The 72,089-nt window shown below is 46.8% G+C and overlaps 1 long non-coding RNA gene across 1 annotated transcript; it reads left to right on the top strand.

The window, feature by feature from the left end:
• Positions 1-20,891: 20,891 nt before the first annotated feature.
• On the top strand, positions 20,892-43,818 carry LOC115619111. Its single transcript, XR_003994919.1, has 3 exons — positions 20,892-20,904; positions 40,529-40,534; positions 43,386-43,818. It is a non-coding gene; the product is annotated as an uncharacterized LOC115619111 (long non-coding RNA).
• The last annotated feature ends 28,271 nt before the right edge of the window (positions 43,819-72,089 follow it).

The raw sequence follows: 72,089 nt of genomic DNA, 5'->3' as shown, positions 1-72,089 counted from the left end.
CGGTCGGCGGGTGGTGAGCAATTGTATCCTCTCCCCTTGTTATTTCCATTCTCATTATTATTATTGGTGGTAGCAGCAGTAGTTTTGTATGGTACTTTAGTTACTGGGCTGCTCTTATCTCAACCCGTGGGAGTTACATTCTTCTGATTCTCCTCCCCATCCCTCCAGGAGCGGGGGGAGGAAGAAGGGGGGGAGTGAGCGAGTGGCTGCGTGGTTCCGAGTTACTGGCTGGGCTCAAACCATGGCAGTTCTTTGTGGTGCCCAACGTGGGGCACGAAGGGTTAAGATAACAAAAGATCTGACCAGAGTGTGTCTAATCATATTTGTGATAAGCATTCATTGTTACTACTCGTCACAATGTTGATTTATTGGCTCTCAGAGTTGTTGCGCTTGATCTCAGAGTTTCAGCATGTTGTACCTTACTTACAGCCAGTATTTGCTGTTTTAGTGTTTATCGGCTGGGGGGCCTGGGCTAAGGTTCTTGTTTCACTGTACTTCATGGTAATGACTTGTAATACAATAGACTCATTGATCATGAAACTGGTCTGGATTGTGCTTCCGGTGTGGCCATCACCTCTATATACATCAACCCCAGTGACAAGCACAGCAGCTACTCAAACCCCGACAGCAACAGACAACGCAGCTGTTCGTGTTACTCAACCCCCAAGCACAATAGCTGCACCAACCCCGGCAACAGACACTGTAGCGACTCCAACCCTAGTGGCAGACACTGCAGCCACTCCAATCCTAGTGGCAGACACTGCAGCCACTCCAACCACAGTGATAGACACTGCAGCTAAAACAAATGGCCAGTTTGTGACAATATCTGTTGCCCCTGTAAACAAAAGCAAACGAGAGGCACAAAGAGCAACCGGAGAAGCGAAGAAAGATGAAGACCCAATGCCATTACTACATGGAACAGCATCTGAACAAGAGTTACTACTACGTGGATCAGAGGAAGAGGAAGAAGAAGAAGAGGTGACTTCTTGACTCCGGACCTCAACTGAGCTGCGGAATATGCGAAAAGATTTCACCCATCTTCCAGGGGAGCACACTGTCACCTGGTTGCTCCAATGCTGGGACAATGGGGCCGACGGTAACGATCTAGAAGGTAGGGAAGCCAAGCAGCTGGGATCACTTGCTAGGGAAGGAGGACTTGACAAAGCAATTGCAAGAGAGAAGTGAGCACTCAGCCTTTGGAGGCAGCTCTTGGCACCTGTGAAGGAAAGGTTTCCCTACAAAGACGATATTATGAGTCGCTCAGCCAACTGGACCATGATAAATGCATCCAGTCCCTGAGGGAATCAGCCATTCTAGAGATGATCTATCGTAGGCCGGATGCCAGGAACACATCCGTAGATCCAGATGAAGTCGAATGTACACGACCCATGTGGCGGAAAATTACACGGAGTGCGCCATCATCATATGCCCACTCATTGGCATCAATGACCTGGAATGACGGAGCATCACCAACAGTGGATTACCTGATTCGTCAGCTCCGAGAGTTTGAAGACAATCTCACCCCTTCCATCATTTCAGCTGTGGAAAAACTGTCCCAGGAGTTCAAACAATTGAGAGACGATTTATCCGATCTATCCAGCTCCCCACGCGTACCAACCCATGTCTCAACTATTAACAGAAGGCGCCCTACTGCTCGAGAAAGAAAATATAGGAGGTACACGCCACGGGCCACCCTATGGTTTTACCTGCGGGATCACGGAGAAGACATGAGAAAGTGGGATGGAAAACCTACTTCAGCTCTGGAGCAACGGGTGCGTGAACTGAAGAGGAGAACAATGGTCAAGGATGATCCTCCCAGGAAAGCTGCTGCTCCATTCTCTGGTGAGCAGTTTCCCAGATGGAGTGGAAGAGCTGATTTTACTCCAGCTACTGTGATAAGGAATACTAATCCCTTTCTACAAGACTTAAGTGGAGAATTTTGTGATCACTATTAGAGGGGCCCTGCCTCCAGCCAGGTGGAGGAGAGGGATAATCGGGTTTACTGGACTGTGTGGATCAGATGGCCTGGCACATCAGTCCCACAGAAGTATAAGGCTCTAGTAGATACTAGTGCACAGTGTATCCTGATGCCATCAAGGTATCAAGGGGTGAAACCCATTTATATTTCTGGAGTGACAGGAGGATCCCAAGAGTTGACTGTACTGGAGGCTGAAATCAGCCTGACTGGGAGGAAGTGGCAAAAGCACCCCATTGTGACTGGTCCAGGGGCTCCATGCATCCTTGGTATAGACTATCTCAGGAGAGGGTACTTCAAAGACCCAAAGGGATTCCGATGAGCTTTTCGTATCGCTGCCTTGGAGACAGAGGAAATTAAGCAGCTGTCCACCTTGCCTGGTGTCTCAGAGGATCCTTCTGTTGTGGGGTTGCTGAAGGTCGAAGAACAACAAGTGCCAATTGCGACCACAACAGTGCACCGGCGGCAATATCGCCCCAACCGAGACTCCTTGGTTCCCATCCATAAGCTGGTTCGTAGACTGGAGAGCCAAGGAGTGATCCGCAGGACCCACTCGCCCTTCAATAGCCCCATATGGCCAGTGCAAAAGTCTAATGGAGAGTGGAGATTAACAGTAGACTATCGTGGCCTGAACGAAGTCACACCACCATTGAGTGCTGCTGTACCGGACATGCTAGAACTTCAATATGAACTGGAGTCAAAGGTAGCCAAGTGGTTTGCCACAAATGATATTGCCAATGCATTTTTCTCAATCCCTTTGGCAGCAGAATGCAGGCCACAGTTTGCTTCATTTTGGAGGGGCGTACAGTACACTTGGAACCGACTGCCCCAGGGGTGGAAACACAGCCCTACCATCTGCCATGGATTGATCCAGACTGCACTGGAACAGGGGCAAGCTCCAGAACACCTGAAATACATTGATGACATCATCGTGTGGGGTGATACAGTGTAAGAAGTTTTTAAGAAAGGGAGGAAGATAATCCAAATCCTCCTGAAGGCCGATTTTGCCATAAAATGGAGTAAGGTCAAGGGACCTGCACAGGAGATTCAATTTTTGGGAATAAAATGGCAAGATGGACATTGCCAGATCCCCACAGATGTGATCAACAAGATAACAGCAATGTCTCCACCAACTAACAAGAAAGAAACACAAGCTTTCTTAGGTGTTGTGGGGTTCTGGAGAATGCACATCCCAAATTACAGTTCGATTGTAAGCCCTCTATATCACGTGACCCGGAAGAAGAATGATTTCAAATGGGGCCCTGAGCAACAACAAGCCTTTAAACAAATTAAACGAGAAATAGTTCATGCAGTAGCCCTTGGACCAGTCCGGGACGGGAGGATGTGAAAAATGTGCTCTATACCGCAGCTGGGGAGAATGGTCCTACCTGGAGCCTCTGGCAGAAAGCTCCAGGGGAGACTCGAGGTGGACCCCTCGGCTTTTGGAGTCAGGGATATAAGGGATCCGAGGCCAGTTACGCTCACACTGAAAAAGAGATACTGGCAGCCTATGAAGGGGTTCGAGCTGCTTCAGAAGTGATTGGAACTGAAGCGCAGCTCCTCCTGGCACCCCGGTTGCCTGTGCTGGGCTAGATGTTCAAAGGCAGGGTCTCCTCTACACATCATGCATCCGATGCTACATGGAGTAAGTGGGCCGCACTAATTACACAACAAGCTCGAATAGGAAATCCCAGTCATCCAGGAATTCTAGAAGTCATCATGGACTGGCCAGAGGGCAAAGATTTTGGGATGTCACCAGAAGAGGAGGTGACGCGTGCTGAAGAGGCCCCACCATATAATGAACTGTCAGAGAGTGAAAAGCAATATGCCTTGTTTACTGATGGGTCCTGCTGTATTGTGGGAAAGCATTGGAGATGGAAGGCAGCTGTGTGGAGTCCCCTGTGACAAGTTGCAGAAACTGCTGAAGGAGAGGGTGAATTGAGTCAGTTTGCAGAGGTGAAAGCCATCCAGCTGGCCTTGGACATGGCTGAATGAGAAAAATGGCCAGTACTTTATCTCTCTACTGACTCATGGATGGTGGCAAATGCCCTGTGGGGGTGGTTGCAGCAATGGAAGCAGAGCAACTGGCAATGCAGAAGTAAACCCATCTGGGCTGCTGCATTGTGGCAAGATATCGTTGCTCGGGTGCAGAACCTGGTGGTGAAGGTACTCCACGTAGATGCTCATGTACCCAAGAGTTGGGCCACTGAGGAACACCAGAACAACCATCAAGTGGATAAAGCTGATAAGACTGAAGTGGCCCAGATGGACTTAGATTGGTAACATAAGGGTGAATTATTTTTAGCCCTGTGGGCCTGTGACACCTCAGGCCATCAAGGCAGAGATGCAACATATAGATGGGCTTGTGATGGAGGGGTGGACTTAACAATGGATGCTATTGCCCAGGTTATTCATGAATATGAAACATGTGCTGCAATTAAGCAAGCCAAGCTGTTAAAGCCTCTCTGGTGTGGAGGACGATGGCTGAAGTACAAGTATGGGGAGGCCTGGCAGATTGACTATATCACACTCCCACCGACCTGCCAAGGTAAGCGCTATGTGCTTACCATGGTGGAAGCAACCACTGGATGGCTGGAAACCCACGCTGTGCCCCACGCCACTGCCCGGAACACTATCCTGGGCCTTGAGTAGCAAGTCTTGTGGCGACACGGCACCCCAGAGAGAATTGAGTCAGACAATGGGACTCATTTCTGGAACAACCTTATAGACACTTGGGCCAAAGAGCATGGCATTGAGTGGGTATATCACATCCCCTACCATGCACCATCCTCTGGGAAAATCGAACGGTACAATGGGCTGTTAAAAAGTACCCTGAGAGCAACGGGTGGTGGGAGTTTCAAACACTGGGATACACATTTACCAAAAGCCACCTGGTTGGTCAACACTAGGGGATCTGCCAACAGGGCTGGCCCAGCCCAATCAGAACTATTATGTACTGTAGAGGGGGATAAAGTTCCTGTGGTGCACATAAAGAATTTGCTGGGGAAGACAGTCTGGGTTATTCCTGCTTCAGGTAAAGGCAAACCCACTCTTGGGGTTGCTTTTGCTCAGGGACCTGGATATACTTGATGGGTAATGCGGGAAGATGGGGAAGTCCAATGTGTCCCTCAAGGGGATTTAATTTTGGGGGAAAATAGCCAATGAACTCAACTGTATGCTGTTGCCTGTTCTATAACACTTTTATAGCCCACCAGCTAGATATCTTCAGGTCACCAGCAACTGACCCTGACTTCCCTCCGATCATCACCTCAACAAAGAATGAATTTTGAGGAAACCAGACGAACTCAGCAGTGACCAGACGAGTTTGGCGGTACCATCAGCAGGCAACAACCCAACACTACATACCGTCCCTCCTGCCCTGAATGACTATTACAAGAGATGGAGCCTGACATCATGGACTGGATGAATTCAGCAATTTTATAGGGATTAGTCCATGGACTAGGGAATGATATCTTTCTCTCTGTGTGTGTGGGTGTGGATGTATATATATGTGTATATCTGGGACAGGGTCGATGGTGTGTTGAGAGATGTGGGATCTGAGCATGACGTGAATGGTATGGAATAAGGGGTGGATACTGTCCTGGGTTCAGCTATAGCAGTCATTTTTCTCCTTCTTAGTAGCTGGTGCAGTGCTGTGTTTTTCACTTTCAGCCTGGGAACAACACTGATAACACCAATGTTTTTAGTTGTTGCTAAGTAATGTTTACTCTGACCAAGGACTTTCTCAGTCTCATGCTTTGCCAGGGAGGAGGGGAAGCCGGGAGGAAGCAGAGACAGGACACCTGACCCAAAGTGGCCAAAGGGGTATTCCATGCCATGGTACATCATGCCCAGTATATAAACTGGGGGGAGTTACCCAGAAGGCCAGATCACTGCTCGGGTCGGGCTGGGTATCGGTCGGCGGGTGGTGAGCGATTGTATCCTCTCCCCTTGTTATTTCCCTTATCATTGTTATCATTGGTGGTAGCAGTAGTGGTTTTGTATTATGCCTTAGTTACTGGACTGCTCTTAACCCGTGGGAGTTACATTCTTCCGATTCTCCTCCCCATCCCTCCAGGAGCGGGGGGAGGAAGAAGCAGGGGAGTGAGCGAGCGGCTGCGTGCTCCTTTTTGGTCATTTGAGCTATTATAGTATTTACTTACAAGAAAAGAGCTCTATTCCTAAATGATTTTCATATGAGTGCTCCTTGCTGCACTGTTAGGTAAAGGCAAGGCTTGGGAAACCTTGGGATGTTCATTCTCTCTTATCAGACCCACAGTCCCTCCCGAAATGTGTGTTGAGAGCCAGGGTGAAGGGGGATTCTGACAAGGAAGCAATAGCTAAGGGGTCCACAGAAAACTCAAGACTGGCTCAGGGATGGGGCATGTCAAAAAATGAGTGGTTAAGGGTTGCTCAAAGAATCACAGAATCATAGAATCATAAAATAGTTAGGGTTGGAAAGGACCTTAAGATCATCTAGTTTCAAACGTCCTGCCATGGGCAGGGACACATCGCACTAGACCATGTCACCCAAGGCTCTGTCCAGCGTGGCCTTGAACACTGCCAGGGATGGAGCATTTATCACTTCTCTGGGCAACCTGTTCCAGTGCCTCACCACCCTCACAGTAAAGATCTTCTTCCTTATATCTATCCTTAACTTCCCCTGTTTAAGTTTAAACCCATTACCCCTTGTCCTAACACTACAGTCCCTAAGGAAGAGTCCTTCTCCAGCATCCTTATAGGCCCCCTTCAGATACTGGAAGGCTGCTATGAGGTCTCCACGCAGCGTTCTCTTCTCCAGGCCGAACAGTCACAATTTTCTCAGCCTGTATTTGTAGGGGACGTACTCCAGCCCCCTTATCATCCTCGTGGCCTCCTCTGGACTCGCTCCAACAGCTCCATGTCCTTCTTATGTCGGGGACACCAGAACTGCACACAGTACTCCAAGTGGGGTCTCACAAGAACAGAGTAGAGGGGAAGGATCACCTCTTTCAACCTGCTGGTCACGCTCCTTTTGATGCAGCCCATTACATGGTTGGCTTTCTGGTCTGCAAGCACACACTACTGGATCATGTTCAGTTTCCCATCGACCAACACCCCCAAGTCCTTCTCTGCAGGGCTGCTTCGAATCACTTCTCTGCCCATCCTGTAGCTCTGCCTGGGATTGCCCCATCCCAAGTGTAGGACCTTGCACTTGGCTTGGTTGAACTTCATGAGGTTGGCATTGGCCCACCTCTCAAGGGTGTCAAGGCCCTTCTGGTTGTCATCCCTTCCCTCCAGCATATTGACCACACCACATAGATTGGTGTCATGGGCAAACTTGCTGAGGGTGCACTCAATCCCACTGTCCATGTTGCCGACAAAGATGTTGAACAGGATCGGTCCCAACACCAACCCCTGAGGGACAACGCTTATCACTGGTCTCCATGTGGACATTGAGCCATTGACTGCAACTCTCTGCATGCGGCCATCCAGCCAATTCTTTATCCACCAGGTGGTCCATCCATCAAATCCATGTTTCTCCAATTTAGAGACAAGGATGTCATGCGGGACAGTGTCAAACGCTTTGCACAAGCCCAGATAGATGACGTCAGCTGCTCTGCCCCTATCCATCAGTTCTGTAGCCCCATCATAGAAGGCCACCAAATTGGTCAGGCATGATTTGCCCTTAGTGAAGCTATGTTGGCTGTCACCAATCACCTCATTGTTTTTCATGTGCCCTAGCATGGTTTCCAGGAGAATCTGCTCCATGCTCTTGCCAGCCACAGAGGTGAGACTGTTTACTTATTACATGGATGAAGCATAAAAATGAAAATCTAAGTAAAATCGAGCTAATAATTATTGATACAGAGATCGAAGGCACAAAGGGTAGGGGAGACCCTCCCATTGAGTCATGAGGTTCAGAGTGGACCCCCTTGCTTTCTAGACTCTTGACAGAGCCTTGGTACAGCTGGATCTAGGTTGTCAGGGGATGACTGATTATCTCTGGCTGTGCTTCTCACCTTAGCCAGGTGTCAGGAGTTCCTGGTATGATCAGTGCCTCCCTCCTTAGCCATGTAGCAGTTCCTGGTACAGTCAAGGGCTGCTTCACCACCTAACTCATTACATAAGGGCCACAGCCTGATGGGTATTCCTTAGATTGTAGAGTAACTCAGAGGACTGGGGGGGATGCACCACCACAGGGCATCAGGAACACAGCAGAGCCGAGCTTATACCTTTTGTGTAACACACATCACAGTGTTTCCCAGGCACTTTAAACACCTGGTATTTCACTGAGGAAACATGGTCCCTTAGAACCGCTAATCCTAGCATCCCTGAGCAGATCCCTGCCGGAGAGATGGCAGGGGGGTTGGAACTAGATGATCTTTAAGGTCCCTAACCATTCTATGATTCTATGATCCAGGGGGATATGGTCCCTTTGCTGGAACCTAAGGTTCCCATGATCACAGCCCACAGAAGCAGCTGCACCAAGCAGGGAAAGAGAAGAGCCCTTAAGTGCACCTAGTCATCCTGTTTGCACCCTCTGGTTCTTGGTGCCTCTACTTGATGCTGGACATGCCCCACTACATGGGGTCAATTCTTCCCTGGTTAATGCACTAAGCAGTGGAGTGGGGCTATCCTGGCATTGGGGCTGATATTGCAGGCACAGCAGTCCCTGCTGCAGTGGGGAAAGAGGAAGCTGTAGCTTGCACAGCCTAGAAGTGGAAGCACTATCTAGAAGGACCATTTTCTCCTCCTGACTTGAGCTACTTAATTCTCCCTTCTCCTCACACAAACACACCTGAAAAATAGGTCTTACCAGCCCTTGCACTTTCCCCACTGTCTTTCCTTTCATCTGCTTTTTTATTACTCTTGCTTTATTTTCATTTCTGAAACCAAAGGAAAATAAATACTGCTGCTTATAAAATCACTTAATTATAAATACACTCAGTGAAGGGCAGTATAGCTACCATAGCAAAACAAAGCACAGACACGCAGCAGCAGCTTAACCATTCACATGGGTGGCTCTTCCCACTTATTTCAGTGGTAGGAGGGACAGTAATAAAAAAAGAGTAAAAGAGCAGAAAGCAAGAAATGGAGTGAGAGGCAGAATGAAAGGAGGACTATTTTAGCAGTACCAGGCACAGAGAGGTGTAAACATCAAATGATCATAAATCAATAGTATGTTTCAAAAGGACCTGAGATTTCTCTCCACAAAGCAGGATATTCTCTAAGAAGTGGGTAGGAAATGAGACATCAACCATATTTCACCTACGGTGAAACATTTTAAGACAATTTTCATGTTGAAGGCCTTTGTGCAAGGAAATCTCAGTAACAGATTTTTTGACAAATTGGCTTCGATCAAAGGAAAAAAATGAAAGCTTTTACAGTAAGTAAAATGAAGGAAAATACTAATCAGCACAGAAATCTAAGTATTAAAGCAAATCACCTTTTACAAAGTGCAGCATCAGAAAATAGTTCTAACAGTTTATTAACATAGGGCTAAATCTTAAAAAATATGTGCCTGAGTTTTGATTAAAATACCTGAATGCACATATTCAGTTGTACTAGAATATTTTCACCAAAATAAGATGATGATCATAACTCTTCTTGAGTATCCATTGCCATATCTACAGTAGGAGTAAGCTCTACTGCTAAAGGCTCATGAGCTGTTGATAATTCACAGCCAGTGATGGCTAGAAAGGGAGCAGTAGAAAGCAACTAAACAAAGTACAGCTAAACACAAAAAGCATATTAGTGGAAAGAGCTTTTCTTCTAGAGCTTTGTTTATTTTGGTGGTTTTAAAGTCACTGGCAATATCAGGAGGAAAATATATTTAAATAACAACATGTGAATAGAGACCAAAACACTGTCTGGTAACACAAGATGGACAGTCTTAATAATCATAAAATCATAGAATGGTTTGGGTTGGAAGGCACCTTAAAAATCACTTAGCTCAAGCAACCCTGCCTTGGGCAGGAATACCTCCCACTAGATCAGGTTGCCCTGTCCAACCTGGCCTTGAACACTTCCAGGGATGGGGCATCTGCAACTTCTCTGGGAAACCTATTCCAGTGTGTCTCACCACCCTCACAGTAAAGAACTGTCTCCCTAATATCTAATCTAAATCTACCCTCTTTCAGTTTAAAGCCATTACCCCTTGTCCTATCACTAAATGCCCTTGTAAAAAGTCCCTCTCTGATTTCTTGTAGGCCCCCTTTAGGTACTGGAAGGCTGCTACGTGGTCTCCATGCAGCCTTCTCCAGGCTGAACAACCACACTCTCAGCCTTTCTTCATAGGGGAGGTATTCCAGACCTCTGATCATCTTTGTGGCTCTCTGGACTTGCTCCAACAGGTCCATGTCCTTCTTATGTTGGGGGCCCCAGAGCTGAACACAGTACTCCAGTTGGTGTCCCACAAGAGCAGAGCAGAGGGGGAGAATCACCTCCCTCGACCTGCTGGCCACACTCCTTTTGATGCAGCCCAGGATATGGATGACTTTCTGGGCTGCAAGCGCACACTTCCAGCTCATGTTAAACTTCTCAGCAACCAACCCCCCAAAGTCCTCCTCAGGGCTGCTCTCAATCCAGTCTCCGCCCAGCCTGTAATTGTGCTTGAGATTGCCCTAATCCATGTGCAGGACCTTGCACTTGGCATTGTTGAACTTCATGAGGTTTGCATGGGCCCACCTCTCCAGCCTGTCAAGGTCCCTCTGGATACCATCCCTTCCCTCCAGCATGTGGACCACACCACAAAGTGTGGTGTCATTGGCAAACTTGCTGAGGGTGCTTGATCCCACTGTCCATGCTGCCAACAAAGATGTTAAATTTTACTGTTCCCAGTACAGACTCCTGAGGAACGCCACGCACCACTGGTCTCCACCCGGATATCGAGCCATTGACCACAACTCTTTGAGTGCGACCATCCAGCCGATTGCTTATCCATCTGGTCGTCCATCTGTCAAATTCATGCCTCTCCAATTTAGAGATGAGGATGTTGTGTGGACAGTGTCAAATGCTTTGCACGCTGTAACCCCATCATAGAAGGCCACCAAATTTGTCAGGCACAATTTGCCCTTAGTGAAGCCATGTTGGCTGTCACCAATCACTTCCTTATTTTCCCTGTACCTCAGCATAGATTCCAGGAGGATCTGCTCCATGATCATGCTGAGCAGCGAGGTGATACCAACTGGCTTGTAGCTCCCTGGGTCTTCCATTTTTCCCTTTTTAAAAATGGGGATTATATTCCCCTTTTTCCAGTCAGTGGGATCTTCATCAGAAGGCCACAACTTCTCAAAAATGATGGAAAATGGCTTGCCCATTTCTTCCACCAGTTCCCAGAGGACCCTTGGATTCATCCCATCAGGTCCCATGGGCTTGTGCACCTTCATGTTCCTTAGACAGTCTTGAAGTTGATCTTCTCCTACATTCTCTACTCCCCACTTCTGCCTTCTGTCACTAGGGCAGTGTGGCTGGAGCTCTTGCGAGTGAAGACCGAGGCAAAAAAGTTGTTGAGTACCTGTCGGGGTTTAAGCCCAGATGGTAACTCAGAACCACACAGCCGCTCGCTCACTCCCCCTCTTCTTCCTCCCCCCGCTCCCGGAGGGATGGGGAGGAGAATTGAAAGAATGTAAATCCCACAGGTTGAGATAAGAACAGTCCAGTAACTAAGGTATAATACAAAACTACTACTACTACCACCAATCATAATAACGATAAGGGAAATAACAAGGGGAGAGAATACAATTGCTCAACACCTCCTGACCAATACCCAGCCCAACATGAGCAGTGATCTGGGCCTTCTGGGTAACTCCCCCCGGTTTATATACTGGGCATGATGTACCATGGCATGGAATACCCCTTTGGCCACTTTGGGTCAGGTGTCCTGTCTCTGCTTCCTCCCAGCTTCCCCTCCTCCCTGGCAAAGCATGAGACTGAGAAAGTCCTTGGTCAGAGTAAACATTACTTAGCAAGAACTAAAAACATCAGTGTTATCAGAGTTGTTCCCAGGCTGAAAGTTAAAAAACACAGCACTGCACCAGCTACTAAGAAGGAGAAAAATGACTGCTACAGCTGAACCCAGGACAATATCCACCCCTTATTTCATACCATTCATGTCATTCTCAGATCCCACATCTCTCAACACACCATCGCCCCTGTCCCAGATAAACACATATATATACACCCACACCCACGCACACAGAGAGAAAGATATCGTTCCCTAGTCCATGGACCAATCCCTATAAAATTGCTGAACTCATCCAGTCCATGATGTCAGGCTCCATCTCTTGTAATAGTCTTCCAGGGCAGGAGGGACGGTGTGTAGTGTTGGGTTGTTGCCTGCTGATGGTACCGCCAAACTCGTCTGGTCACTGCTGAGCTCGTCTGGTTTCCTCAAAATTCATTCTTTGTTGAGGTGATGATTGGAGGGAAGTCAGGGTCAGTTGCTGGTGACCTGAAGATATCTAGCTGGTGGGCTATAAAAGTACTCATAATATCGTCGTTGTAGGGAAACCTTTCCTTCACAGCTGCCAAGAGCTATCTCCAAAGGCTGAGGGCTTCCTTCTCTCTTGCAATCGCTTTGTCAGTTCCTCCTTCCCTAGCAAGTGATCCCAGCTGCTTGGCTTCCCTACCTTCTAGTTCATGACTGTCGGCCCCATTGTCCCAGTATCGGAGCAACCAGGTGACAATGTGCTCCCCTGGAAGACGGGTGAAATCTTTTCACATATTCCTCAGTTCGGTCGAGGTCCGGGGTCAAGAAGTCACTTCTTCTTCTTCTTCCTCTTCCTCTGATCCACGTAGTAGTAACTCTTGTTCAGATGCTGTTCCGTGTAGTAATTGCATTGGGACTTCAATTTCTTCACTGCAGGGGTTGCTCTTTGTGCCTCTCATTTGCTTTTGCTTACAGGGGCAACCGATATTGTCACAAATTGGCCATTTGGTTTAGCTGCAGTGTTTGTCACTGTGGTTGGAGTGGCTGCAGCATCTGCCAATAGGGTTGGAGTGGCTGCAGCGTCTGCCACTAAGGTTGGAGTGGCTTCATTGTCTGTTGCCGGGGTTGGTGTAGCTGTCGTGCTTGGGGGTTGAGTAACACCAACAGATATTGTCACAAATTGGCCATTTGGTTTAGCTGCAGTGTTTGTCACTGTGGTTGGAGTGGCTGCAGTGTCTGCCACTAGGGTTGGAGTGGCTGCAGCGTCTGCCACTAAGGTTGGAGTGGCTACAGTGTCTGTTGCCAGAGTTGGTGTAGCTGTTGTGCTTGGGGGTTGAGTAACACCAACAGCTGCGTTGTCTGTTGATGTCGGGGTTGGTGTAGCTGCTGTGCTTGTCACTGGGGTTGGTGTAGCTGCGGTGCTTGGAGTAGCCGCGGTGCTTGGAGTAGCCGCATTGTCTGTTGCTGTCGGGGTTTGAGTAGCTGCTGTGCTTGTCACTGGGGTTGGTGTAGCTGCTGTATTTGGAGTTGGAGTAGTTGCGTTGTCTGTTGTGATCAGGCTTTGAGTAGCTGCTGTGCTTTTCACTGGGTTTGATGTAGCTGCTGTACTTGGAGTAGCTGTGTTGTCTGTTGCTTTGCCATCAGATCCAGAGACATTTTTTTCCCTTTGAAAGTGCTAGATAGTGTTGAGCAGGGCTCTGTAGGCGTAGGCCAAGCCCCAGCACGTTCCCATCATTTGTCCCTCTCTGGTATAAACAGAATGACAGCACACCTCGTTTAAGTGTTTTACTAGTTTTTCCAGATGTTGCACTTGTTCAGGGGTGAAGTTCCAAAGCACTGGAGGGGCCCACTGGCCTAGATGCTTGCCCATACTATCCCACACACCCTGCCACTCCTGACTGTCCAGCCTCAGGGAAAATCTCTTGGTGGTCCTCCTATATCGTCATCTAACCCTAGACCAGACTTGAACCCGACACTGCTTAACTTTCGAGATCAGACGAAATAAGGTGTTCCCAGGGTGGGATGGCTGTGGGTAAAGCACGCTCTGTACATGTGCCAACATGCTGATCCCCAGCACAAGCAGCAGGCAGGTCTCAAGGGTATTCAAAGGTCATCCAAAACCTTCAGAACTCTCAAATGCTGCTTTAAATAGCCTGGTGGGGGAGTGGGGGGTGTAAGGGAATGCCTCCTTCATAGATTGAACCCCCGAGGTGAAAAAAAAAGATATGTAATTGCTAAAAAATTCCATTATATACTGTAGGTAGTTAAGGTATGGCGGCCGGAAGATATCGCGATGTACGGAAAGAGAGAGCCCCCCCCTAGGTACTCTCACAAGCCCCATAGCATGGAGAGGGGAATTGTGGGGCTAGGCTGGACAATACCATAAAAGGTAAAATTTGTTAACCTGCCCTTCTGATTGGGTCAGAACAGGTACTTCCGTGTGGCCGAAAGGTATAAAGCACCTGCTGTTGTTTAATAAAACGCTATTTGGTCATCCTCCATATTGGTGTCTGTGATCTTCTAGCCCTAAGCCAGGGGTTGGCTTAGTTCTGCAAGTCTTGGCTGAAGCAACGCAGCAACAAGTGGTGACCCCGACGTGATTCGTTCGGAGGGCAGAGGTGTAGCTCGCGAGCATGGAAGTGACGGTTAAGGTACTGAAAACGTTGGCAAAGGATTTCAAGATTTGTATCAAATCTGGCAGCATTAAGGCGTGCCTGGAATCTTTGATTCACAGTGGGGTGCTTGGTCACCCTGCTCAGATATTTAATTCCAAAAATTGGCCACAACTTAAACAGACACTGATTGAGCAGGCACTGGCGGGAAAGCCAGACGCCCTCATCACTTTGGGAAAGTTGTTGGCTTTATTACAACTGGCTCGGCAAGATCGGGAGGCATGGGGGGCGGCGCAGTTATACTTACGGGGAGCCGCGCTTGAAACTGCGCCTCCCACTACAACAGCGGCAGTGCAGACTGGCGAGCCTGGTGATGGTGGGGAGGACGAGGTGGAGGATAAATCTATAGAGCAGCTGCCTGAGCCGCAGGCATTTCTTGTTACTGAGTCTGAAGAGGAGCCCTCTGCGACCGGTGCGTAGGGAGGGGCTGCGCGAAAGGAGCCCCCCGCACCACCGGCATATCCGTGGGGGGAGTTAAAAGATACTGTAGCTCATTATAACGAGGAATGTCTTAAGGGGGATGCTGCAGTCAAGGGCAGCAAGTCTGCAGCCCTTCCTAACAAGCAATGTCTTAAAGGGGACGCTGCAATCAGGGGCGGCGAGTCTGGGCCGGGTGAATCAAAAAATCAGAATGTGGACCCCCTAGATGCGCTCCCAGGCATGATACTGAGGCATCTAGACGACGAGGAATTATTAGACCTGGGATTGAAACGTGTGGGTGGCGGTGACGCAGGGTCCTTTGGGGCACAGAAGAAGGAACGCAGTACCCCGAAGGAACAAACGGCATGGCGGGAATGGCGGGGAGGTGGATGTGAATTGCGTTCTGATTCTGAGTCAGAAAATGAGGAGGCTACGGCGAGTGGCGCTGGACCCCCTCAGGGCTCGAGTGTCGAGGAAGAGAAGCTTGAAACACCACAGCAGGTTATGGGGGATCTTAGTAAAGCGGTAGATGCGCTGAAGGCAGAGACACTGAGACAAAAACGCGCCTTGCACCGGCTGGGTAAAGCCCCGCCCCCTGTGGCGCAGCCAAATTGGAACTTGATTGCGAAAGACTGTGTGCTAAGTGGCGTAACCCTAGAAGCCGTACCTGCGGCCGCACCTCCACAGGCGTTCCCTGTTCAGGTTGGGCCACAAGGGGGAGCTATGTGGACGCCTTTAGACACTAAGTTGGTTCAGGCCCTCCATAAAGCAGTAAAGGAGGAAGGTCTGTCGAGCGAAACCACAGCTATGCTGCTCGACTCCGCCCACGTCCAGCCATTAACCCCTGCCGACGCTAGGCAGCTGGCAAGAGCGGTGCTAACTGGCCCGCTATTCCTTCTCTGGAAGGAAGCATGGTATCTCGAACTGCAAGGCCGTATACAAGCTGCAGCGGCAGATCCTACACATCCCCTCCGACAGTCCACTTTTGATAGATTAGCTGGGAGAGGGGAAATGGTAACTGCAGCGCAACAGGCAGCAGGACTCAGAGGCCGGGAGCTTCAGGCATCCACTGATGCCTCTAGGCAGGCGTATCGTGCCATTTTAAAATTTGGGAAGTCGGTTGAGCCTTGGACAACAATAAAGCAAAAAATCAACGAGCCTTTTATGGACTTCTGTGGCAGGCTGCAGGCTGCCATTGAAGTATCAGGTCTGCCAGAAGCAGCTAAAGGACCTGTTTTATTAGATTGCATTCGACAACAATCTAATCCCCAAGTAAAAGAAATAGTGAACACATTGCCAGAAAGGGCATCCCTTACAGAAGTCATAAGAAAAGTGGTGACAGCCGAAAGCAACACTGGGCAGGTCGTGCAGGCAGTGTTAGCAGCAGTAGGAGCAGGTGGTGATGTAATCTGTCATAAGTGCGGACAACGTGGGCACGTTAAGGCTACCTGCAAGAAAGGCAGTGATAAACCTCAAGGACCTTGCTGGAATTGTGGTAAACAAGGCCATATAGCCAGGCAATGTCGTAAGCCACAGTCGGGAAACCAAAGTGGGGGCCCAAAGTACGGGGGTTTGGGCCCCCAAACTACTGGCCATCTGCCTCCCCAGTCAAAGATACTCGCTCAAACCAGTTCCCAGGACGAGACCCCAACGTGGCCCTGGTCTTAGACATGGACAGGCGCCCTGTCGTCCCCGTAGAAGTAACTCCAGTGAGAGGAGGATACCCAAGTAGGTTATTGATTTCAATGCTCATGGACACCGGAGCAGACGTCACCGTAATCTCCTGGAGGATTTGGCCGACCTCGTGGCCAAGCCAACCGGGGGGTCACGTCACCGGGGTGGGAGGGGATACTAACATTCTTGTAAGCTCGCAGCCAATGATGTTTATAATAGATGATGAAGAGCAGGGAAAACAGTTGGTTGCCACAGTGACTCCTGTTATTGCTAGGATAGAACAAGCCCTGTTAGGCCGAGATGCACTCCGTCAAATGGGAATTACTATGAAGGATTTTTAGGGGGGGCCACTGCTCAACCTGACCCACAACAAGATAGAATTACTTGGCTGACGAATGATCCGGTTTGGGTGGAACAGTGGCCCCTCACTCAAGAAAAATTACAAGCAGCCAAGGAAATTGTGAAGGTAGAAGCTCAAAGTGGTCATCTTGAGCCTTCTACTAGTCCATGGAACACCCCGATATTCGTAATTCGAAAGAAAAACAAAAACAAATGGAGATTACTCCATGACCTGAGAGCTGTGAATGCGCAGATGGAAGCGATGGGACCTTTGCAAACTGGTCTGCCGCTTGTTTCTGCTATCCCACAGGATTGGTATATCATAATAATTGATATTCGAGATTGTTTTTTCAGCATCCCTCTTGCCCTGGAAGACCGGAAAAGGTTTGCCTTTACCCTACCTGCAATCAATTTGGAGGAGCCAGCAACACGCTGGCAATGGACAGTCCTGCCACAAGGTATGAAAAACTCACCCACAATGTGCCAGCGTTACGTGGCTAAGGCGCTGGAGGGTATCAGGGAAAAGTGGAGTTCAACAAAGGTTTTGCATTACATGGATGATATCCTGATGGCTGCAGAGGACAGAGCCGTCCTTGATTCCTTGTTCCAACAGGTGCAGACCAATTTACAGCAATTTGGGTTAAACATAGCAGAGGAGAAGATTCAAAAGGGTAGTACACTCAAATACTTGGGAACAGAAATTAGGGGAGAGCAGGTCACTGCCCAACCTATCCAAATAAATCCAGAAATTAAGACACTTAACGATGTTCAAAAGCTAGTGGGGGCCATTCAATGGTTGAGAACTTTTGTTCCGATCCCCAATGACCTAATGGAACCTTTTTATGACCTGCTAAAGGGTAACCAAATTTGGGAACCACGCACTCTTACAGAGGAGGCGCGAAAGGCGTTGGTAGAAATCCAACGCAGAACAGAGAAATTTGCTCTTATTCGCATACAACCAGGCAAGGACATCATTTTAGCCTGGGCCTTTACCAAAGGAGGCTGTTTTGGAATGCTAGGACAAGACAGAAAGAAGGAATTGTGTCCCCTGTTGTGGGCATACTCTTCAAAGGGAAATGACAGCTTTGTGAGGTGGAGCAAGGTTGCAGTTTTGGTAATGGAATCTTTAAGAAAATCAAGCAGAAAAACATTTGGCAAGGAACCAGATGTCATCTGGCTGCCCTGGACTAAAAAACAGGTGACAGAACTGATGGAGAACGAAGTAGAGCTGCAATTATCTCTAGGTACATACCATGGGAAGGTTGAGACAGGAAAGGTAGAGCTCTGGAAAAGATACATGGATGCATTACAGCCCTCACTGCAGTTGAGAGTGCTTGATAATCCCCAGCCTGGGCTGACATATTTTACCGATGCATCCTCTGTCACAGACACAGCAGTGGTGGTCTGGAAGGAAGCCAATAAATGGGAAAAACTAATCTGGGTAGAAGCAGGGAAGAGTGTTCAATGGCTAGAGGCAAAAGCTATGTGTCTAGCGCTTGAACAAACTCCTGAAAAACATATTAATGTCTGTACAGACTCTATGTACGTGTACAAATTGGTTCAATCAATGAAGAGAGGAGGATACGCTAACGGGGACATTTCAAATGCATTACAAGAAGCATTAGGAAAGCGAACTGGTACAGTCACAGTGATTCACATCAATAGCCACCAAAATTGCCCTGGTCCACTGGTGGAAGGTAACACAAAAGCAGATTCTGCTGCAAAAAGGTTGTGGACGTTACAACAGGCTAGTGAACTACACCGGAAGCTACATATTGGTGCAAAAGCATTGGCAAAAGAATGTAATATTCCTATTAGAGAAGCTCGGGAAGTTGTCGCTACTTGTCCCTATTGCCAGCATTCCCCATTATGGGAGGCTGGAGTGAATCCTAGAGGGCTGCAAGCACGAGAGTTATGGCAGACAGACTTTACTCATGGCCCCTAGGAAACACCTTGCGGTTACAGTTGATACTTATAGCGGTGCAATAATGGCCACACCACACATCAAGCAGACGGGAAAGACAGTCATACAACACTGGGTCACCGTCATGGCCTGGCTGGGAACCCCAAAAACGATTAAAACAGATAATGGGCCTTGTTTTAGAAGCACATTAGTTGAAGATTGGTGCAAGAAGTGGGACATTGAATTAAAACACGGGATCCCATACAACTGTCAGGGCCAGGGGATTGTGGAGCGCGGTCATCGTGTGCTCAAGGAAAAAATTAAGATCCTTGGAGAAGAAGAAGGGTATTCGGGAAAAATACCGACAGATCAACAAAATAATATCTTAAATCGAGCCCTGTTAGCTTTAAATCACTATATTAGAGGACACGAACAGTATTCGCCAATAGAAAAACAGTATTTAAAACAACAAGTAGCTACCTTTCCCCAGGTGCGAGTTAAATTTCCAGGGGAACTACAGTGGGAATCCGGGTGGAGGCTGCGTACAATTGGAAGAGGGTATGCAGCAGTAGAAAAGGAGGGATTGCTGAGATGGGTACCTAGCAGATGTATTAAGGCGGAATTAAAGGAGGATCAGAATAAAACTAATGAAAATTGTGAGTTCTTGTCCGCAGGACTGGATTGTCAGACACCCTCGCATCTCAGTGACGAATGAAGATGACAAGGAAGAGGATCAGACCTGATGCTTCTACAGCAAGGGGGAGTGTGCGCTGCACTAGAGGAAGAGTGTTGTGTATATGCAGACCACACCAGAATAGTAAAAGACACTATGACCAAATTGCAGAAAGGTCTGGAAAAAACGAAGGAGGGAACGAGAGGCACAGCAAAGTTGGTTTACGTCATGGTTCAACCATTCACCATGGCTGACCACCCTGATATCTACCTAATGGGACCAATCAAAATGATTGTAATAGCAGTGATTTTGGGACCCTGTCAAGCTCGTTTCATTTGTTAAGAGTCAATTAGAGAGTGTTAGCATTAGATTAATGGCATTTTAGCGATTGCTCTAAGACTGTTTTCGTTTAAAACTCCCTTTAGCTATCCCTAGTTATACACCACTACTCTCAGTTGTTCTCCAGTTATCCTGTTTGGTGTGCCTTATATTTTCTATCTAACTTATAATGTATATTTTTAGAATTTTTATAAGAAATAATGTAGAAACAGCACACGTTTGCTAGGTTTGCACACAAGTTTTATGACACGTATTTTTAGGATTGTTTTATCTTAATCACCTTATTGGTGCATAGGGAGGGGGGATATGTAGGTAGTTAAGGTATGGCGGCCGGAAGATATCGCGATGTACGGAAAGAGAGAGCCCCCCCCTAGGTACTCTCACAAGCCCCATAGCATGGAGAGGGGAATTGTGGGGCTAGGCTGGACAATACCATAAAAGGTAAAATTTGTTAACCTGCCCTTCTGATTGGGTCAGAACAGGTACTTCCGTGTGGCCGAAGGGTATAAAGCACCTGCTGTTGTTTAATAAAACGCTATTTGGTCATCCTCCATATTGGTGTCTGTGATCTTCTAGCTCTAAGCCAGGGGTTGGCTTAGTTCTGCAAGTCTTGGCTGAAGCAACGCAGCAACAATATACCTCCCAAATTATAGAGGTGTGACCACGCTGGGAACGCAAGCCAGACCAGTTTCATGATCAATGAGTCTATTGTTTTACAAGTTATTACCATGAAGTACAGTGAAACAAGAACCTTAGCCCAGGCCCCCCAGCCGATAAACACTAAAACAGCAAATACTAGCTGCAAGTAAGGTACGGCATGCTGAAACTCTGAGATCAAGCGCAACAACTCTGAGAGCAAATAAATCACCATTCTGAGGAGTGACTATTAATCCGAAACAATGAATGCTTATCACAAATACGATTAGACACATTCTGGTCAGATCTGTCGTTATCTCAACCATTCGCACCCCACGTTGGGCGCCACAAAGAACTGTTGTGGTTTAAGCCCAGTCAGTAACTCAGAAGCAGGAAGCCGCTCTCTCACTCCCCCCCTTCTTCCCCCCCCCCCCCCCCCCCCCCCCCGATCCCAGAGAGATGGGGAGGAGAATTGGAAGAATGTAACTTCCACCGGTTGAGATAAGAACAGTCCAGTAACTAAGGTATAATACAAAACCACTACTGCTACCACCAGTAATAATAACGATAAGGGAAATAACAAGGGGAGAGGATACAATTGCTCACCACCCACCAATTGATACCCAGCCCGACCTGAGCAGTGATCTGGCCTTCCGGGTAACTCCCCCCTATTTATATACTGGGCATGACGTGCCATGGTGTGGAATACCCCTTTGGCTAGTTTGGGTCAGGTGTCCTGTCTCTGCTTCCTCCCAGCTTCCCCTCCTCCCTGGCAGAGCATGAGACTGAGAAAGTCCTTGGTCAGAGTAAACATTACTTAGCAACAACTAAAAACATTGGTGTTATCAGCATTGTTCCCAGGCTCAAAGTCAAATCCACAGCACTGCACCAGCTACTAAGAAGGAGTAAAAATGTCTGCTATAGCTGAACCCAGTATAATACCTCGGCCTTCTCCATATCTCGGGTAACCAGGTCTGCCATTTCCTTCCAGAGGGGGCCCATATTTTGCCTTGTCTTCCTTTTATCCCCATTGTACCTGTAGAAGTTTTTCTTGCTGCCCTTAATATCCTTGGCCAGATTGAATTCTGTCAGGGCTTTAGCTTTCCTAAACTAATCCCTGGCTCAATTTCTCTGTATTCCTCTCAGGATACCTGTGTGAAAATCATTTGGCACCCAACGTGGGGCCCAAAGGTTTGAGATAACGATAGATCTGACCAGAGTGTATCAAAACAAATTTGTTAAAAACATTTATTATTTTGGTTTAATAGTCACAGGTCACAATGTTGATTCATTTGCTTTCAGAGTTGTTGGGCTTGGTCTCAGAGTGGCATTATCTTGCTTGCAGTATGCATTTCCTGTTTTGGTGTTTATCACCCTTGGGTTAAAGTTCTCTTTTTGTTGTACTTTATAGTAGTGGCTTGTGATACGATAGACTTGCTAGTCATGAAACTGATCTTGTATGTATTCTCAGCATTGCCATCACCTCTATACTTTGGGAGACATCTAACAGGAAGTATTAATAATCATATCTCTTCCTTTTTCTCCTCGGAGAGCCAACTCATGGAGGAGAAATTCCCCCACATCTCCCTCATTGGGCTATTTACATCACCAATTGAGAATTTTGAAAATTTTGAGTATTCTTGGGATGTTGAAAGTAGCCTGGCCCTATTGCTAGGAATCAGTATGTTGTTGAATATGGTTCAACCCTTGCTTAGGGTTAAAGAGCTACATGTGGCTACTCCAACCCACATGAGAAGCACTGAGGCTCAAAGGAGAAAAAAAGGGACTCGAACTCCAGTGACAAGGAATTTGGCTATTTCAACCTGTGACACACACTATAGCTACTCAAATCCCAGTGGCAAGAACTATGGCTACTCAAATCCCAGTGGCAAGAACTACAGCTACTCAAACCCCAGCAACAAGCATTAGAGCCACTTCAATCTCCACAACAAGCACTACAGCTGCTCAAACTCTGATGACCAGTACCACAGCTACTCAACCTCCAGCAACAGGCACTTCAGTTATTTTTACCCCCATAACAAGCACTGCAGCCACTCAAACACCAGAGGCAAGTATGGTGGCTATTCAAAATGGCAACAAGCACTATAGCTGTTTTAATTCCTGTGACCAGTACTGCAACTACTCAAACCCTGACAATAAGCACGACAACCATTCAGACCCCGACAATGGGTGATATAACTGAACTAGAGAACCAACCCATGCTGGTATCAATTGCCCGTTTATGCAAGAGGAAATGGAAAAGGGGGAAAAAAAAATCGTTTAGTGAAAGAAGATGAAGAAAGGACAATACAAGAACTAGAGGAACCAGAACAAGAAACAGAGGAAGAGGAAGAACAAGAGGTAACTTCTCGATGCCTGTCCTTGATTGAGTTGTGGAATATGCAAAAAGATTTCAGCCATCTTCCAGGTGAGCACATCATCACCTGGATTCTCTGATGATGGAACAATGGGGCCGACAGTCATGAACTAGAAGGAAGGGAAGCCAAGAATCTGGGATCACTTGCTATGGAAGGGGGAAATAATAAGGCGACAGTGAAAGAGAAAAGAATCCTCATCCTCTGGAGGTGGCTCTTGATAGCTGTGTGTCATAATTTAAGCCCAGCCGGCAACTCAGAACCACGCAGCTGCTCGCTCACTTCTCCGCTTCTTCCTCCCCCCACTCCTGCAGGGATGGGGAGGAGAATCGAAAGAATGTAACTCCCACGGGTTGAGATAAGAGCAGTCCAGTAACTAAGGTATAATACAAAACCACTACTGCTACCACCAATAATAATAATGATAAGGGAAATAACAAGGGGAGAGAATACAATTGCTCACCACCCGCCGACCGATACCCAGCCCGACTCGAGCAGTGATCTGGCCTTCTGGGTAACACCCCCCGGTTTATATACAGGGTATGACGTGCTGTGGTATGGAATACCCCTTTGGCTAGTTTGGGTTAGGAGTCCTGTCTCTGCTTCCTCCCAGCTTCCCCTCCTCCCTGGCAGAGCATGAGAGTGAGAAAGTCCTTGGTGGGATTAAATATTACTTAGCAAGAACTAAAAACACCAGCGTTGTTATCAGCGTTGTTCCCAGGTTAAAGTCAGAAAGCAGCACTGAACCAGCTACTAAGGAAAAAAACGACTGCTATAGCTGAACCCAGGACAGTCTCCACCCCTTATTCCGTACCATTCACATGCTCATATCCCTTATTTTTCAATATACCATCGCTTTTGCCTCATATATACATACACATAGATATATACACACATATATATACACACACCCACACCCACACACAAAGAGAAAGATATCATTCCCTAGTCCATGGACCAATCCCTATAAAATTGCTGAATTCATCCAGTCCATGATGTCAGGCTCCATCTCTTGTAACAGTCTTTAACGGCATGAGGGATGGTGTGTAGTGCTGGGTTGTTGCCTGCTGATGACACCGCCAAACTCAGCTGGTCACTAATAAGCTCATCTGATTTCATCAAACTCCATTCTTTGTTGAGGTGATGATCGGAGGGAAGTCAGGGTCAGTCGATGGTGACCTGAGGATAATTCTGCTGCTGCTGCCTTTTCCCATGACTTTATTCTCCGCTGATGATCATGACAGCACACGTCTTGTCTTCAAAGCCAAGACTAGAGGAGATGGGCATCTAGCTGATGGGCTATAAAAGTGCTATAGAGCAGTCAAAAGCATATCATTGAGTTCATTGGCTGTTTTCCCCAAAAATTAAATCCCCTTGAGGTACACACCGGACATCCCCATCTTCCCGCATTACCCACCAAGCATATCCAGGCCCCTGAGCAAAAGCAACCCCACGAGTGGGTTTGCCTATACCTGAAGCAGGAAAAACAGAAACTGTCTTCCCCAACAAATTCTTTATGTGCACCACAGGAACTTTATCCCCCTCTACAGTATGTAAAAGTTCTGATTGGGCTGGGCCAGCCCTGTTGGCGGATCCCCACATGTTGACCAACCAGGTGGCTTTTGCTAAACGTCTATCCCAGCGTTTGGAAGTCCCACCACCCATTTCTCTCAGTGTAGCTTTTAACAGCCCATTGTACCGTTCGATTTTCCCAGAGGCTGGTGCATGATAGGGGATGTGATACATCCATTCAATGCCATGATCTTTGGCCCAAGAGCCTATGAGGTTGCTCCAGACATGAGTCCTAATATCTGACTCAACTCTTTCCGGGGTGCCGTGTGGCCACAAGACTTGTTTCTCAAGGCCCAGGATAGAGTTCTGGGCAGTGGCATGGGGCACAACATAGGTTTCCAGCCATCTGGTGGTTGCTTCCACCATGGTAAGCACATGGCACTTGCCTTGGCAGGTCAGTGGGAGTGTGATATAGTCAATCTGCCAGGCCTCCCCATACTTATACTTCAGCCATCGTCCTCCATACCGGAGAGGCTTTAACCATTTGGCTTGCTTAATTGTAGCACATGTTTCACATTCATGAATAAACTGGGAAATAATGTCCATTGTTAAGTCCACCCCTCGATCACTGTCGTGGTTTGAGCCCAGCCGGTAACTCAGAACCACACATCCGCTCGCTCACTCCCCCCCTTCTTCCTCCCCCCCAATCCCAGAGAGATGGGGAGGAGAATCGCAAGAATGTAACTCCCAAGGGTTGAGATAAGAGCAGTCCCGCAACTAAGGTATAATACAAAACCACTACTGCTACCACCAATGATAATAATGATTAGTGAAATAACAAGGGGAGAGGATACAATTGCTCACCACACGCCGACCGATACCCAGCCCGACCCGAGCAGTGATCTGGGCCTTCCGGGTAACTCCCCCCGGTTTATATACTGGGCATGACGTGCTGTGGTATGGAATACCCCTTTGGCCAGTTTGGGTCAGGTGTCCTGTCTCTGTTTCCTCCTGGCTTCCCCTCCTCCCTGGCAAAGCATGAGACTGAGAAAGTCCTTGGTTGGAGTAAACATTACTTAGCAACAACTAAAAATATCGGTGTTATCAGCGTTGTTCCCAGACTGAAAGTTAAAAAACACAGCACTGCACCAGCTACTAAGAAGGAGAAAAATGACTGCTATAGCTGAACCCAGGACAGTATCCACCCCTTATTCCATACCATGCATGTGATTCTCAGATCCCACATCTCTCAACACACCATCGACCCTGTCCCAGATATACACATATATATACACCCACACCCACACACAGAGAAAGATATCATTCCCTAGTCCATGGACCAATCCCTGTAAAATTGCTGAACTCATCCAGTCCATGATGTCAGGCTCCATCTCTTGTAATAGTCTTTCAGGGCAGGAGGGACGGTATGTAGTGTTGGGTTGTTGCCTGCTGATGGTACCGCCAAACTCGTCTGGTCACTGCTGAGCTCATCTGGTTTCCTCAAAATTCATTCTTTGTTGAGGTGATGATCGGAGGGAAGTCAGGGTCAATTGCTGGCGACCTGAAGATATCTAGCTGGTGGGCTATAAAAGTATTATAGAGCAGGCAACAGCATACAGTTGAGTTCATTGGCTGTTTTCCCCCAAAATCAAATCCCCTTGAGGTACACATCGGACTTCCCCATCTTCCTGCATTACCCACCAAGTATATCCAGGTCCCTGAGCAAAAGCAACCCCACGAGTGGGTTTGCCTTTACCTGAAGCAGGAATAACCCAGACTGTCTTCCCCAGCAAATTCTTTATGTGCACCACAGGAACTTTATCCCCCTCTACAGTACGTAAAAGTTCTGATTGGGCTGGGCCAGCCCTGTTGGCAGATCCCCTAGTGTTGACCAACCAGGTGGCTTTTGGTAAATGTGTATCCCAGTGTTTGAAAGTCCCAACACCCATTGCTCTCAGGGTAGTTTTTAACAGCCCATTGTACCGTTCGATTTTCCCAGAGGCTGGTGCATGGTAGGGGATGTGATATACCCACTCAATGCCATGCTCTTTGGCCCAAGTGTCTATGAGGTTGTTCCGGAAACGAGTCCCATTGTCTGACTCAATTCTCTCTGGGGTGCCGTGTCCCCACAAAACTTGTTTCTCAAGGCCCAGGATAGTGTTCCGGGCAGTGGCATGGGGCACAACGTATGTTTCCAGCCAGCTGGTGGTTGCTTCCACCATGGTAAGCACATAGCGCTTGCCTTGGCAGGTCGGTGGGAGTGTGATATAGTCAATCTGCCAGGCCTCCCCATACTTGTACTTCAGCCATCGTCCTCCACACCAGAGAGGCATTAACCGTTTGGCTTGCTTAATTGCAGCACATGTTTCACATTCCTGAAAAACCTGGGCAATAGTGTCCATTGTTAAGTCCACCCCTCCATCACAAGCCCATCTATATGTTGCATCTCTGCCTTGATGGCCTGAGGTGTCATGGGCCCACCAGGCTAAAAATAATTCACCCTTAAGTTGCCAATCTAAGTCCATCTGAGCCACTTTAATCTTAGCAGCTTTATCCACTTGCTGGTTGTTCTGGTGTTCCTCAGTGGCCCGACTCTTGGGTACATGAGCATCTACGTGGCGTACCTTCACCACCAGGTTCTGCACCTGAGCAACGATATCTTGCCACAATGTAGCAGCCCAGATGGGTTTACTTCTGCATTGCCAGTTGCTCTGCTTCCATTGCTGCAACCACCCCCACAGGGCATTTGCCACCATCCATGAGTCAGTAGAGAGATAAAATACTGGCCATTTTTCTTGTTCAGCAATGTCCAAGGCCAGCTGGATGGCTTTCACCTCTGCAAACTGACTTGATTCACCCTCTCCTTCAGCAGTTTCTGCAACTTGTCTCAGGGGACTCCACACAGCTGCCTTCCATCTCCAATGCTTTCCCACAATACAGCAGGACCCATCAGTAAACAAGGCATATTGCTTTTCACTCTCTGACAGTTCATTATATGGTGGGGCCTCTTCAGCACGCGTCACCTCCTCTTCTGGTGACATCCCAAAATCTTTGCCCTCTGGCCAGTCCATGATGACTTCTAGAATTCCTGGATGACTGGGATTTCCTATTCGAGCTCGTTGTGTAATTAGTGCGGCCCACTTACTCCATGTAGCATCAGTTGCATCATGTGTAGAGGAGACCCTGCCTTTGAACATCCAGCCCAGCACAGGCAACCGGGGTGCCAGGAGGAGCTGCGCTTCAGTTCCAATCACTTCTGAAGCAGCTCGAACCCCTTCATAGGCTGCCAGTATCTCTTTTTCAGTGGGAGGATAGCTGGCCTCAGATCCTTTATATCCCTGACTCCAAAAGCCGAGGGGTCCACCTCAAGTCTCCCCTGGAGCTTTCTGCCAGAGGCTCCAGGTAGGACCATTCTCCCCAGCTGCGGTATAGAGCACATTTTTCACATCCTCCCGGCCCGGACTGGTCCAAGGGCTACTGCATGAACTATTTCTCGTTTAATTTGTTCAAAGGCTTGTTGCTGCTCAGGGCCCCATTTGAAATCATTCTTCTTCTGGGTCACGTGGTAGAGACAGCTTACAATCAGACTGTAATTTGGGATGTGCATTCTCCAGAACCCCACAACACCTAAGAAAGCTTGTGTTTCTTTCTTATTAGTTGGTGGAGACATTGCTGTTATCTTGTTGATCACGTCTGTGGGGATCTGGCGACGTCCATCTTGCCATTTTATTCCCAAAAATTGAATCTCCTGTGCAGGTCCTTACTCCATTTTATGGCAAAACCGGCCTTCAGCAGGATTTGGATTATCTTCCTCCCTTTCTCAAAAACTACTTCCGCTGTATCACCCCACACGATGATGTCATCAATGTATTGCAGGTGTTCTGGAGCTTGCCCCTGTTCCAGTGCAGTCTGGATCAGTCCATGGCAGAGGGTAGGGCTGTGTTTCCACCCCTGGGGCAGTCGGTTCCAAGTGTACTGGACGCCCCTCCAAGTGAAAGTAAACTGTGGCCTGCATTCTGCTGCCAAAGGGATTGAGAAAAATGCATTGGCAATGTCAGTTGTGGCATCCCACTTGGCTGCCTTTGACTCCAGTTCATATTGAAGTTCTAGCATGTCCGGTACGGCAGCACTCAATGGTGGTGTGACTTCATTCAGGCCACGATAGTCTACTGTTAATCTCCACTCTCCATTAGACTTTTGCACTGGACATATGGGGCTATTAAAGGGTGAGCGGGTCCTGCTGATCACTCCTTGGCTCTCCAGTCTATGGATCAGCTTATGGATGGGACTCAAGGAGTCTCGGTTGGGGCAATATTGCCGCCGGTGCACTGTTGTGGTCGCGATTGGCACTTGCTGTTCTTCGACCTTCAGCAACCCCACAACAGAAGGATCCTCTGAGACACCAGGCAAGTTGGACTGTTGCTTCATTTCCTCTGTCTCCAAGGCAGCGATACCAAAAGCCCATCTATACCCTTTTGGGTCTTTGAAGTACCCTCTCCTGAGATAGTCTATGCCAAGGATGCATGGAGCCCCTGGACCAGTCACAATGGGGTGCTTTTGCCACTTCCAGTCAGGCTGATTTCAGCTTCCAGCATAGTTAATGCTTGGGATCCTCCTGTCACTCCAGAAATATAAATGGGTTTCACCCCTCGATACCTTGATGGCATCAGAGTACACTGTGCACCGGTATCTACTAGAGCCTTATACTTCTGTGGGACTGATGTGCCAGGCCATCTGATCCACACAGTCCAGTAAACCCGATTATCCCTCTCCTCCACCTGGCTGGAGGCAGGGCCCCTCTAATAGCGATCATAAGATTGTCCTATTATGTCTTGTAGAAAGGGATTAGTATCCCTTATCACAGGAGCTGGAATAAAATCAGCTCTTTCACTCCATCTGGGAAACTGCTCACCAGAGACTGGAGCAGCAGCTTTCCTGGGAGGATCATCCTTGACCATTGTTCTCCTCTTCAGTTCACATACCCGTTGCTCCAGAACTGAGGTAGGTTTTCTGTCCCACTTTCTCATGTCTTCTCCGTGGTCCCACAGGTAAAACCATAGGGTGGCCCGTGGCGTGTACCTCCTATATTTTCTCTCTTAAGCAGTAGGGCGCCTTCTGTTAATAGCTGAGACATGCGTTGGTACGCGTAGGGAGCTGGATAGATCGGATAAATCGTCTCTCAATTGTTTGAACTCCTGGGACAGTTTTTCCACAGCTGAAATGATGGAAGGGGTGAGATTGTCTTCAAACTCTCGGAGTTGACGAATCAGGCAATCCACTGTTGGTGATACTCCGTCGTCATTGCAGGTCATTGATGCCAATGTGTGGGCATATCATGATGGCGCGCTCCATGTAAGTTTCCGCCACATGGGTCGTGTACATTCGACTTCATCTGGTTCTATGGATGTGTTCCTGGCATCCAGGCTGTGATAGATCATCTCTGTAATGGCTGTTTCCCTCAGGGACTGGATGCCTTTCTCTATCGTGGTCCAGTTGGCTGAGCGACGTGTAATAGGGAAACCTTTCCTTCACAGCTGCCAGGAGCCGCCTCCAAAGCCTGAGGGCTCGCTTCTCTCTTGCAATCGCTTTGTCAATTCCTCCTTCCCTAGCAAGTGATCCCAGCTGCTTGGCTTCCCTACCTTCTAGTTCGTGACCGTCGGCCCCATTGTCCCAGCATCGGAGCAACCAGGTGACAATGTGCTCCCCTGGAAGACAGGTGAAATCTTTTCGCATATTCCGCAGCTCGGTTGAGGTCCGGAGTCGAGGAATGACCTCTTCTTCTTCTTCCTCTTCCTCTGACCCACGTAGTAGTAACTCTTGTTCAGATGCTGTTGCATGTAGTAATGGCATTGGGTCTTCATCTTTCTTCGCTTCTCCGGTTGCTCTTTGTGCCTCTCGTTTACTTTTGCTTACAGGGGCAACAGACATTGTCACAAACTGGCCATTTGGTTTAGCTGCAGTGTTTGTCACTGTGGTTGGAGTGGCTGCAGTGTCTGCCACTAGGATTGGAGTGGTTGCAATGTCTATTGCTGGGGTTGGTGCAGCTGTTGTGCTTGGGAGTTGAGTAACACCAACAGCTGCATTGTTTATTGCTGTCAGGGATTGAGTAGCTACTGTACTTGTCACTGGGGTTGGTGTGCCTGTGGTGCTTGGAGTAGCCGCATTGTCTGTTGCTGTCGGGGTTTGAGTAGCTGTTGTGCTTGTCACTGGGGTTGGTGTAGCTGCGGTGCTTGGAGTAGCTATATTGTCTGTTGCTGTCGGGGTTTGAGTAGCTACTGTGCTTGTCAGTGGGGTTGGTGTAGCTGCTGTATTTGAAGTTGGAGTAGTTGCGTTGTCTGTTGTGGTCAGGGTTTGAGTAGCTGTTGTGCTTGTCACTGGGGTTGATGTAGCTGCTGTACTTGGAGTAGCTGTGTTGTCTGTTGTGGTCAGGGTTTAAGTAGCTGCTGTGCTTGCAGTTGGCATAGCTGCGTTGTCTGTTGCTTTGCCATCAGATCCAGAGACACTTTTTTCCCTTCGAAGGTGCTGGACAGTGTTGAGCACGGCTCTGTAGGCATAGGCCAAGCCCCAGCACGTTCCCATCATTTGTCTCTCTCTGGTATAACCAGGATGACAGCACACCTCGTTTAAGTGTTTTACTAGTTTTTCCGGATGTTGCACTTGTTCAGGGGTGAAGTTCCAAAGCACTGGAGGGGCCCACTGGCCTAGATACTTGCCCATACTATCCCACACACCCTGCCACTCCTGACTGTCCAGCCTCAGGGAAAATCTCTTGGTGGTCCTCGTATATCGTCATCTAACCCTAGACCAGATTCGAACCCGATACTGCTTAACTTTCGAGATTAAATGAATTAGGATGTTCCCAGGACTGGATGGCCGTGGGTAAAACACACTCCGTATGTTAGCCAACATGCTGATCCCCAGCAGAATCACTAGGCTGGTTTCAAGGGTATTCAAAGGCCATCTAAAACCTTCAGAACTCTCAACTGCTGTTGCAAATAGGCTGGTAGGGCAACAGGGGGTGAAAGAGAATGCCTCCTTCGTAAGTTGACCCCCCGAGGAGAAAAAAAAGATATGCAATGGCTAAAATATTTCATTATATACCTCCCAAAGTATAGAGGTGATGGCCACGCTGGAAGCACAAACCAGACTAGTTTCATGATCAATGAGTCTATTGTATTACAAGTCATTACCATGAAGTACAGCGAAACAAGAACCTTAGCCCAGGCCCCCCAGGCGATAAACGCTAAAACCGCAAATAGTGGCTGTAAGTAAGGTACAACATGCTGAAACTCTGAGATCAAGCGCAACAAGTCTGAGAGCCAAATAATCACCATTGTGACGAGTAGTAACAATGAATGCTTATCACAAATATGATTAGACACACTCTGGTCAGATCTGTCATTATCTCAACCCTTCGTGCCCCACGTTGGGCGCCAAAAAGAACTGTCGTGGTTCGAGCCCTGCCAGTAACTCAGAACCACTCAGCCACTCGCTCACTCCCCACCTTCTTCCTTCCCCCCGATCCCAGAGGAATGGGGAGGAGAATGGGAAGAATGTAACTCCCACGAGTTGAGATAAGAGCAGTCCCGCAACTAAGGTATAATACAAAACCACTACTGCTACCACCAATGATAATAATGATTAGTGAATTATCAAGGGGAGAGGATACAATTGCTCACCACACGCCGACCGATACCCAGCCCGACCCGAGCAGTGATCTGGGCCTTCCGGGTAACTCCCCCCGGTTTATATACTGGGCATGACGTGCTGTGGTATGGAATACCCCTTTGGCTAGTTTGGGTCAGGTGTCCTGTCTCTGCTTCCTCCCGCCTTCCCCTCCTCCCTGGCAAAGCATGAGACTGAGAAAATCCTTGGTCAGAGTAAACATTACTTAGCAACAACTAAAAATATCGGTGTTATCAGCGTTGTTCCCAGGCTGAAAGTTAAAAAACACAGCACTGCACCAGCTACTAAGAAGGAGAAAAATGACTGCTATAGCTGAACCCAGGACAATCATGAACCCATCTATATGTAGCATCTCTGCCTTGATGGGCTGAGGTGTCATGGGCCCACTGGGCTAGAAATAATTCACACTTATGTTGCCAATCTAAATCCATCGGAGCCACTTCAATCTTAGCAGCCTGATCCACCCGTTGGTTGTTCTGATGTTCCTCAGTGGCCTGACTCTTGGGTACATGAGCATCTACGTGGCCTACCTTCACCACCAGGTTCTGCACCCAAGCAGCGCTATCTTGCTACAGTGCAGCAGCCCTGATGGGTTTACCTCTGTGTTGCCAGTTGGTCTGCTTCCATTGCTGCAACCACCCCCACAGGGCATTTGCCACCATCCATGAGTCGGTATAGAGATAAAGTACTGGCCATTTTTCTCGTTCAGCCATGTCCAAGGCCAGCTGGATGGCTTTCACCTCTACAAACTGACTTGATTCACCCTCTCCTTCAGCAGTTTCTGCAACTTGTCACAGGGGACTCCACACAGCTGCCTTCCATCTCAGATGCTTTTCCGCAATACAGCCGGACTCATCAGTAAACAAGGCATATTGCTTTTCACTCTCTGACAGTTCATTATATGGTGGGGCCTCTTCAGCACACATCACCTCCTCCTTTGGGCTGCCAAAGGAACTGAGAAAAATGCATTAGCAATATCAATTGTGGCATACCACTTCGCTAACCTTTGACTCCAGTGCAAATTCAAAATCTAGCATGTCCGGTACAGCAGCACTCAATGGTGGTGTGACTTCATTCAGGCCATGTGTCGTGGTTTGAACCCAGCCGGTAACTCAGAACCATGCAGCCGCTCTCTCACTCCACCCCTTCTTCCTCCCCCTGCTCCCGGAGGGATGGGGAGGAGAATCAAAAGAATGTAATTTGACAGGTTGAGATAAGAGCAGCCCAGTAACTAAAGTATAATGCAAAACCACTACTGCTACCACCAATGATAATAATGATTAGTGAAATAACAAGGGGAGAGGATACAATTGCTCACCACACACCGACCGATATCCAGCCCGACCCGAGCAGTAATCTGGGCCTTCCGGGTAACTCCCCCCGGTTTATATACTGAGCATGACGTGCCATGGTATGGAATACCCCTTTGGCTAGTTTGGGTCAGGTGTCCTGTCTCTGCTTCCTCCCGCCTTCCCCTCCTCCCTGGCAAAGCATGAGACTGAGAAAATCCTCGGTCAGAGTAAACATTACTTAGCAACAACTAAAAATATCGGTGTTATCAGCGTTGTTCCCAGGCTGAAAGTTAAAAAACACAGCACTGCACCAGCTACTAAGAAGGAGAAAAATGGCTGCTATAGATGAACCCAGGACACCATGATAGTCTACCTTTAGTCTCCACCCTCTGTTAGGCTTTTGCACTGGCCATATGAGGCTATTAAAGGGTGAGCGGGTCCTGCTGATCTCTCCTTGGCTCTGCAGTCTGCGGATCAGCTTATGGATGGGAATCAAGGAGTCTCGGTTGGTGCGATATTGCCGCCGGTGCACTGTTGTGGTAGCGATTGGCACTTGCTGTTCTTCGACCTTCAGCAACCCCACAACAGAAGGATCCTCTGAGAGACCAAGCAAGGTGGACAGCTGCTTCATTTCCTCTGTCTCCAAGGCAGTGATACCAAAAGCCCTTCGGTACCCTTCTGGACCTTTGAAATACCCTCTCCTGAGATAGTCTATGCCAAGGATGCATGGAGCCCCTGGACCAGTCACAATGGGGTGCTTTTGTCACTTCCTCCCAGTCAGGCTGATTTCAGCCTCCAGTACAGTGAACTCTTGGGATCCTCCTGTCACTCCAGAAATATAAATGGGTTTCACCCCTTGATACTTTGATGGCATCAGGGTACACTGTGCACCAGTATGTACTAGAGCCTTATACTTCTGTGGGACTGATGTGCCAGGCCATCTGATCCACACAGTCCAGTAAACCCGATTATCCCTCCTCCACCTGGCTGGAGGCAGGGCCCCTCTAATAGTGATCATAAGATTGTCCTCTTATGTCTTGTAGAAAGGGATTAGTATCCCTTATCACAGGAGCTGGAATAAAATCAGCTCTTCCACTCCATCTGGGAAACTGCTAACAGAGACTGGAGCAGCAGCTTTCCTGGGAGGATCATCCTTGACCATTGTTCTCCTCTTCAGTTCACGCACCCGTTGCTCCAGAACTGAGGTAGGTTTTCCATCCCACTTTCTCAATTCTTCTCCGTGATCCCACAGGTAAAACCATAGGGTGGCCCATGGTGTGTACCTCCTATATTTTCTCTTTCGAGCAATAGGGCGCCTTCTGTTAATAGCTGAGACATGGGTTGGTACGCGTGGGGAGCTGGATAGATCTTCTCTCAGTTGTTTGACCTTCTGGGTCAGGAGTTTTTCCACAGCTGAAATGATGGAAGGGGTGAGATTGTCTTCGAACTCTCGGAGTTTACGAATCAGGTCGTCCACTCTTGGTGGTGCTATGTCATTCCAGGTCATTGATGCCAATGAGTGGGCATATAATGATGGCGCACTCCATGTAAGTTTCTGCCACATGCATCATGTACATTTGACTTCATCTGGATCTATGGATGCATTCCTGGCATCCAGCCTCTGATAGATCATCTTTAGAATGGCTAATTCCCTCAGATTCTGAATGCCTTTCTCTATCATGGTCCAGTTGGCTGAGCGACTCATAACAATGTCCTTGTAGGGATTCCTTTCCTTCACAGGTGCCAAGAACTGCCTCCAAAGACTGGGGGCTCGCTTCTCTTTTGCAATCGCTTTCTGAATTCCTCCTTCCCTAGCAAGTGATCCCAGCTGCTTGGCTTCCCTACTTTCTAGCTCATGACCATCAGCCCCATTGTCCCAGCATCGGAGCAACCAGGTGACTATGTGCTTACCTGGTAGATGGCTGAAGTCTTTTCGTATATTCTGCAGCTCGGTCGAGGTCTGGGATCAAGAAGTTACCTCTTCTTCTTCCTCTTCCTCTTCTTCCTGTATTAATAACTCTTGTTCAGATGCTGTCCCCTGTAGTACGCGCATTGGGTCTTCATCTGTCTTCACTACACGCGTTGCTCTTTGTGGCTCTCGTTTGCATTTCCCCTTGCTTGTATGGGCAACTGATATTGGCACGGATTGGTCCTTTGGTTTAGCTGCATTGTCTATCACTGTGGTTTGAGTGGCTGCAGTGTCATTTGTCGGGGTTGGTGTAACTGCTGTGCTTGGGGGTTGAGTAACTGCGTTGTCTGTTGCTTTGCCATCAGATCCAGAGGCATCTTTTTCCTGGTCCTTACGGAACTGGGCTCTGTAGGCGTGGGCCAAGCCTCAGCACATTACAGTAAGTTTTCCCTCCCTGGTATTGCCAGAATGACAGCTCAACTCGTCTAACTGTTCTGCTAATTTTTCCGGATTTTGCACTTGTTGAGGGGTGAAGTTCCAAAGCACTGGAGGGGCCCACTGGCCTAGATACTTGCCCATACAATCCCACACACCCTGCCACTTAGACTGTCCAGTCTCGGGGAAAATCTCTTGGTGGTCCTCTTAGATCGTCATTCAACCTTAGATAAGGCCCGAGCCCGACCCTGTTTAACTTTCGAGATCAGATGAAATAGGGCGTTATCAAGGTGGTATGGCCATGGGTAAAACTCTTGCAGTATTTGTGGCAACATACTGATTCCCAGCAAAAGGAGCAGGCAGGTTTTAAGGGTATTCAAAGGTGATCCAAAACCTTTAGAATTTTCAAATGCTGCTGTAAATAGCCTGGTGGGGGAGCGGAGGTTGTGAGGGAATGTCTCCTTCATAGGTTGACGTCCTGAGGAGGAAAAAAATCTTAGAATCATAGAATCATAGAATCATAAGGGTTGGAAAGGACCTTAAGATCATCTAGTTCCAACCCCCCTGCCACGGGCAGGGACACCTTGCCCTAAACCACGTGGCTCAAGGCTCTGTCCAACCTGGCCTTGAACACCGCCAGGGATGGAGCATCCACAACCTCCCTGGGCAACCCATTCCAGTGCTTCACCACCCTCACTGTAAAGAACTTCTTCCTTATATCTAATCTAAACTTCCTCTGTTTAAGTTTGAACCCATTACCCCTTGTCCTACCACTACAGTCCCTAAGGAAGAGTCCCTCCTCAGCATCCTTGTAGACCCCCTTCAGATACTGGAAGGCTGCTATGAGGTCACCACGCAGCCTTCTCTTCTCCAGGCTGAACAGCCCCAACTCTCTCAGCCTGTCTTCATATGGGAGGTGCTCCAGCCCTCTTATCATCCTCGTGGCCCTCCTCTGGACTCGCTCCAACAGCTCCATGTCCTTTTTATGTTGAGGACACCAGAACTGTACGCAGTACTCCAAGTGGGGTCTCACAAGAGCAGAGTAGAGGGGCAGGATCACCTCCTTTGACCTGCTGGTCATGCTTCTTTTGATGCAGCCCAGGATGCGGTTGGCTTTCTGGGCTGCAAGCGCACACTGCTGGCTCATGTTAAGCTTCTCATCAACCAACACCCCCAAGTCCTTTTCTGCAGGGCTGCTCTGAATCTCTTCTCTGCCCAACCTGTAGCAGTGCCTGGGGTTGCCCCGACCCAGGTGTAGGACCTTGCACTTGCCTTGGTTAAACTTCATAAGGTTGGCATCGGCCCACCTCACAAGCGTGTCAAGGTCCCTCTGGATGGCATCCCTTCCCTCCAGCATATCAACCGAACCACACAGCTTGGTGTCGTCGGCAAACTTGCTGAGGGCGCACTCAATCCCACTGTCCATGTCACCGACAAAGATGTTGAACAGGACCGGTCCCAACACCGATCCCTGAGGGACACCACTCGTTACAGGTTTCCAACTGGACATCGAGCCATTTACCACAACTCTTTGCGTGCGGCCATCGAGCCAGTTTTTTATCCACCGAGTGGTCCATCTATCAAATTGATGTCTCTCCAATTTAGAGACAAGGATGTCATGTGGGACAGCGTCGAATGCTTTGCACAAGTCCAGGTAGATGACATCAACTGCTCTGCCGCTGTCCATCAGTTCCGTGGCTCCATCATAGAAGGCCACCAAATTGGTCAGGCAGGATTTCCCCTTAGTGAAGCCATGTTGGCTGTCACCAACCACCTCATTGTTTTTCATGTGCCTTAGCATGTTTTCCAGGAGAAACTGTTCCAAGATTTTGCCAGGCACAGAGGTGAGACTGACTGGTCTGTAGTTCCCCGGGTCTTCCACCTTCCCCTTCTTGAAAATGATGTGTAATTGCTAAAAATTTCCATTATATGCCTCCCAAAGTATAGACGTGATGACCACACTGAGAACGCATGCCAGACCAGTTTCATGATCAATGAGTCTATTGTATTACAAGTCATTACCATGAAGTACAGCGAAACAAGAACCTTAGCCCAGGCTCCAAAGCTGTTAAACACTAAAACAGCAAATACTAGCTGCAAGTAAGGTATGACATGCTGAAACTCTGAGAAAAAGCGCAACAACTCTGAGAGCCAACATATCAACATTGTGACGAGTGACTATTAATCCGAAAAAATGAATGCTTATCACAAACACGATTAGACACACTCTGGTCAGATCTCTTGTTATCTCACCCCTTCGGGCCCCACATCGGGCACCAAAAAGGATTGTCATGATTTAAGCCCAGCCGGTAACTCAGAACCACGCAGCCACTCGCTCACTCCCCCCCTTCTTCTCCTCCCCCGGTCCCAGAGAGAGGGGGAGGAAAATCGAAAGAATGTAAATCCTGCAGGTTGAGATAAGAACTCTCCAATAACTAAGGTACAATACAAAACCACTACTACTACCACCAATAATAATAATGATAAGGGAAATAACAAGGGGAGGGAATATAAAACTTAAAGCGGAAAAGAAAAAGAAAACAATAAACACAAGTGATGCACAATACAATTGCTTACCACCTCCCGACCGATACCCAGCCTGACCCGAGCAGTGATCTGGGCCTTCCAGGTGACTCCCCCCATTTTATATACTGGGCATGACGTGCTGTGGTATGGAGTACCCCTTTGGCTAGTTTGGGTCAGGTGTCCTGTCTCTGCTTCCTCCTGGCTTCTTGTTCCCCTCCTCACTGGTGGAGCTTGAGAGACTGAAAACTCCTTGATTGGGGTAAGCATTACTTAGGAACAACTAAAAGATCAGCTTCTTATCAGCGTTGTTCTCAGGCTCAATTTGAAAATACAGCACTGCCCCAGGTACTAAGAAGGAGAAAAATAACTGTTACGGCTGAACCCAGGACATGCCGCTTGATGGCTTGTGGCATTAGGGTGCACTCTGCACCATTGTCTACTCGAGCCTTATACTCCTGTGGCTCTGACGTGCCAGGCCATCTAATCCACACAGTCCGGTAGATGCTGCTGTCCCTCTCCTCCACCCGGCTGGAGACAGGGCCCCTCTAGTGCTGGTCGTAGGATTCTCCGTTTACTTCTTTACGAAATGGGTAAGAACTTCTTTCCATAGGATCAGGGGTAAGATCAGCCCTTCCACTCTCTTGTGAAACTACCCAGTGGAGACTGGAGTAGCAGCTGTACTTTTAAGAACCCCCAGGTTTAGTTGTTTTCCCTTGCAATTCATGTACCTGTGCCTCTAGGGTCGAGGCAGGTTTTCCATCCGCATGTTGCCTCTGTGGTGCCACAGATAAAACTCTAGGGTAAACCATGGTGTGTACCTTCTATATCCTCCCTCTTGAGCAAAAGAACAGTTACTGTGAATACCTGAGATGCAGGTCTGTACAAGTAGACATATCCTCTTTGAATTGCTGAAACTCTCGGGACAGTTTCTCCACAGCTGAGAAAAGGAAGGAAGACATATCGTCTTCGTATTCCTGGAGTTAGTGAATTACTTCATCCACTGGCGGTGGTGCTTCATCTGTCCAGCTCATTACTGCCAATAAGTTGGCATCTGATGATGGTGCACTCTGTACAAATTTCTGCCACATGGCTCGTAGGACTTAGTCTGGATCTGTGGGTAAATGCATGTTATTCCAGTCATAATAAATCATCTCTAGTACAGCTAATTCCCTCACATACTGGATACGTCTCTCTATTGCACTCCACTTGCCTGGGTGACATATAGCATCTTCCTTGAAGAGATAGTTTTTGTGCATGGCTGACAGGAATTGCCTCCAGAGGCTGAGGACTTGTGTCCCTCTCACAATTCCTTGTCAATGCCCTCTTCCCTAGAAAGTGATCACAGATGCTTGGCTTCCTAACCCTCTAATTCAAAACTGTTGTCCCTGTTATGCCAGCATCAGAACAGCCAAGTGACAGTGTGCTCACCTGAATGATGGCTGAAATCTCTTCACATATCCCACAGCTCACTCAAGGACAGGGATCGAGAGGTTACCTCTTGTTCTGCCTCTTCCTCCTGTTATTGTGATGGCCCTGCTTCATCCTCCTTCACTAAACAGGTTGACTTTCATTTCCATTTCTTCTTGTGTATAGGTGCAACTGATAACAGCAGGGGTTGGTTCTTTAGTTCAGCCACAGTGCCTGTTGCCAGGGTTGGAGTAGCTAGAGTACTTTGATAGGGTTGGAGTAGCTAGAGTACTTTGATGGCGTTGGAGTAGCCACAGTGCTCGTCGCTGGGGTTGGAGTAGCTGCATTGTCTGTCTCTATTCTGTCAGATCCAGAGACCTTCTTTTCCTCTTGAGGGTAATGAATAGCATTGAACGGGGCTCAGTAGGCCTGAGCCAGGCCCCAGCATATTGCAGTGATTTGTGCCTCTCTGGAATTGCCAGGGTGACAGCATACTTTTCCAAATACTTTACTAGCTTTTCTGAATTCTGCACTTCTTCAGGGGTAAAGTTCTAAAACACGAGGTGCCCACTGGCCTAGGTACTTGCCCATATTGTCCCACACACCCTGCCACTCATAACTATCCAGCCTCAGGGCAGATCACTGGGGAGTATTTTTAAATATTTTAATCTTAAGCAGGGCCTGAACCATATTTGGCACCATGCTGGTTCCTAGCAAAAGGACCAGGTTGGTTTCAAGGGTATCCAAAGGATATTCAAAATCTGTAAAATTCTCAACTGCTACTGTAATCAGTCTAGAGGAGAAGGAAGATACCAGAAAGGAGGGAAGGAAGAAAGATGTAGGAAGATGTCTCCCACATAAGTTGGGTCTCCAAAGACAAAAGATAAAACAGTGTAATTATTTATAGTTCCCAGTAGATGTCTCCTGAAATACAGAGGTGACAGCAATGCTGAGTACACATACGAGATTAGTTTCAACACCACTGATTTCGTCATATCATAAGCTAATGTAACAAAGTACAACAAAACGATAATCTTAGCCCAAGCCCCAAGGACAATAAATAGCACTACAGGGAACACATACTAAAAATAAGATATTGTGTAATGCAACCCTGACAAAAAGTGCAACAGCACTGAGAGCAGATAAATGAACATTGTGACCAGCAACTACTAAACCAATAAAATGAATGCTTATAACAAATTTGTTTTAAGATGCTCCAGTAGGATCTGTTATCTCAACACTTTGAGTCCCACATTGGATGCCAAAAAGGACTGTCATGGTTTAAGCCCAGCCTGCAAATAAATACCATGCAGCCGCTCACACACACACACACACACACCCACCCCCCCTGGTGGTATAACGGGGAGAATCATAGAATCATATAATGGTTAGGGTTGGAAGGGACCTTAAGATCATCTAGTTCCAAACACCCTGCCATGGGCAGGGACACATCGCACTAGACCATGTCACCCAAGGCTCTGTCCAACGTGGCCTTGAACACTGCTAGGGATGGAGCATTCACAACTTCCTTGGGCAGCCTGTTGATTCATAGAACTTGTTAAGAACTCGCCAACGAAGTTTAAGTTGACAAGCAGGTATTCTTTATTGCAGTGCTGGGAGACACGGAGAATCTCTCCTCCTAATGTGTCTCGTTTAAGCATCAAACAGATTATATTGTTGCTTAACATACATATTCATTACATTTCCGGTAAACATCACACATATTCATTAGTTTTCCAAAAATCATTTTACATAATTCCACGCCCATTTTCGCATGTGCATAACAACGTGGTAGTGGTCTTTGGTGGTCGTTTTACTTCTTCTAACAATCTTCATCACTTGGCTGTTCCTTGAACTCTTGTTCTGGTAGTCTTTGAAGCATGCGCAGTAGATAAATGCTTACGCCAGCTTAATTAGTACGGTAACACTGCTGACATAAGTGAGTGATTTCTCCTCGTCCTTCTACTTATCAGTTAACTTAGCTACAGCACCTCCTGAACATCTGCTAGTTTCAGATACTCTTTATCTACAGTCCTGTTTTGCTTACAATAAATTTTATAAGAAGGTCATAAGGTTCTAAAACTATGTCAGCTACAACAATTTATCTTATACTAGGATCCTTATTATGTTCTTTTGGTTGGGCTTTTTAGGTTTGGAAAGTTTTGTTGTTATGTCAGCAACCACTAGTCCGGTTTTGGCTGATTATTATGAAATATTCACCTAAGATACTTTCCATTGCTATTGTTACAAAGCCACCAAACTTTTATTTACAAAGGATTATATTTCATTTTGTACTTCCTTGTCTCAAATCCCCCCTTTTTCTGTCCTTTTGCAAATTCTTTTGCAATCTTTTTAAATTATCCCATTACCATTTAAGGTTTTTCTAAAATATTTCCCTGTTTCTACATGATGCTTAACTTTGTTCCTTTTCCATTCTTCATAATTCATCATTGACTGTTTGCAACACCAAAAGAAACATTGAATTGAAATACAAGTGACCACAATTAGAATTAGCAATATTATTATTCTTATGAACAACTGTCTCAACTAGGAGAGATTTGGCAACCAAGATGTCAATTTCTTCCAGATTTCCTCAAATCCCCATGAGATATCATCCTCAGCGACCTTATGGAACACCTTAACCTGTTCCCATATTCCCTTTAGATCAGTTGTGATTCTTCCACTCTGATCTATATAAGAGCAACAGCTATCATTGATCACTGAACAAACTCTTCCCTGTGAAGCTAACAATATGTCTAAGGCCATTCGATTTTGCAAAACCACTTTGTATAGGCTTGATATTTCTTCTTGTACTGCCTGAATAGCATCTACTGTCCTGTTTTCTATAATTTCTATCATTGCTGATATATTTACAAGGGACTACTGCACCAAGGGTGCATATTCCTTTCCAATTATAAGGTAACACTTTATATGCCCATTCTCCACACAACCAATACCATCCTTTCCCTGTTGGGACTGGCCACTGCCATGGGAAAATGATACCTATAGTTTTATTGCAAATCGAAAAGATCCCTACGAAAACTATGGAGCTCAAACAATTAACCTTTCCCATCCCTCTTGGTAGGCTACATTTTTGTATGCAAGTACAATAATTTTCCTCTGGGCAGGGATTTATTATTTTAAGTCCTTGGTCTGAGGTATGATTTTCTGAAAATTTAGTACTTACCCATAGATTAGTCCATGATATATTTTGGGGAATGGGAACTCCAATTAAAGGGATGTCTCTTCTGATGTAGGTAGTTGAGTACAGACCCAACATTCACTTTTGTTAATGATACTAGTTATGTTTTGCACCAATGTCACATACCAATTATCATTCCATGCACCTATGTTCATAGTCATACAAATCCAAATTATGATCAACACAATTTCATACGTGTAGGTCCTGAAGATTCGACGCGCCATATTTTCTCTGATTCTGATGCCTTCTTAATTCTTGAGTAGTGTATCCAGGAGGGCTGTTCCTTTTACTAATTGCAGTGAAAGTAGTCAGTAAAACTTGATAGGGTCCACTCCACTTTTCTTCAAGAGGGTCACCTGCAAAATTTTTAATATAAACCCAATCTCCTGGTTTAAAAGGATGGATAGGATAATCCAAGCCTCTTGCCCTGGTCCCTAGTACCCTTTTATTTATCTCTTCCAATTGTTTTCCTAAATTCATCAAAAACTGTCAGAGAGAACCTTCTCCTACTTCCTGAAGATCTTCCCCTTTAAACTGAGATTGATGTGGTCTTCCATATAGAATTTCAAATGGGCTGGCTCCTTCCTTTGACTGAGGTTTCGTTCTGATTCTTAATAAGGCCAATGGTAATGCCTGATACCAGTACAAATTTGTCTCTTGACAAATCTTACCAATTTGTTGTTTGATTAGATGATTCATCTTTTCTACTTGTCCACTGGCCTGAGGCCTATATGGAACATGCAATTCCCAATCAATTTCTAATTTCCTGCTGATTTCTTGTAACAATTTTGCACTGAAATGTGAGCCTCAGTCAGAGGAGATAGTTGCTGGTACCCCAAAACGAGGTATTATTTCATTTAATAGTGTTTTAATTACTTGTCTCGCATTATTCACTCTGCAAGGGAATGCTTCTGGCCAGCCTGAAAAAGTGTATATCAATACCAACAAATATCGATAACCTCCTTTCCCAGGTAATTCAGAAAAATCTATTTGCCACTGCTGTCCCAGATAATTTCCTTTCCCAATTGTCCCAATCTGATTCTTGTTTTCAGTTTTAGGATTATTTTTCAGACACAATTGACACTGTTTTGTTACCAGTTGGGCTGTGGTATATAAATTTCTTCCTACAATTTGTTGGTCTAAAAATTTAGACAATGAGTTAGCACCCCAATGAGTCTTATTATGTTCTTCCCTTATTAATTTCCACAACTGGTTACTACAATTCGCCCATCAGATATTTGAACCCAACCTTCTTTACTTTCTTCTCCCTTCAAATCCTCAATTAATTTATTATCTTCCTTTCAATATCTAGGTCTAGTCTGTTAAATTGTTGGTTTACCATCAGGAATTAAGGACATAATTTCGGCCTGTTCTGCAGCTTGTTTAGCTTCATAATCGGCCAAATTATTTCCAATTTCTTCGGGCTTCTTGGATGTTAGTGATGACTGTGGCCACTGCCCTTAGGCATCCTGGCCAGCCTTTGCTCACTTCATCCAATTGTTTTGAAAAATAGGCTACTGCCCTTTTATAAGGTCCTAATCTCTGGGCTAGGACCCCTAGAGATACTCCTTGCTTTTCATAGGAGTATAACCAAAAGGGCTTAGTCACATCCGGAAGTCCCAAAGCTGGAACTCTCATGAGTTCTATTTTTAAATGTTCAAATGCCTCCTCGACTTAATCAGTCCATTCCAAAATGGAGGGGTTTTCTTTTAGCAGTTCGTATAACAGTCTTACCAGTGTACCATAATCATGGATCCAGAGTTGACACCATCCAGTCATACCCAAGAATGTTTGAAGGTCCTTGGTTGTGGACGGCCTTGGCGTTTGGCAAATGGCTTCTTTTCAGGCTGTTCCAAGTTCTCCAAGTCCTCCTGTTATTTCATATCCTAGAAAAGAGACTCAAGTTTGAATTAATTGTGCTTTCTGTTTGGACACTTGATATCCGCTTAGTCCCAAAAAATTCAACAATTCAACAGTCCACTGTACACTGTCCTGGGTTCAGCTACAGCAGACATTTTTCTCCTTCTTAGTAGCTGGTGGAGTGCTGTGCTTTTTAACTTTCAGCCTGGGAACAACGCTGATAATACCAATGTTTTTAGTTGTTGCTAAGTAATGTTTACTCTGACCAAGGACTTTCTCAGTCGCATGCTTTGCCAGGGAGGAGGGGAAGCTGGGAGGAAGCAGAGACAGGACACCTGACCCAAACTAGCCAAAGGGGTATTCCATACCACAGCACGTCATGCCCAGTATATAAAATGGGGGGAGTTACCCGGAAGGTCCAGATCACTGCTCGGGTCGGGCTGGATATCGGTCGGCGGGTGGTGAGCAATTGTATCCTCTCCCCTTGTTATTTCACTAATCATTATTATCATTGGTGGTAGCAGTAGTGGTTTTGTATTATACCTTAGTTGCGGGACTGCTCTTATCTCAACCCGTGGGAGTTACATTCTTCCGATTCTCCTCCCCATCCCTCTGGGAGTGGGGGGAGGAAGAAGGGGGGGAATGAGCGAGTGGCTGCTTGGTTCCAAGTTACCGGCTGGGCTCAAACCACTACAACACATTCTTCCTTAGTTTCAGTAGCAATTAATAAATCATCAACATACTGTAGCAAAGATCCTGTCTGAGTGGGTGCATTCCATGATTCTAGTTCTCATGCTAATTGGTTTCCAAAAATCGTTGGACTGTTTTTAAATCCTTGAGGTAACACCGTCCAAGTTAACTGAGTTTTTCTTCCCGTATCGGGGTTTTCCCATTCAAAAGCAATCAAATTTTGGCTTTCTTGGCTAAGGGCAGGCAGAAGAATGCATCCTTTAAGTCCAGGATGGTAAACCATTTTTGGTTATTGTTCAATTTGGTTAACAAGGTATATGGATTAGCCACTACTGGATGAATATCCTCCACAACACTGAATAGGTTGCTCCTGTATCCATTAAAAATTCTACCTCCTTTTCTCTAGTCCGTAGCTTTAATTTAACCAGTGGATCCTCTAGGGTAGATTCCCCAGGTCCCTGTCAATCTAGTTCCAATTCAGTCACTGGAGCCACCTGGAGATTCTTTAGCTTAGGGCAATCTCGCTTCCAATGTCCAATTTCCCTACAGTATGCACACTGATCCGGTCCCAAAGGAGAAGAATTTACTCCTCCACCCCTGCCTGACATTCCTCTTCTGCCTCTGCCTTGTCCTCTCATATTAGTCCCTCTACCGGTTTCTACTTGTCCCAAACTGCCACCATAGCTGTGGCCATGGCATGACCCAGCTTTTTCTTCTCTACCTGTTCCCGATTTCTATACACTTTCCACGCTCCTTCTATCAACTTTTCTATATCAGGATTATCTGGTTCTTTAAACTTCTGAAGCTTCTTTCTAATATCTTCTGATGATTGCCCTAAAAATAGATTGGCTATCTGGTGCTTTCCTTCCTCTGAGGAGGGATCTAATGTAGTGAACTTTCACACTGCTTCTCTCAACCTGTCCAAAAACTCAGTCGGTGTTTCAGCTTGCCCTTGTTTTATAACAAATAGGGCTGACCAATTTACTATTTTTGGAATTGCATTTTCCAATATAAATTTTATTCAATTTTGATATCTTTTCAGAGCGGCATAATATGCAGGCTCATCGTAATCTCAGTCTGTGGTGGAAATATGGTCTTCCACTCTGCCTGCTAATGCTCCTGCAGTAATCTGAGTGTTCACATGAGTGCAGGCAGTTTTTAACACCAACTGTTTTTCCATTTCAGTTAATGCATCCAGCATTACATCTATATCTTCCCAGTCAGGATCTTGGCTTTTAACAATCAACTCAAACTTTTTTGCCACTCCTATTGGATCATCTCAATAGTCTTTCACAGCTAACTTCCAAGCATCTAAATCTCCCATTGAAAAATTCACCTTTATTCTTGTCTGACCCTCTGGTCCCATTGACTGTCTTAAAGGTGCCTGAGTTACCGGTCCTGTTTTACTACGAATGCATGCAGCAATTGGGGTAACATTTTCAGATCCTCCTGCTCGGTTGTCAGCAACAGCAACCCCCTACTCCTCGTCAGTATCAGAAAGATTCGGGGCAGGGGACACTCCTCTTGGAGGTCTCGGTGATACATAATCTTCTACCCTATCTTCCTCCTTTTTCCTTAATTTTAAACACATTTCTCCAATATCACAACCCGAACAACACCTCTCCAACTTAGGTTTCTGTTTTTCCCTGTCCCTTTCCAAAGCTAAAATTAAGGGATCTGGCTAAGCTATATTAATTCTGCATTCCTTCAGCCGCTCCTGGTGGTTTCTTAACGTGAAAAACATATCTCCGTACATTACTTCATCCCATTTTCCTTGTTGTCTTAAAAACAACATCAACTGCAGTAACATATTATAGTTCAAAGTTCCATTTTTAGGCCATTTTTAGGCCATTTTTAGGCCATTTTTCCTGATCATTCCATTTTTAGGACATTTTTCCTTGTTGTTATGTCAGCAACCACTAGTCTGGTTTCGGCTGATTATTATGAAATATTCACCTAAGATACTTTCCATTGCTATTGTTACAAAAAGTCACCAAACTTTTATTTACGAAGGATTACATTTCATTTTGTACTTCCTTGTCTCACTGTTCCAGTGTCTCACCACTCTCACAGTAAAGAATTTCTTCATTATATCCAACCTAAATCATCCCTGGTTAAGTTTGAATGCATTACCCCGTGTCCTATCACTACAGTCCCTGAAGAAGAGTCCCACTCCAGCATCCTTGTAGACCCCCTTCAGATATTGGAAGGCTGCTATGAGGTCTCCACGCAGCCTTCTCTTCTCCAGGCTGAACAGCCTGAATTTGTTCAGCCTGTCTTTGTATGAGAGGTGCTCCAGCCCCCTTATCATCTCCATGGCCCTCCTCTGGACTTGTTCCAACAGTTCCATGTCCTTCTTATGTTGGGAACACCAGAAATGTATGCAGTATTCCAAGTGGGGGTCTCACAAGAGCAGAGTAGAGGGGCAGCATCACCTCCTTCAGCCTGCTGGCCATGTTCCTTTTGATGCAGCCCAGGATACAGTTGGCTTTCTGGTCTGTGAGCACACACTGCTGGCTCATGTTCAGTTTCTCATCGACCAACACCCCGAAGTCCTTCTTCTCAGGGCTGCTCTGAATGACTTCTCTGCCCAACCTGTAGCTCTGCCTGGGATTGCCCCGACACAGGTGTAGATCATCTAGTTCCACCCCGCCTGCCATGGGCAGGGACACACTCCACTAGACCAGGTTGCTCAAAGCCCCATCCAACCTGGCCTTGAACACATCCAGGGATGGGGCAGCCACAGCTTCTCTGGGCAACCTGTGCCAGTGCCTCACCACCCTTATAGTAAAGAATATTTTCCTAATGTCTAATCTAAATCCACCCTCTTTCAGTTTAAAGCCACTTCCTCTTGTCTTGTCACTATGTGCCCTTGTAAAAAGTTGCTCTCCAGATTTCTTGTAGGCCCCCTTTAGATACTGGAAGGCTGCTATAAGGTCTCCCCAGGCTGAACAAGCCCAACTCCCTCAGCCTGTTTTCATAGGAGAGGTGCTCCAGCCCTCCAACCATCTTCATGGCCCTCCTCTGGACTTGCTCCAACAGGTCCATGTCTCTCCTGTATCGGGGGCTCCAGAGCTGAACACAGTACTCCAGTTGGGGTCTCACAAGAGCAGAGTAGAGGGGGAGAATCACCTCCCTCGACTTACTGGCCACACTCCTTTTTATGCAGCCCAGCATTAGTTGGCTTTCTGGGCTGCAAGTGCACACTGCTAGCTCATGTTAAACTTTTCAGCAACCAACCTTCCGAAGTCCTTCTCCTCAGGGCTGCTCTCAATCCATTCCCCTCCCAGCCTGTAGTCATGCTTGGGATTATCCCAACCCATGTGCAGAAACTTGCCTTGTTGAACATCATGTGGTTCACATTGGCCCACCTCTCAAGCCTGTTGAGGTCCCACTGGATGGCATCCCTTTCCTCCAGCATGTCAAATTGACCACACAGCTTAGTGTCTTCAGCCAACTTGCTGAGGGTCCACTGAATCCCACTGTCCATGTTGCTGACAAGGATGTTAAACATCACCGGTCCCAATACTGACTCCTGAGGAACAGCACTCATCACCAATTTCCACTTGGACATCGAGCCATTGACCATAACTCTTTGAGTGCAACCATCCAGCCAATTCCTTATCCAGCGAGTGGTCCATCCATCAAATCCATGCCTCTCCAATTTAGAGAGAAGGATGTCATGTGGGACAGTGTCAAATGCCTTGCACAAATCCAGGCAGATGATGTCAATCACACTTCCCTTGAAATAACAGTACCAATAGCAATCCAGTTGGTTCCTTGATTGTGTGGAAGACAACTTCCTCTTGCAAGTGATAGAGGAGCCGACAAGGAGAGGTGCCATGCTTGACCTCGTGCTCACCAACAGGGAGGGGCTGGTGGGGAATGTGATGTGCCAAGGCAGCCTTGGCTGCAGTAATCACAAGATAGTGCAGTTCTAAATCCTCAGGGCACTGAGAATGGCACGCAGCAAGCTCACTGCCCTGGACTTTAAGAGGGCAGACTTTGGCCTCTTCAGAAACCTGCTCAGTAAGGTTCCATGGGATAAAGCCCTAGAGGGCAGGGGGGCCCATGAATGCTGGCTGATATTCAAGGATCACCTGCTCCAAACTCAGGAGCAATGTGTCCTGACAGGGAGGAAATGGGGCAAGAGGGCCAGGAGGCCTCCATGAATGGATAAGGAACTGAGAAAACTTAGAAGGAAAAAAAGAAACTTATAGAAGGTGGAAGCAAGGACAGGCGGCCTGGGAAGAATACAGGAACATTGTCTGGGAAGCTAGGGACCAGGTTAGGAAAGCTAAGGCCCAGTTATAACTGAATCTGTCCAGGGATGTCAAGGATAACAGGAAGGGCTTTTATAGGTATGTCACAAAGAAAAGACAGACTAGGGATAATGTGGGCCCTCTCTAGAAGGAAACAGGAGAACTGGTGACCCTGGATTTAGAGAAGGCTGAGGTTCTCAATGACTTCTTTGCCTCCGTCTTCACCTACAAGTGCTGTAGCCACGCCGCTCAAGTCTTAGAAGACAGATGCAGGGACTAGGAGAATGAAGACCTTAGGCCCACTGTAGGAAAGGATCAGCTTCAAGATCATCTTAAGAACCTGAATGTGCACAAGTCCATGGGACCTGATGAAATCCATCCATGGGTCCTGAAGGAGGTGGCAGATGACACAGTCTAGTGTGAGGTGTCCCTGTCCATGGCATGGGGATTGGAACTAGATGGTCTTAAGGTCCTTTCCAACCCTAACTATTCTATGATTCTATGAAGCTGCTAAGCCACTGTCTGTCATATTTGAAAAATCATGGCAGTCAGGTGAACTTCCTGATGACTGGAAAAAGGGAAATATAACCCCCATTTTCAAGAAGGGGAAAATGGAAGACTCAGGGAACTACACGCCAGTCAGTCTCACTTCTGTGCCTGGCAGGATCTTGGAGCAGATCCTCCTGGAAAGCATGCTAAGGCACATGAAAAAGAACAAGGTGGTTGGTAACAGCCAACACGGCTTCACTAATGGGAAATCCTGCCTGAGCAATTTGGTGGCCTTCTATGATGGGGCTACAGAACTGATGGATGGGGCAGAGCAGCTAACGTCATCTACCAAGACAGCGTTCAAAACGGTCCCACACGACATCCTTGTCTCTAAATTGGAGAGACATCGATTTGATGGATGGATCACTGAGTGGATAAAGAATTGGCTGGATGGCCACATGCAGAGAGTTACAGTCAATGGCTCAATGTCCAAATGGAGACTGGTAATGAGCGGTGTCCCTCAGGGGTCGGTGTTGGGACCTATACTGTTTAACATCTTTGTCGGTGACATGGACAGTGGGATTGAGTGCACCCTCAGCAAGTTTGCCCATGACACCAATCTATGTGGTGTGGTCAATATGCTGGAGGGAAGGTATGCCATCCAGAGGGACCTTGACACCCTTGAGAGGTGGGCCAATGCCAACCTCACGAAGTTCAACATAGTGAATTGCAAGATCCTACACTTGGGATGGGGCAATCCCAAGCAGAGCTACAGGATGGGCAGAGAAGTGATCCGGAGCAGCCTTGCAGAGAAGGACTTGGGGGTGTTGGTCGATGGGAAACTGAACATGATCTGGCAGTGTGCACTCACAGACCAGAAAGCCAGCCATGTACTGGGCTGCATCAAAAGGAGCATGGCCAGCAGGTTGAAGGAGGTGATCCTTCCCCTCTACTCTGATCTCGTGAGACCCCACTTGGAGTACTGTGTGCAGTTCTGGTGTCCTCAACATAAAAAGGACATGGAGCTGTTGGAACAAGTCCAGAGGAGGGGCACGAGGATGATCAGGGGGCTGGAGCACCTCCCGTATGAAGACAGGCTAAGAAAGTTGGGGCTTTTCAGCCTGGAGAAGAGAAGGCTGCGTGGACACCTCATAGCAGCCTTTCAAAATCTCAAGGGGGCCTACAAGGATGCTGGAGAGGGACTCTTCAGGGACTGTAGCAATAGGACAAGGGGTAATCGATTTAAACTTAAAGAGGGAAAAATCAGGTTAGATATAAGGAAGAAGTTCTTTACTGTGAGGGTGGTGAGGCTCTGGAACAGGTTGCTCAGAGAACTGGTAAATGTTCCATCCCCGGCAGTGTTCAAGGCCAGGTTGGACAGGGCCTTGAGCGACATTTTCTAATGTGAGGCATAGCTGCCCATGGCAGGTGGTTGGAACTAGATGATCTTAAGGTCCTTTCCAAACCTAACCATTCTATGATTCTATGATGCTAACAAGAACAGGAAATATATTTTTAGATATATCAATCAAGCAAGGGAACAACAAAAAAACCCAAACAACTCATGATGAACAATACAGTTGCTCAGCACTCACTGACCGATGACCAGCCTGTCCAATCGCTAGGCCACTGATAGGTCCCTTCCGGGTAACTCCCCCCAGTTTATATACTGGGCATGATGTGCTGTGGTACAGAATACCCCTTTGGCTAATTTGGGTCAGGTGTCCTTGTCTCTGATCCCTCCCGGCTTCCTGTGCACCTCCTCACCGGCAGAGCATGAGAGACTGAAAAGTCGTTGATCGGAGTAAGTGTTAGAGAGCAACAACTAAAACATCAGTGTGTTATCAGCATTGTTCTCAGACTGAAACCAAAACACAGCACTTTACTGGCTAACAGGAAGGAGACAAATAACTGTTAAAGCTGAACCCAGGACAGTATCCATCCCTTATTCCCTACCATTCATGTCATACTCAGGTCTCACGCATTTCGATATACAACCACTTTTTGTCTGTTGAGACATATATATACACACGCACAGAGAGGGACAGATATCATTCCTTAGACCATGGACCAAAAATTAAATCTCCTGTGCAGATCCCTTGACCTTACTCGTTTTACGGCAAAACCAGCCTTCAGAAGGATTTGGATTATTTTCCTCCTTATCTCAAAAACTTCTTCCGCTTTATCACGGATTCCCCACTTAGTACTTGTATAAAGGGATGAGAATTCCTTATCACAGGAGTTGGAGTAAAATCAGCTCTTCCACTCCATCTTCCCTCTCGACCAATAGGGAACCTTCTGCTAATAGCTGAGTTGCGGGTCTGTACATGTGGGGAGGTGGATAGATCATCTCTCAAATGCTTGAATTCCTAGGACAGCAGTTTTTCCACAGCTGAAATGATGTAAGGGGCAATATTGTCTTCAAACTCCCGGAGCTGATGACTCACTTCATCCACTGTTGGTGATGCTGCCTCATTCTGTCTGGGGTGCCATGTCGCCACAAGACTTGTTTCTCAAGGCCCAGGATAGTGTTCCGGGCAGTGGCATGGGGCACAGCGTATGTTTCCAGCCATCGGGTGGTTGCTTCCACCATGGTAAGCACATGACACTTGCCTTGGCGGGTCGGTGGGAGTGTGTTATAGTCAATCTGCAGACCTCCCTGTATTTGTACTTCAGCCATCATCCTCCACACCAGAGAGGCTTTAACAGCTTGGCTTGCTTAATTGTAGCACATGTTTCACATTCCTGAATAACCTGGGCAATAGTGTCCATCGTTAAGTCCACCCCTCGATCACAAGCCCATCTATATGTTGCATCTCTGCCTTGATGGCCTGAGGTGTCAAGGGCCCACTGGGCTAAAAATAATACACCCTTATGTTACAAATCTAAGTCCATCTGAGCCACTTCAATCTTAGCAGCTTTATCCACTTGCTGGTTGTTCCGGTGTTCCTCAGTGGCCCGACTCTTGGGTACATGAGCATCTATGTGGCGTACCTTCACCACCAGGTTCTGCACCCAAGCAGCGATACCTTGCTACACTGCAGCAGCCCAGATGGGTTTACTTCTGCATTGCCAGTTGCTCTGCTTCCATTGCTGCAACCACCCCCACAGGGCATTTGCCACCATCCATGAGTCAGTAGAGAGATAAAGTACTGGCCATTTTTCTCATTCAGCAATGTCCAAGGCCAGCTGGATGGCTTTCACCTCTGTAAAGTGACTCAATTCACCCTCTCCTTCAGCAGTTTCTGCAACTTGCCTCAGGGGACTCCACACAGCTGCCTTCCATCTCAGATGCTTTCCCACAATACAGCAGGACCCATCAGTAAACAAGGCATATTGCTTTTCACTCTCTGACAGTTCATTATATGGTGGGGCCTCTTCAGCACGCGTCACCTCCTCTTCTGGTGACATCCCAAAATCATTGCTCTCTGGCCAGTCCATGATGACTTCTAGAATTCCTGGAAGACTGGGATTTCCTATTCGAGCTCATTGTGTAATTAGTGCGGCCCACTTGCTCCATGCAGCATCAGTTGCATGATGTGTAGAGGAGACCCTGCCTTTGAACATCCAGCCCAGCACAGGCAACCGGGGTGCCAGGAGGAGCTGCGCTTCAGTTCCAATCACTTCTGAAGCAGCTCGAACCCCTTCATAGGCTGCCAGTATCTCTTTTTCAGTGGGAGTATAGCTGGCCTCGGATCCTTTATATCCCCGACTCCAAAAGCCAAGGGGTCGACCTCGAGTCTCCCCTGGAGCTTTCTGCCAGAGGCTCCAGGTAGGACCATTCTCCCCAGCTGAGGTGCAGAGCATATTTCTCACATCTTGCCCGGCCCGGACTGGTCCAAGGGCTACTGCATGAACTATTTCTCGTTTAATTTGTTCAAAGGCTTGTTGTTGCTCAGGGCCCCATTTGAAATCATTCTTCTTCCGGGTCACGTGATAGAGAGGGCTTACAATCAGACTGTAATTTGGGATGTGCATTCTCCAGAACCCCACAACACCTAAGAAAGCTTGTGTTTCTTTCTTGTTAGTTGGTGGAGACATTGCTGTTATCTTGTTGATCACATCTGTGGGGATCTGGCGGCATCCATCTTGCCATTTTATTCCCAAAAATTGGATCTCCTGTGCAGGTCCCTTGACCTTACTCCGTTTTATGGCAAAACCGGCCTTCAGGAGGATTTGGATTATCTTCCTCCCTTTCTCAAACGCTGTATCACCCCACACGATGATATCATCAATGTATTGCAGGTGTTCTGGAGCTTGCCCCTGTTCCAGTGCAGTCTGGATCAAACCATGGCAGATGGTAGGGCTGTGTTTCCACCCCTGGGGCAGTCGGTTCCAAGTGTACTGGACGCCCCTCCAAGTGAAAGCAAACTGTGGCCTTGTCCTGGGTTCAGCTATAGCAGTCATTTTTCTCCTGCTTAGTAGCTGGTGCAGTGCTGTGTTTTTTAACTTTCAGCCTGGGAACAACGCTGATAACACCGATGTTTTTAGTAGTTGCTAAGTAATGTTTATTCCAACCAAGGACTTTCTCAGTCCCATGCTTTGCCAGGGAGGAGGGGAAGCCGGGAGGAAGCAGAGACAGGACACCTGACCCAAACTAGCCAAAGGGGTATTCCATACCACAGCACGTCATGCCCAGTATATAAACCGGGGGGAGTTACCCGGAAGGCCCTGATCACTGCTCGGGTCGGGCTGGGTATCGGTCAGCGGGTGGTGAGCAATTGTATCCTCTCCCCTTGTTATTTCACTAATCGTTATTATCATTGGTGGTAGCAGTATTGGTTTTGTGTTATACCTTAGTTGCGGGACTGCTTTTATCTCAACCCGTGGGAGTTACATTCTTCCCATTCTCCTCCCCATCCCTCCGGGAGCGGGGGGAGGAAGAAGGGGGGGGGGGAGTGAGCGAGCGGCTGTGTGGTTCTGAGTTACTGGCTGGGCTCAAACCACGACAGGCCTGCATTCTGCTGCCAAAGGGATTGAGAAAAATGCATTGGCAATGTCAATTGTGGCATACCACTTGGCTGCCTTTGACTCCAGTTCATATTGAAGTTCTACCATGTCCGGTACGGCAGCACTCAATGGTGGTGTGACTTCGTTCAGGCCACGATAGTCTACTGTTAATCTCCACTCTCCATTAGACTTTTGCACTGGCCATATGGGGCTATTAAAGGGTGAGTGGGTCCTGCTGATCACTCCTTGGCTCTCCAGTCTATGGATCAGCTTATGGATGGGAATCAAGGAGTCTCGGTTGGTGCGATATTGCCGCCGGTGCACTGTTGTGGTCGCAATTGGCACTTGTTGTTCTTCGACTTTCAGCAACCCCACAACAGAAGGATCCTCTGAGAGACAGGGCAAGGTAGACAGCTGCTTAATTTCCTCTGTCTCCAAGGCAGCGATACCAAAAGCCCATCTATACCCTTTTGGGTCTTTGAAGTACCCTCTCCTGAGATAGTCTATGCCAAGGATGCATGGAGCCCCTGGACCAGTTACAACGGGGTGCTTTTGCCACTTCCTCCCAGTCAGGCTGATTTCAGCCTCCAGTACAGTCAACTCTTGGGATCCTCCTGTCACTCCAGAAATATAAATGGGTTCCACCCCTTGATACCTTGATGGCATCAGGGTACACTGTGCACCGGTATGTACTAGAGCCTTATACTTCTGTGGGACTGATGTGCCAGGCCATCTGATCCACACAGTCCAGTAAACCCGATTATCCCTCTCCTCCACCTGGCTGGAGGCAGGGCCCCTCTAATAGTGATCATAAGATTGTCCACTTAAGTCTTGTAGAAAGGGATTAGTATTCCTTATCACAGGAGCTGGAGTAAAATCAGCTCTTTCACTCCATCTGGGAAACTGCTACCAGAGAATGGAGAAGCAACTTTCATGGGAGGATCATCCTTGACCACTGTTCTCCTCTTCAGTTCACGCACCCGTTCCTCCAGAACTGAGGTAGGTTTTCCATCCCACTTTCTCATGTCTTCTCCGTGATCCTGCAGGTAAAACCATAGGGTGGCCCGTGGCGTGTACCTCCTATATTTTCTTTCTCGAGCAGTAGGGCGCCTTCTGTTAATAGTTGAGATATGGGTTGGTACACGTGGGGAGGTGGATGGATCGGATAAATTGTCTCTCAATTGTTTGAACTCCTGGGATAGTTTTTCCACAGCTGAAATGATGGAAGGGGTGAGATTGTCTTCGAACTCTCGGAGCTGACGAATCAGGTCATCCACTGTTGGTGATACTCCGTCATTCCAGGTCATTGATGCCAATGAGTGGGCATATGATGATGGTGCACTCCGTGTAAATTTCCGCCACATGGGTCATGTACTTTCAACTTCATCTGGATCTACGGATGCATTCCCGGCATCTGGCCTACGATAGATCATCTCTATAATGGCTGATTCCCTCAGGGACTGGATGCCTCTCTCTATCATGGTCCCCTTGCCTGAGCAACTCATAACATCATCCTTGTAGGGAAACCTTTCCTTCACAGCTGCCAAGAACCGCCTCCAAAGGCTGAGGGCTCATTTCTCTCTTGCAATTGCTTTTTCAATTCCTCCTTCCCTAGCAAGTGATCCCAGCTGCTTGGCTTCCCTACCTTCTAGTTCATGACCCTCGGCCCCATTGTCCCAGCATCGGAGCAACCAGGTGACGACGTGCTCCCCTGGATTATGGGTGTGTCGTGGTTTGAGCCCAGCCAGTAACTCAGCACCACGCAGCCACTTGCTCACTCCCCCCATTCTTCGTCCTCCCGCTCCCAGAGGGATTGGGAGGAGACTCGAAAGAATGTAACTCCCACGGGTTGAGATAAGAGCAATCCAGTAACTAAGCCTAAGGTGTAATACAAAACCACTACTACTACCACCAATGATAATAATGATAAGGGAAATAACAAGGGGAGAGGATACAATTGCTCACCACCTGCCAACCGATACCCAGCCTGACCCGAGCATTGATCTGCCCCTTCCGGGTAACTCCCCCTGGTTTATATACTGGGCATGACGTGCTGTGGTATGGAATACCCCTTTGGCTAGTTTGGGTCAGGTGTCCTGTCTCTGCTTCCTCCCGGCTTCCCCTCCTCCCTGGCAAAGCATGAGACTGAGAAAGTCCTTGGTCAGAGTAAACATTACTTAGCAACAACTAAAAACATCAGTGTTATCAGCGTTGTTCCCAGGCTGAAAGTGAAAAACACAGCACTGCACCAGCTACTAAGAAGGAGAAAAATGACTGCTATAGCTGAACCCAGGACAGGGTGAAATCTTTTCGCATATTCTGCAGCTCGGTCGAGGTCCAGGGTCGAGAAGTCACCTCTTCTTCATCTTTGTCTTACTCTGATTTACATAGTAATAACTCTTGTTCAGATGTGTTCCCCTGTAGTAAGTGCTTTGGGTCTTCATCTTTCTTCACTGCACGGGTTGCTCCTTGTGCCTCTTGTTTGCTTTTCCCCTTGCTTACAGGGGCAACCGATATTGTCAGAAATTGCCAATTTGGTTTATCTGCATTGTCTATCACTGTGGTTGGAGTGGCTGCAGTGTCTGCCACTAGGGTTGGAGTGGCTGCAATGTCTCTTGCCAGGGTTGGTGCAGCTGCTGTGCTTGGGGGTTGAGTAACACCAACAGCTGTGTTGTCTGTTGCTGTTGGGGTTTGAGTAACTGCTGTGCCTGTCCCTGGGGTTGGTGTAGCTGCTGTGCTTGGAGTTGGAGCAGCTGCGTTGTCTGTTGCTTTGCCATCAGATCCGGAAACATATTTTTCCCTTTGAAGTTGCTGAATAGTGTTGAGCAGGGCTCTGTAGGCATAGGCCAAGCCCCAGCATGTTCCCATCATTTGTCCCTCTATGGCATTACCAGGATGACAGCACACCTCGTTTAAGTGTTTTACTAGTTTTTCCGGATGTTGCACTTGTTCAGGAGTGAAGTTCCAAAGCACTGGAGGGGCCCACTGGCCTAGATACTTGCCCATACTATCCTACACACCCTGCCACTCATGACTGTCCAGCCTCAGGGAAAATCTCTTGGTGGTCCTCCTATATCATCGTCTAACCCTAGACCAGATTTGAACGCGACACTGCTTAACTTTTGAGATCAGACGAAATAAGGTGTTCCCAGGGTGGGATGGCTGTGGGTAAAGCACGCTCTGTACATGTGCCAACATGCTGATCCCCAGCACAATCAGCAGGCAGGTCTCAAGGGTATTCAAAGGCCATCCAAAACCTTCAGAACTCTCAAATGCTGTTGCAAATAGCCTGGTGTGGAGCGGGGGGTGTAAGGGAATGCCTCCTTTATAGGTTGACCACCCGAGGAGAAAAAAACCCATATGTAATTGCTACAAAATTCCATTATATACCTCCCAAAGTGCAGAGATGATGACCACGCTGGGAACACAAGCCAGACCAGTTTCACGATCAATGAGTCTATTGTATTACAAGTTATTACCATGAAGTACAGTGAAACAAGAACCTTAGCCCAGGCCCCCCAGCCGATAAACACTAAAACAGCAAATACTGTCTGTAAGTAAGGTACAACATGCTGAAACTCTGAGATCAAGCGCAACAACTCTGAGAGCCAATAAACCAGCATTGTGACGAGTGACTATGAATGCTTATCACAAATATGATTAGACACACTCTGGTCAGAACTGTCATTATCTCAACTCTTCGTGCCCCACGTTGGGCGCCACAAAGAACTGTCATGGTTTGATCCCAGCTTGTAACTCGGAACCACGCAGCCACTCGCTCACTCCACCCCTTCTTCCTCCCCCCACTCCCAGAGGGATGGGGAGGAGAAATGGAAGAATCTAACTCCCATGGGTTGAGATAAGAGCAGTCCCGCAACTAAGGTATAATACAAAACTACTACTGCTACCACCAATAATAATAACGATAAGGGAAATAACAAGGGGAGAGGATACAATTGATCACCACCCTCTGATCGATACCCAGCCCAACCCAAGCGGCAATCTGGCCTTTCGGGTAACTCCCCCCATTTTATATACTGGGCATGACGTGCTGTGGTATGGAATACCCCTTTGGCTAGTTTGTGTCAGGTGTCCTGTCTCTGCTTCCTCCCAGCTTCCCCTCCTCCCTGGCAAAGCATGAGACTGAGAAAGTCCTTGGTCAGAGTAAACATTACTTAGCAACAACTAAAAACATTGGTGGTATTAGCGTTGTTCCCAGGCTGAAAGTTAAAAACACAGCACTGCACCATCTACTAAGAAGGAGAAAAAGACTGCTGTAGCTGAACCCAGGACGCAGGTAATTGATGCCAATGAATTGGCATATGATGGTGGCCACATGGGTCGTGTGCATTCGACTTCTTGATCGACATATTCTGCAGCTCAGTCTAGGACAGGGATTGAGAAGTTACCTCTTCCTCTGATTCCTCTACTAATTTCTTTCGTTCAGATGTTGCTCCCTCTAGTTCATGCTTTGATTCTTCATCTTCCTTCACTGCACGAGTTGTTTTTTTTGTGCTTTTCGTTTGCTTTTCCTCTTGCTTAGAGGAGCAACTGCCACTGGCATGGATTGGTCCTTTGATTAAGCTGCAGTGTATGTTACTGGAGCTGGAGTGGCTGCAGTTTCTGTCACTGATGTTGGAGTGACTGCATTGTCTTTCACTGGAGTCAGAGTGGCTGCATTTGTCAGGGTTTAAGTGCCTGCTGTGCTTGTCACTGGGTTTGGGATATCTACTGTGCTTGGGGTTTGAGTAGATGCATTGTCTGTTGCTTTGCCATCAGAACCAGAGCCATCTTTTTCCCCTTGAGGTTATTGGATAGTGTTGAGCAGGGCTCTGTAGGCATAGGCAAGGGCCCAGCAGGTTGCAGTGATTTGTTCCTCTCTGGTATTGCCAGGATGACAGCACACCTTGTCTAAGTGTTTTACTAGCTTTTTCTGATTTTGCACTTGTTCAGTGGTGAAGTTCCAAAGCACTGGAGGGGCCCACTGGCCTAGGTACTTGCCCATACTGTCCCACACACCCTGCTACTCATGACTGTCCAGCTCGTGGAAGATCTCTTGATGGTATTCTTAAATAGTCATTTAAACTTAGTCAAGACCCAATCCCGACCCTGCTTAGCTTCCGAGATCAGACAAGATCGGGTATTCTCAGGGTGGTATGGCCGTAGGAAAACAAAGAGCATAACCAGCAACATGCTGGTTCCCAGCAAAAGGAGCAGGCAACCGATACCCAGCCCAACCCGAGCAGTGATCTGGGCCTTCCAGGTAACTCACCCCAATTTATATACAGGGCATGACGTGCTGCGGTATGGAATACCCCTTTGGCTAGTTTGGGTCAGGTGTCCTGTCTCTGCTTCCTCCCGGCTTCTTGCGCCCCTCCTCTCTGGCAGAGCATGAGAGACTGAAAAGTCCTTGATTCGGGTAAGCATTACCTAGCAACAACTAAAACATTGGTGTGTTACCAGCATTGTTCTCAGTCTAAAGTCGAAACACAGCACTGCACCAGCTACTAGGAATGAGCAAAATAACTGTTACAGCCAAACCCAGGACAGACAGGTATCAAGAAGTTACCTCTTGTTCTGCCTCTTCCTCTGTTTCTTGTGCTCCTTCCTCTAGTTCTGATGTTCCCTCTCTAGTTCTGTAATTGGCCCTTCTTCATCTTCCTTCACTACATGAGTTGTTTCCATTTCCTCTTGAGTATATCTTTTTCTGCCAGTGATAGCCATCTGGAGGGAAGAGTACTACTGTGTTAACTTTAAGGAATATCCTGGTAAGTGGACATGCAAGTAGGGGCTAGCATAGTATTCTGAAAGGGATCTATATGGTGCTAAACCTTCACCTTTTCATCACCTTCTTTCTTATAGGATGTGTGACAGGTCATCACCACAATCTCATTCCTGTATGATCGTCAGGCCTCCCTCAGAATTTTTGCATCTTGTTGGCAATAACAACTTGGTTCATTTTGCAATTCAAAAATCTCCTGATTAGCTGTGTGTCACAACACGTCTCTTCAAGCACCATGCTGGTCCATTGTTCCACCACCACCACCCCAATATTCCAGTTGTGGAAGAGGGTCCACGAAACTTGGATTTTCAGCAGTGTTTAAAAAATGGGGGAAATGACCTTCGAAGTCCTCAATATGTGGGAGGTGAAGGCGACAGGGTCTGCATGATGAGCTTGAGCAACACTCTGAATGCAAGCTCTGAGGCCTTGATACCGAACAAGCCTTGGGCTGATAAGCCAGGATGTTGAAAGACAGAAAATGTAACAAAGAATGTTAGTTGAAGGTCAGGGAATGTAGCAAAATGTGAAGCAAGAAGGCTGAACTGTCGTCGCGTGAACAGCACGTGATCAGCATTATGATTGGACTATTGTGCGCGTGTTTAACCTATGGGATTTTCACAGAATCCAATGAGATTGAGCGTGGCATGCTCATGCTTGTTGGGAAAGTACCAAATGAGGGAATAAAAGGGGCTTGATTGGTTGTAATAAAGTTTGTCTCAGTATCCTCACCGACCTGAGTCCGTGCCTTCAATATGCCACAAATGGCGCCTTAACGACTAGCTGTCGATCCAGTGGCGTAGCTCAGCCGAACTACAGGACTAAACGCTGAAAGGAAGCCTATCCAGCGCACTCAATTACCTATCGGAGGATGAGGGTAAGCGGCTGAGAACTATGGGGACTGCTTTAACAAAAGAACAAAGAAATGTTTTACAAGTCTTTACTAATATTCTTAAGAAGTATGGGAAGAAAATAGATGAGGAAGAATTGAAACGTGTTCTTCTATGGGCATCAAAAGCCGACCCATCTATTAATTCCACTAATATTTATTCCTTGGAGATTTGGGATAAAATTGGCATTAATCTGTGGGACTGCGACACAAAAAATGATAAGGTTGCCGCCACTTTACTGACCCCTTGGTGAATTATTTTTGAAACTTTAAAAGCTCATGTTGGCTCACAATCAAAGGAAGTAGAAGCGGCACTTTCGGCTCCCTCTCCACACCCCCCCCCCCCCCCCTTTGGCGGACTCTGCCGTAAGACCAAAAACTCAGCCTGCTGCTTCTGCTCCTGCAGTTCTGCCTCCTGATGATTCCTATGACGACCCAGATGACCCTTTTGACCCAGGGATTATTGATGCAGAAAAGGAGCCTGATTTATATCCCCCAGACCCTCATGATAAATGGGCAGCTGTAAAGGGAGAAGCGAGACGAGCAGGGGATGCAGATGTATTGTGTGCTTTCCCAGTGGTGTATATGCCTGATCAAGATCTGCGATGGGAAGGTTTCTCGTATGCTCTTATCAAAGATATCAGACGAACAGTGACGGACCATGGACTTGGGACCCCATATACAACCTATTTGATACAGTCTCTCTGTGATACTCATGTATTTACTACAAATGACTTTAAAACGTTGTTTCGTTTGATAATGACAGACGTGCAATACACTATGTGGGAGAGGATAGAAACTATATGATTATTGCCAAAGAGAAGTAACTACTTGGCTGGAGAAGAAAGAGTTAAAGAAGAAGCAAGGTACACTGTGTTATTAAGCAGAGCAACCCAGCTGGACAGGAGTAAGAGAACAGAAAGATAAGGAACTGTTTGTGAAATGATGAAGAATGTTGAAAAAACAAAACTGTAAACCAGGAACTAAACATGATGTTATAAAATAGCTTGGCATAAGAGTTAGAGCAATAGGCTAAAGATAGCTTTTGCTAGAATGGTACAAAAGCTAGAGCAATAGGCAATAAAGTGATTCACTGCATAAAAAAAAAAAAAAAAGAGCAAAAATTGATAATGGACCTGGATATACAGCCAAAACTACCTTAGCACTTTTCCAACAATGGGGTATCAAACATATTACAGGTATCCCACTCTCTCCCACGGGCCAAGATGTACAACACAAAAAAGGGGGAGTGGGGGATACACACCCTATGAATGTTCTTAATTTTTTGAACCTCAAGAAATTGATTTGTTAGGTTCTGTTAAAATGGATGAATGTTTGTATTTTAATTATACAGGTCAGAATCAATCATTAATTCAAATTGTTAACTCTTCTTTGTCTGTCTATCGAAATGCTTCTATATGGTGTAATCATACATCTGTTAACATTTCTCACTCCTCTAATAGTCCTATATCACTTCCCCGAGGCGTCTTTCTAATCTGTGGAGATCGAGCATGGCCTGGCATCCCTTCTCACCTACGAGGAGGCCCTTGTAGTTTAGGCAGATTGACAATGTTAACCCCAAATATTTCTATGATACTGAATTATACTAAATTCCACCATCTCTGCAGGTTAAAAAGATCTGCTCATGTTTTTACTCCTGACTGCAAAGACACAGCTACATTCTGGAATCCTGCAGAGATAATCTCAGCGTCCTTTTTTACACCAGGAGTAGCTGCTGCACAAACTCTTGCAACTTTAAACAAATTAGGGTGTTGGCTTGCAAAGCAAACAAATGCCACATCTAATGCTCTTTCCAGTCTCCTCCTTGATACAGATTCCATAAGACATGCAACCTTACAAAATCGGGCTGCCATAGATTTTCTTCTCCTTGCCCATGGTCATGGGTGTGAGGACTTTGAAGGTCTATGTTGCATGAACCTTTCAGACCACTCTGAATCGGTTCACAAAAGTATACAAACTCTTAAAGAACTTACAGGAAAACTTCAGGTTGAGGATGACTGGAACCCTTTTTCAGGTTTATTTGCTGGAATAAGAGCATGGGTAAAAAAATTGATTGTATTAGGAGCTCTTGTTTTGTTAGTGTTTATTAGCTTGTTAATTTGTATTCCTTGTTTAATGAAACTTATACAATCTTTTATTGATCGAGCCCTCAAACAGGTATTGATAGTAGATGTACAAAACAAAAAAGGGAGAGATGTGGGAGGTGAAGGTGTCAGGGTCTGCATGATGAGCTTGAGCAACACTCTGAATGCAAGCTCTGAGGCCTTGATACCGAACAAGCCTTGGGCTGATAAGCCAGGATGTTGAAAGACAGAAAATGTAACAAAGAATGTTAGTTGAAGGTCAGGGAATGTAGCAAAATGTGAAGCAAGAAGGCTGAACTGTCGTCGCGTGAACAGCACGTGATCAGCATTATGATTGGACTATTGTGCGCGTGTTTAACCTATGGGATTTTCACAGAATCCAATGAGATTGAGCGTGGCATGCTCATGCTTGTTGGGAAAGTACCAAATGAGGGAATAAAAGGGGCTTGATTGGTTGTAATAAAGTTTGTCTCAGTATCCTCACCGACCTGAGTCCGTGCCTTCAATATGCCACATCAATACACAAAGCTTGGGGAAGGCTGCTTGGTTTCACAGGTAAAAAATGTAGAGAGCTTATGAAATGTATACTCAGGATGGCTACTTCTACATGAGTTTACCACCTTGGATGATTAATTGCTCATCGATTTTTTCCTTTGGAAGCTGACTAACAACAAAATACCCATCATAGCCTTTAAGAAAACGCAGCCCCGAAACTTTGTGTCCATAAACAACAAAATAAAATCCATGAGACCTCTGTCCCTTTTAAACTCACATTCCCATTCAATTTTTCTTTCCACCCCTTCTTCTTCATCCCAAGGGACATTTGGAGCTAACTCAATGGAAAAAATGTATTCCAGGATGTGTCCCAGTTTCCTGAATACATTCCATGTCAGAAAAATTATAACCCTGCCCTTCTCGACTTTTGCTCATGGGCCTGAAACACTGCTGCTGGTTTACATTGCAGATCTATTTATAGCACATTCCGTACTTCTAGGCTTTACCTTTGTTCTGTTTTTCTACATAGGCCTTATGCTTTTCACAGAAAATCATAACCAATCAATCTATTTTTTAATACCCAGGCCCCTTTGTGTCTGTAAGTATTCCCCAGACCTGAACAGCAGCCTGCAGCTGAGAAAACTTATCCTTGTCCTCAAGTTAATTGCACAGTTATGAGACTAGCAAATCCAGTAATATTTACAGCTATGGCCATGGTTGTATGATGTATGACAAAGCTCACAATGACATTTTGTCATGGTTTAACCCCAGGTGGCAAATAAGTATCAAGCAGATGCTGACTCACTCCCCCTTCCCCACACAGTGGGATTGGGAGGAGAATTGGAAAAAAAGGTAAAACCAATGGGGTAAAAATTAGAACAGTGTAATAACAGAAATAAGATATAATACAATGCTAATATTAATACTACTGGTGAAAAGGGAACAACAAAAAGAGAGACTTAAAACCAGCAGACAACAGTGATAGAATCATAGAATCGTAGAATGGTTAGGGTTGGAGAGGACCTTAAGATCATCTAGTTCCAACCCCCCTGCCATGGGCAGGGACACCTCACTAGACCAGGTTGCTCAAGGCCCTCTCCAACCTGGCCTTGAACACCACCAGGGATGGAGCATTCACAAATTCCTTGGGCAACCTGTTCCAGTGCCTCACCACCCTCACAGTAAAGAACTTCTTCCTTATATCTAATCTAAACTTCCCCTGTTTAGGTTTTAACCCATTACCACTTGTTCTATTCCTACAGTCCTTGATGAAGAGTCCCCCTCCAGCATCCTTGTAGGCTGCCTTCAGATACTGGAAGGCTGCTATGAAGTCACCATGCAGCCTTCTCTTCTCCAGGCTGAACAGACTCAACTTTCTCAGTCTGTCTTCATATGGGAGGTGCTTTAGCCCTCTTATCATCCTCGTGGCCATCCTCTGGACTTGCTCCAACAGCTCCATGTCCTTCTGTCCTGAGTTCAGCTGTAACAGTTATTTTTCTCCTTCTTAGTAGCTGGTGCAGTGCAGTGTTTCCAACTTTAGCCTGAGATCATAGAATCATAGAATCATAGAATCGTAAGGGTTGGAAAGGACCTTAAGATTACCTAGTTCCAACCCCCCTGCCATGGGCAGGGACACCTTGCCCTAAACCACGTGGTTCAAGGCTCTGTCCAACCTGGCCTTGAACACCGCCAGGGATGGAGCATCCACAACCTCCCTGGGCAACCCATTCCAGTGCTTCACCACCCTCACTGTAAAGAACTTCTTCCTTATATCTAATCAAAACTTCCCCTGTTGAAGTTTGAAGCCATTACCCCTTGTCCTACCACTACAGTCCCTAATGAGGAGTCCCTCCCCAGCATCCTTGTAGACCCCCTTCAGATACTGGAAGGCTGCTATGAGGTCACCACGCAGCCTTCTCTTCTCCAGGCTGAACAGCCCCAACTCTCTCAGCCTGTCTTCATACGGGAGGTGCTCCAGCCCTCTTATCATCCTCGCGGCCCTCCTCTGGACTCACTCCAACAGCTCCATGTCCTTTTTATGTTGAGGACACCAGAACTGTACGCAGTACTCCAAGTGAGGTCTCACAAGAGCAGAGTAGAGGGGCAGGATCACCTCCTTCAACCTGCTGGTCACGCTTCTTTTGATGCAGCCCAGGATACGGTTGGCTTTCTGGGCTGCAAGCGCACACTGCTGGCTCATGTTAAGCTTCTCGTCAACCAACACCCCCAAGTCCTTTTCTGCAGGGCTGCTCTGAATCTCTTCTCTGCCCAACCTGTAGCAGTGCCTGGGGTTGCCCTGACCCAGGTGTAGGACCTTACACTTGGCTTGGTTAAACTTCATAAGGTTGGCATCAGCCCACCTCACAAGCGTGTCAAGGTCCCTCTGGATGGCATCCCTTCCCTCCAGCGTATCAACCGAACCACACAGCTTGGTGTCGTCGGCAAACTTGCTGAGGGCGCACTCAATCCCACTGTCCATGTCACCGACAAAGATGCTGAACAGGACAGGCCCCAACACCGATCCCTGAGGGACGCCACTCGTTACAGGTTTCCAACTGGACATCGAGCCATTTACCACAACTCTTTGCGTGCGGCCATCGAGCCAGTTTTTTATCCACCGAGTGGTCCATCTATCAAATTGATGTCTCTCCAATTTAGAGACAAGGATCAATGCTGATAACACACTGATGTTTTTAGTTGTTGCTAAGTAATGCTTACTCCAATGAAGGACTTTCAGTCCCATGCTCTGCCTGTGACGAGGGGCACAAGAAACTGGGAGGAAGCAGAGACAGGACTCCTGACCCAAGCTAGCCAAAGGGGTATTCCATAACATAGCATGCCATGCCCAGTACATAAACTGGGGGGAGTTACCCGGAAGGCCCAGATTGCTGCTTGGGTCAGGCTGGGTATCAGTCGGTGGGTGGTAAGCAATTGTGTTGTGCATCACTTGTGTTTATTGTTTTCTTTTCCTTTTCCCCTTTCAGTTTTATATTCTCTTCCCTTGTTATTTCCCTTATCATTATTATTATTGGTGGTAGCAGTAGTGGTTTTGTATTATACCTTAGTTACTGGACTGTTCTTATCTCAACCTGTGGGATGTACATTCTTTTGATTCTCCTCCCCATCTCTCTGGGAGCAGGGGGGGGGAGTGAGCGAGTGGCTGCATGGTTCTGAGTTACCAGCTGGGCTTAAATCACAACACCTTCTTATGTTTGGGACACCAGAACTACACACAGTGCTCCAAGTGGGCTCTCACGAGAGCAGAGTAGAGGGGTAAAATCACCTCCTTGGACCTGCTGGTCACACTCCTTTTGATGAAGCCCAGTATATGGTTGGCTTTCTGGGCTGTGAGTGCACACTGCTGGCTCATGATCAGTTTCCCATTGACCAACTCCATGTCCTTCTCTTCAGGACTGCCCTGAATCACTTCTCTGCCCAACCTGTAGCTGTGCCTGGGATTGCCCCGACCCAGGTGTAGGACCTTGCACTTGGCTTGGTTGAACTTCATGAAGTTGGCATTGGCCCACCTCTCAAGCATGTTGAGGTCCCTCTGGATGGCATCCCTTCCCTCCAGCATGTCAACCACACCACAGAGCTTGGTGTCATCAGCAAACTTGCTGAAGGCACGCTTGATCCCACTGTCCATGTCGCGAACAAAGATGTTGAACAGGATAAGTCTCAACACTGGCCCCTGAGGGACACCAGTCATCAGCAGTCTCCACGTGGACACTGAGCTGTTGACCACAACTCTCTGCGTGCAGCTATCCAGCCATTTATTTATGCACAATTGCTCACCACTCGCTTACTGATGCCCAGCCCATCCCCGAGCAGCTATTGGCCCCTTCTAGCTAACTCCCCCCACGTTATATATGGAGCATGACAGTTCTGTGGAATGGAATATCCCTTTGGCTATTTCAGATCAGCTGCAGATCGTCTCCAAGTTGCATTATGTCACACCTTACTTGCAATACGTGTTCCTTGCAGTGATGTTTACAGTCCGTGGGGGCTGGGCTAAGCTCTTTTTTTGCTGTACTTTTTAATAATGGCTTGTGATATGATAGAATTGCTGGTCGTGAAACTAATCCGGTATGTGTACTCAGCACTGCTGTCACCTCTATACATTGGGAGCCTTCTATTTGGAACTATTAATCATTATACCCCTTGTTTTCCCATCTCAGAGGGGACATCCTCAAACACCTTCCCCTCCCCCACCAAGATATTTACAGTAGCATTTTAAGGATTTTGAATATCCTTTGAGTACCCATGAAACCAACCTGGTCCTTTTGCTAGGAACCAGCATGTTATTGAATATGGTTCAGGTTTTGTTTAAGGTTAAACAGCTAAGAATACCACCAAGAGATCTTCCCTGAGGCTGGACAGTTATGAGTGGCAGGGTGTATGAGATAGTATGGGCAAGTACCTCGGTGTTGTGGTTTAACTACATAACTCAGTACCACGCAGCTGTTCGCTCACACACACACACTCCCCCTGTTCCCCCCTGGGTGGGATGGGGAAGAGAATTCAAAGAATGTAAACCCCACGGGTTGAGATAAGAACAGTTTAATAACTAAAGTATAACATAATACTGTGAGAAATGGTCTCTAGATAAAAACTTAAGCTCAGGGTAGACGCAACAGTGAAGCAGCTATTTATTAATGTTTTTGCGAAAATGGGTGTCCTGGCAAGTAGGCAGACACAGCAAAAGCAGAACTATGATATTTCCTATCCTGTCCGCAAGTTCCTTCCCTTGTTTCCCCATTGGTTGGGTACTCCAAGGTTTACAGCCTATCCAACACGTATTATCTTCATGCCAACTGTCCTGCCTCTGGTTACATCTCCCCTTACTCGATTTCATATGCCTCTTCCTCTTATTTATTTATCTCCTTTTATGGTTTCATAACTCTCTGGCAGACATGTGGTACCCCAACTTACTGTTTAACCAGCCTGCACCTGCTTAGTTTCATAGGTTGTACAAAGATAGCATTCTTTTTAACCAGAGTGTATCTTTCGTCCAAAAGATGATATTGTCTTTAACCACAGAGTGTGTCTTTCTAAGTTATGGTATCTCAAACCCTTTGTTTCATTTCCTTAGTAACTTAGCCCCAGCCCCAATATTGCAAAGTCTCAATATTGCAAAGCCTCAATATTGCAAAGCCTTAATATTACAAAGCCTTAATATTGCAAAGCCCCATCCCCAATTATGCAAAAACAACACTGTTTCTCTCACAATACTACTACTAATAATAATGATAAGGGAAATAACAAGTGAAGAGAATATGGAACTAAAAGGGGAAAGGAAAAAAACAGTAAACACAAGTGATGCACAATACAATTGATCAGCACCTACTGACCGATACCCACCCCAACCGGAGCAGTGATCGGTCCCTTCTGGGTAACTTCCACCAGTTTATATACTGGGCATGACATGCTGTGGTATAGAATACCCCTTTGGTTAGTTTGGGTCAGCTGTCCTGTCTCTGCTCTCTCCCAGCTTCTTGTGCCCCTCCTCACTGGCAGAGCATGAGAGACTGAAAAGTCCTTGATCAAGGCAAGTGCTACTTAGACACAACTAAAACATCAGTGTTATGAGCATTATTCTTAGACTAAAGCCAGAACACAGCACTGCACCAGCTACTAGGAAGGAGAAAAATAACTGTTACAGCTGAAACCATGACACTCCCCTAATTTTTAAAGTGGTTTGGCTACAAATAGCATCTCGGGTGATTCTATCTGGAAGGAATTTATATGTTGTTATTTTGCAGTCTGGTTCTTTTTTATTTGTCAGAATTTTTAAGTTTTACTCCAGTATCTTTTCTGTGCCTGTGTAAATTTTTGCACACAGCAACCTGGAAGAGATAAAGATATTAAAAATTAAACTTAGGCCTGTAAAACCACAAAAATTTGCAGCAAGATTAGGGACTATATATACTACAAGACAGCAGGATTTAATTGACTAGATTTGAAAATCATAGCATAGCCATTAAATTGTATATTTCAAGCAAGCCAAATCCATAAAGCATTTTGCACAATTATTTTAATTCTGGTTCTGAAGAACTAAATTACTTCTACTGAAAAATGATATTATGGGATATCATTAACTCTTTCTTCTGCCTAAATGCAATAGCAAACCATTCATACCACTGTTAAGATGGTAGCAATAAGCTTGTCCTTAAAGAACTGTATTTTTTTTTTGGTAGAACCAGATTCTGTTAGCAGACAGATAAAACTAATTTTGAAACCAACAATAACTATGAGCATGAGTCCTTCAGTAGCTTGGGACTCCTTGTTCATACCAAATTCTATCAGCCTTCAGATTTTTATCTCTTCCTTCTCACTTTCCCTCCATCTTTCTCTTGATTGTTTCTTTTAGGTAAAGGACTCCACAGTACATATACTTGTAGGTCAATTTCTCTGTCTGTAGTAGTCTCTCCTTAACTTGACCTCTCTGTAGGTCAGCAGTCAAGCCATTTCTCTCTTTGCTTGTCCCAAAACTAACAACGACTAACCACTGATTCCAGAGCTCTTAAACAAAGCACATTTATTTGGCACATGTAAAGATAAAACTTATAACTTGAGGTCTGTCCTCCCACTTTTGCCTGGGCTTATCCTTCATTGGTTTATCTGGGTGTATAACTATAAAGTGCTGCAATTCACCTTGACTGTTTTCACCTTGGGGAAACTCCCATTGGTACAGACAGATGGAAAATGTAAGAGCAAGAAAGTACTTGCTTGCCCTGCACTGGCAGCGAAGGAAGGAATTGTCCACACAGAAGCTTCGCATTACGCAGTGCTCTCCTTAGTTCCTGAGGCGCAACAGGGAGTCACCAAGCATGTTGCTACTGAAGGTAGAGAATGGGGCTAATGCCAGGGATTCCGTCTCTGAAACTGTGTATACTACTTATAGGAGGCGGGTGAAAGACAGCCACAATAAGAAGAAATTTTTACTTTGGAGCTCAGAGAAGTTTGCAGAGTGAACACAGGCAGAGCAAAGTCTGATGGAGCTCAATTCTGTGTGTCTCCTCTCGTGCTTTCTTCTATAACGAGGAGATACCTAGCCGTCCCTTCCTTCCTTCTGTTAAGTCTTGAAGTAGGGGCACAAGCAGAGAAAGGCCCTCTCCTCACAGCAAGGTATGAAGCTAGAAGGATCTGTCTAGGGTGGAAAAAAGACTCCCCTTTGGTGGAGAAAAGCAAACTCCCCTTTCATGGAGTGGGAGGGAAAGAAAGGAAAGCGACACCTACTGCAGCCATTAACCCTGCCTTTGGCTGAAGTAATGTCAGCTGCTGCAGTCTGGGATAGATGGGGTTAGGACTAAGCTGTTGGGTATAGTGGGGTTCTAGCAGTTGGTCGTATGGTCCTCCAGTCCTATGCATAGAGAAAGATTAGGAAGGGAGGAGGAACTTGCCTAGGTGCACACATCTAAAAAGCCATTGCCAGGTAAGTTACCAGCCTCACACATACCCTTTGGCTGATGCAGTTGCAACAAGCAAAGGGAAGGAGGTGGTAGTTGGGTTTATTTTTACTCATTATTTCTTGCCCTTTCTCCCTTCTATTTATTTAATTAATTCTGGTGATAAGGATGTTTACTTCTGCCTCTGGCTAGATGTCTTGAGGTGTTGAGTGAGGTGTCCAGGCAAAACTGACCCAATGAACTACTGATACAGGCAGGATATATCTCTGGAGC

This window comes from Strigops habroptila, chromosome W (genome assembly GCF_004027225.2).
Source record: "Strigops habroptila isolate Jane chromosome W, bStrHab1.2.pri, whole genome shotgun sequence".
Lineage (NCBI taxonomy): Eukaryota > Metazoa > Chordata > Aves > Psittaciformes > Psittacidae > Strigops > Strigops habroptila.
This window is presented reverse-complemented; position numbering and strand designations above follow the sequence as displayed.